The sequence below is a fragment of the Paroedura picta genome, chromosome 4 (assembly GCF_049243985.1).
Source record: "Paroedura picta isolate Pp20150507F chromosome 4, Ppicta_v3.0, whole genome shotgun sequence".
NCBI lineage: Eukaryota > Metazoa > Chordata > Lepidosauria > Squamata > Gekkonidae > Paroedura > Paroedura picta.
The window spans coordinates 21,417,758-21,489,846 of NC_135372.1; positions in this window are offsets into that span (position 1 = coordinate 21,417,758).

Below are 72,089 nucleotides of genomic sequence, written 5' to 3' on the forward strand. Positions count from 1 at the left end.
TCTACATCCCATGGCCTTTCCCAACCATTTAAATTTTTCTCTTACAGGTCTAACACTTCCGAAAAACCAATACAACGCCCACCCGGAACAATATATAAAGCTAAACGAACGGTTCACTGGGTACTTATCCGTACGAAAATCCCTATCGATTTTCCTGTTTTTACAAGGAAGTAAAATGTGAAAAAAATAATTCTACATCCCATGGCCTTTCCCAACCATTTAAATTTTTCTCTTACAGGTCTAACACTTCCGAAAAACCAAAACAACGCCCACCCGGAACAATATATAAAGCTAAACGAACCGTTCAATGGGCACTTATCCGTACGAAAAACCCTATTGATTTACCTGTTTTTACAAGGAAATAAAGTGTGAAAAAAATATTTCTACATCCCATGGCCTTTCCCAACCATTTAAATTTTTCTCTTACAGGTCTAACACTTCCGAAAAACCAAAACAATGCCCACCCGGAACAATATATAAAGCTAAACGAACCGTTTACTGGGCACTTATACATACGAAAAACCCTTTTGATTTACCTGTTTTACAAGGAAATAAAATGTGAAAAAAATATTTCTTCATCCCATGGCCTTTCCCAACCCTTTAAATTCTTCTCTTACAGGTCTAACACATCCGAAAAACCAATACAACGCCCATCCGGAACAATATATAAAGCTAAACGAACCGTTCACTGGGTACATATCCGTACGAAAATCCGTATTGATTTTCCTGTTTTTACAAGGAAGTAAAATGTGAAAAAAATATTTCTACATCCCATGGCCTTTCCCAACCATTTAAATTTTTCTCTTACAGGTCTAACACTTCCGAAAAACCAATACAACGCCCACCCGGAACAATATATAAAGCTAAACGAACCGTTCACTGGGTACTTATCCGTACGAAAAACCCTATTGATTTACCTGTTTTTACAAGGAAGTAAATGTGAAAAAAATATTTCTACATCCCATGGCCTTTCCCAACCATTTAAATTTTTCTCTTACAGGTCTAACACTTCCGAAAATCCAATACAACGCCCACCCCGAACAATATATAAAGATAAACGAACCGTTCACTAGGTACTTATCCGTCCGAAAATCCCTATCGATTTTCCTGTTTTTACAAGGAAGTAAAATGTGAAAAAAATATTTCTACATCCCATGGCCTTTCCCAACCATTTAAATTTTTCTCTTACAGGTCTAACACTTCCGAAAATCCAATACAACGCCCACCCTGAACAATATATAAAGCTAAACGAACGGTTCACTGGGTACTTATCCGTACGAAAATCCCTATTGATTTTCCTGTTTTTACAAGGAATTAAAATGTGAAAAAAATATTTCTACATCCCATGGCCTTTCACAACCATTTAAATTTTTCTCTTACAGGTCTAACACTTCCGAAAAAACAATACAATGCCCACCCGGAACAATATATAAAGATAAACGAACGGTTCACTGGGTACTTATCCGTACGAAAAACCCTATCGATTTACCTGTTTTTACAAGGAAGTATATGTGAAAAAAATATTTCTACATCCCATGGCCTTTCCCAACGATTTAAATTTTTCTCTTACAGGTCTAACACTTCCGAAAAACCAATACAACGCCCACCCGGAAGAATATATAAAGATAAACGAACCGTTCACTGGGTACTTATCCGTATGAAAATCCCTATCGATTTTCCTGTTTTTACAAGGAAGTAAAATGTGAAAAAATATTTCTACATTCCATGGCCTTTCCCAACCATTTAAATTTTTCTCTTACAGGTCTAACACTTCCGAAAAACCAAAACAATGCCCTCCTGGAACAATATATAAAGCTAAACGAACCGTTCACTGGGCACTTATACATACGAAAAACCCTTTTGATTTACCTGTTTTACAAGGAAATAAAATGTGAAAAAAATATTTCTACATCCCATGGCCTTTCCCAACCATTTAAATTCTTCTCTTACAGGTCTAACACATCCGAAAAACCAATACAACGCCCACCCGGAACAATATATAAAGCTAAACGAACCATTCACTGGGCACTTATCCGTACGAAAAACCCTATTGATTTACCTGTTTTTACAAGGAAATAAAGTGTGAAAAAAATATTTCTACATCCCATGGCCTTTCCCAACCATTTAAATTTTTCTCTTACAGGTCTAACACTTCCGAAAAACCAAAACAATGCCCACCCGGAACAATATATAAAGCTAAACGAACCGTTTACTGGGCACTTATACATACGAAAAACCCTTTTGATTTACCTGTTTTACAAGGAAATAAAATGTGAAAAAAATATTTCTTCATCCCATGGCCTTTCCCAACCCTTTAAATTCTTCTCTTACAGGTCTAACACATCCGAAAAACCAATACAACGCCCATCCGGAACAATATATAAAGCTAAACGAACCGTTCACTGGGTACATATCCGTACGAAAATCCGTATTGATTTTCCTGTTTTTACAAGGAAGTAAAATGTGAAAAAAATATTTCTACATCCCATGGCCTTTCCCAACCATTTAAATTTTTCTCTTACAGGTCTAACACTTCCGAAAAACCAATACAACGCCCACCCGGAACAATATATAAAGCTAAACGAACCGTTCACTGGGTACTTATCCGTACGAAAAACCCTATTGATTTACCTGTTTTTACAAGGAAGTAAATGTGAAAAAAATATTTCTACATCCCATGGCCTTTCCCAACCATTTAAATTTTTCTCTTACAGGTCTAACACTTCCGAAAATCCAATACAACGCCCACCCCGAACAATATATAAAGATAAACGAACCGTTCACTAGGTACTTATCCGTCCGAAAATCCCTATCGATTTTCCTGTTTTTACAAGGAAGTAAAATGTGAAAAAAATATTTCTACATCCCATGGCCTTTCCCAACCATTTAAATTTTTCTCTTACAGGTCTAACACTTCCGAAAATCCAATACAACGCCCACCCTGAACAATATATAAAGCTAAACGAACGGTTCACTGGGTACTTATCCGTACGAAAATCCCTATTGATTTTACTGTTTTTACAAGGAATTAAAATGTGAAAAAAATATTTCTACATCCCATGGCCTTTCACAACCATTTAAATTTTTCTCTTACAGGTCTAACACTTCCGAAAAAACAATACAATGCCCACCCGGAACAATATATAAAGATAAACGAACGGTTCACTGGGTACTTATCCGTACGAAAAACCCTATCGATTTACCTGTTTTTACAAGGAAGTATATGTGAAAAAAATATTTCTACATCCCATGGCCTTTCCCAACGATTTAAATTTTTCTCTTACAGGTCTAACACTTCCGAAAAACCAATACAACGCCCACCCGGAAGAATATATAAAGATAAACGAACCGTTCACTGGGTACTTATCCGTATGAAAATCCCTATCGATTTTCCTGTTTTTACAAGGAAGTAAAATGTGAAAAAATATTTCTACATCCCATGGCCTTTCCCAACCATTTAAATTTTTCTCTTACAGGTCTAACACTTCCGAAAAACCAAAACAATGCCCTCCTGGAACAATATATAAAGCTAAACGAACCGTTCACTGGGCACTTATACATACGAAAAACCCTTTTGATTTACCTGTTTTACAAGGAAATAAAATGTGAAAAAAATATTTCTACATCCCATGGCCTTTCCCAACCATTTAAATTCTTCTCTTACAGGTCTAACACATCCGAAAAACCAATACAACGCCCACCCGGAACAATATATAAAGCTAAACGAACCATTCACTGGGTACATATCCGTACGAAAATCCGTATTGATTTTCCTGTTTTTACAAGGAAGTAAAATGTGAAAAAATTTTTCTACATCCCATGGCCTTTCCCAACCATTTAAATTTTTCTCTTTCAGGTCTAACACTTCCGAAAAACCAATACAACGCCCACCCGGAACAATATATAAAGCTAAACGAACCGTTCACTGGGTACTTATCCGTACGAAAAACCCTATTGATTTACCTGTTTTTACCAGGAAGTAAATGTGAAAAAAATATTTCTACATCCCATGGCCTTTCCCAACCATTTAAATTTTTCTCTTACAGGTCTAACACTTCCGAAAATCCAATACAACGCCCACCCCGAACAATATATAAAGCTAAACGAACAGTTCACTGGGTACTTATCCGTACGAAAATCCCTATTGATTTTCCTGTTTTTACAAGGAAGTAAAATGTGAAAAAAATATTTCTACATCCCATGGCCTTTCACAACCATTTAAATTTTTCTCTTACAGGTCTAACACTTCCGAAAAAACAATACAATGCCCACCCGGAACAATATATAAAGCTAAACGAACGGTTCACTGGGTACTTATCCGTACGAAAAACCCTATTGATTTACCTGTTTTTACAAGGAAGTATATGTGAAAAAAATATTTCTACATCCCATGGCCTTTCCCAACGATTTAAATTTTTCTCTTACAGGTCTAACACTTCCGAAAAACCAATACAACGCCCACCCGGAAGAATATATAAAGATAAACGAACCGTTCACTGGGTACTTATCCGTATGAAAATCCCTATCGATTTTCCTGTTTTTACAAGGAAGTAAAATGTGAAAAAATATTTCTACATCCCATGGCCTTTCCCAACCATTTAAATTTTTCTCTTACAGGTCTAAAACTTCCGAAAAACCAATACAACGCCCACCCGGAACAATATATAAAGCTAAACGAACCGTTCACTGGGCACTTATCCGTACGAAAAACCCTATTGATTTACCTGTTTTTACAAGGAAATAAAATGTGAAAAAAATATTTCTACATCCCATGGCCTTTCCCAACCATTTAAATTTTTCTCTTACAGGTCTAACGCTTCCGAAAAACCAATACAACGCCCACCCGGAACAATATATAAAGCTAAACGAACCGTTCACTGGGTACTTATCCGTACGAAAAACCCTATTGATTTACCTGTTTTTACAAGGAAGTAAATGTGAAAAAAATATTTCTACATCCCATGGCCTTTCCCAACCATTTAAATTTTTCTCTTACAGGTCTAACACTTCCGAAAAACCAATACAACGCCCACCCGGAACAATATATAAAGCTAAACGAACCGTTCACTGGGTACTTATCCGTACGAAAAACCCTATTGATTTACCTGTATTTACAAGGAAGTAAATGTGAAAAAAATATTTCTACATCCCATGGCCTTTCCCAACCATTTAAATTTTTCTCTTACAGGTCTAACACTTCCGAAAATCCAATACAACGCCCACCCCGAACAATATATAAAGATAAACGAACCGTTCACTAGGTACTTATCCGTCCAAAAATCCCTATCGATTTTCCTGTTTTTACAAGGAAGTAAAATGTGAAAAAATATTTCTACATCCCATGGCCTTTCCCAACCATTTAAATTTTTCTCTTACAGGTCTAACACTTCCGAAAAACCAAAACAATGCCCTCCTGGAACAATATATAAAGCTAAACGAACCGTTCACTGGGCACTTATACATACGAAAAACCCTTTTGATTTACCTGTTTTACAAGGAAATAAAATGTGAAAAAAATATTTCTACATCCCATGGCCTTTCCCAACCATTTAAATTCTTCTCTTACAGGTCTAACACATCCGAAAAACCAATACAACGCCCACCCGGAACAATATATAAAGCTAAACGAACCATTCACTGGGTACATATCCGTACGAAAATCCGTATTGATTTTCCTGTTTTTACAAGGAAGTAAAATGTGAAAAAATTTTTCTACATCCCATGGCCTTTCCCAACCATTTAAATTTTTCTCTTTCAGGTCTAACACTTCCGAAAAACCAATACAACGCCCACCCGGAACAATATATAAAGCTAAACGAACCGTTCACTGGGTACTTATCCGTACGAAAAACCCTATTGATTTACCTGTTTTTACCAGGAAGTAAATGTGAAAAAAATATTTCTACATCCCATGGCCTTTCCCAACCATTTAAATTTTTCTCTTACAGGTCTAACACTTCCGAAAATCCAATACAACGCCCACCCGGAACAATATATAAAGCTAAACGAACGGTTCACTGGGTACTTATCCGTACGAAAATCCCTATTGATTTTCCTGTTTTTACAAGGAAGTAAAATGTGAAAAAAATATTTCTACATCCCATGGCCTTTCACAACCATTTAAATTTTTCTCTTACAGGTCTAACACTTCCGAAAAAACAATACAATGCCCACCCGGAACAATATATAAAGCTAAACGAACGGTTCACTGGGTACTTATCCGTACGAAAAACCCTATTGATTTACCTGTTTTTACAAGGAAGTATATGTGAAAAAAATATTTCTACATCCCATGGCCTTTCCCAACGATTTAAATTTTTCTCTTACAGGTCTAACACTTCCGAAAAACCAATACAACGCCCACCCGGAACAATATATAAAGCTAAACGAACCGTTCACTGGGTACTTATCCGTACGAAAAACCCTATTGATTTACCTGTATTTACAAGGAAGTAAATGTGAAAAAAATATTTCTACATCCCATGGCCTTTCCCAACCATTTAAATTTTTCTCTTACAGGTCTAACACTTCCGAAAATCCAATACAACGCCCACCCCGAACAATATATAAAGATAAACGAACCGTTCACTAGGTACTTATCCGTCCAAAAATCCCTATCGATTTTCCTGTTTTTACAAGGAAGTAAAATGTGAAAAAAATATTTCTACATCCCATGGCCTTTCCCAACCATTTAAATTTTTCTCTTACAGGTCTAACACTTCTGAAAAACCAAAACAACGCCCACCCGGAACAATATATAAAGCTAAACGAACCGTTCACTGGGCACTTATCCGTACGAAAAACCCTATTGATTTACCTGTTTTTACAAGGAAATAAAATGTGAAAAAAATGTTTCTACATCCCATGGCCTTTCCCAACCTTTTAAATTTTTCTCTTACAGGTCTAACACTTCCGAAAAACCAATACAACGCCCACCCGGAAGAATATATAAAGATAAACGAACCGTTCACTGGGTACTTATCCGTATGAAAATCCCTATCGATTTTCCTGTTTTTACAAGGAAGTAAAATGTGAAAAAATATTTCTACATCCCATGGCCTTTCCCAACCATTTAAATTTTTCTCTTACAGGTCTAACACTTCCGAAAAACCAATACAACGCCCACCCGGAACCATATATAAAGCTAAACGAACCGTTCACTGGGTACATATCCGTACGAAAATCCCTATTGATTTTCCTGTTTTTATAAGGAAGTAAAATGTGAAAAAAATATTTCTACATCCCATGGCCTTTCCCAACCATTTAAATTTTTCTCTTACAGGTCTCACGCTTCCGAAAAACCAATACAACGCCCACCCGGAACCATATATAAAGCTAAACGAACCGTTCACTGGGTACATATCCGTACGAAAATCCCTATTGATTTTCCTGTTTTTATAAGGAAGTAAAATGTGAAAAAAATATTTCTACATCCCATGGCCTTTCCCAACCATTTAAATTTTTCTCTTACAGGTCTAACACTTTCAAAAAACCAATACAACGCCCACCCGGAACAATATATAAAGCTAAACGAACCGTTCACTGGGTACTTATCCGTACGAAAATCCCTATTGATTTACCTGTTTTTCAAAGGAAATAAAATGTGAAAAAAATATTTCTACATCCCATGGCCTTTCCCAACCATTTAAATTATTCTCTTACAGGTCTAACACTTCCGAAAATCCAATACAACGCCCACGCCGAACAATATATAAAGATAAACGAACCGTTCACTAGGTACTTATCCGTCCAAAAATCCCTATCGATTTTCCTGTTTTTACAAGGAAGTAAAATGTGAAAAAAATATTTCTACATCCCATGGCCTTTCCCAACCATTTAAATTTTTCTCTTACAGGTCTAACACTTCTGAAAAACCAAAACAACGCCCACCCGGAACAATATATAAAGCTAAACGAACCGTTCACTGGGCACTTATCCGTACGAAAAACCCTATTGATTTACCTGTTTTTACAAGGAAATAAAATGTGAAAAAAATATTTCTACATCCCATGGCCTTTCCCAACCATTTAAATTTTTCTCTTACAGGTCTAACGCTTCCGAAAAACCAATACAACGCCCACCCGGAAGAATATATAAAGATAAACGAACCGTTCACTGGGTACTTATCCGTATGAAAATCCCTATCGATTTTCCTGTTTTTACAAGGAAGTAAAATGTGAAAAAATATTTCTACATCCCATGGCCTTTCCCAACCATTTAAATTTTTCTCTTACAGGTCTAACACTTCCGAAAAACCAATACAACGCCCACCCGGAACAATATATAAAGCTAAACGAACCGTTCACTGGGCACTTATCCGTACGAAAAACCCTATTGATTTACCTGTTTTTACAAGGAAATAAAATGTGAAAAAAATATTTCTACATCCCATGGCCTTTCCCAACCATTTAAATTTTTCTCTTACAGGTCTCACGCTTCCGAAAAACCAATACAACGCCCACCCGGAACCATATATAAAGCTAAACGAACCGTTCACTGGGTACATATCCGTACGAAAATCCCTATTGATTTTCCTGTTTTTATAAGGAAGTAAAATGTGAAAAAAATATTTCTACATCCCATGGCCTTTCCCAACCATTTAAATTTTTCTCTTACAGGTCTAACACTTCCAAAAAACCAATACAACGCCCACCCGGAACAATATATAAAGCTAAACGAACCGTTCACTGGGTACTTATCCGTACGAAAAACCCTATTGATTTACCTGTTTTTACAAGGAAGTAAATGTGAAAAAAATATTTCTACATCCCATGGCCTTTCCCAACCATTTAAATTTTTCTCTTACAGGTCTAACACTTTCAAAAAACCAATACAACGCCCACCCGGAACAATATATAAAGCTAAACGAACCGTTCACTGGGTACTTATCCGTACGAAAATCCCTATTGATTTACCTGTTTTTCAAAGGAAATAAAATGTGAAAAAAATATTTCTACATCCCATGGCCTTTCCCAACCATTTAAATTATTCTCTTACAGGTCTAACACTTCTGAAAAACCAATACAACGCAAACCCAGAACAATATATAAAGCTAAACGGACCGTTCACTGGGTACTTATCCGTACGAAAAACCCTATTGATTTACCTGTTTTTACAAGGAAGTAAATGTGAAAAAAATATTTCTACATCCCATGGCCTTTCCCAACCATTTAAATTTTTCTCTTACAGGTCTAACACTTCCGAAAAACCAATACAACGCCCACCCGGAACAATATATAAAGCTAAACGAACCGTTCACTGGGTACTTATCCGTACGAAAAACCCTATTGATTTACCTGTTTTTACAAGGAAGTAAATGTGAAAAAAATATTTCTACATCCCATGGCCTTTCCCAACCATTTAAATTTTTCTCTTACAAGTCTAACACTTCCGAAAATCCAATACAACGCCCACCCCGAACAATATATAAAGATAAACGAACCGTTCACTAGGTACTTATCCGTCCGAAAATCCCCATCGATTTTCCTGTTTTTACAAGGAAGTAAAATGTGAAAAAAATATTTCTACATCCCATGGCCTTTCCCAACCGTTTAAATTTTTCTCTTACAGGTCTAACACTTCCGAAAAACCAATACAACGCCCACCCGGAAGAATATATTAAGATAAACGAACCGTTCACTGGGTACTTATCCGTACGAAAATCCCTATCGATTTTCCTGTTTTTACAAGGAAGTAAAATGTGAAAAAAATATTTCTACATCCCATGGCCTTTTCCAACCATTTAAATTTTTCTCTTACAGGTCTAACACTTCCGAAAAACCAAAACAACGCCCACCCGGAACAATATATAAAGCTAAACGAACCGTTCACTGGGCACTTATCCGTACGAAAAACCCTATTGATTTACCTGTTTTACAAGGAAGTAAAATGTGAAAAAAATAATTCTACATCCCATGGCCTTTCCCAACCATTTAAATTTTTCTCTTACAGGTCTAACACTTCCGAAAAACCAAAACAACGCCCACCCGGAACAATATATAAAGCTAAACGAACCGTTCACTGGGCACTTATCCGTACGAAAAACCCTATTGATTTACCTGTTTTACAAGGAAATAAAATGTGAAAAAAATATTTCTACATCCCATGGCCTTTCCCAACCATTTAAATTCTTCTCTTACAGGTCTAACACATCCGAAAAACCAATACAACGCCCACCCGGAACAATATATAAAGCTAAACGAACCGTTCACTGGGTACATATCCGTACGAAAATCCCTATTGATTTTCCTGTTTTTACAAGGAAGTAAAATGTGAAAAAAATATTTCTACATCCCATGGCCTTTCCCGACCATTTAAATTTTTCTCTTACAGGTCTAACGCTTCCGAAAAACCAATACAACGCCCACCCGGAACAATATATAAAGCTAAACGAACCGTTCACTGGGTACTTATCCGTACGAAAAACCCTATCGATTTACCTGTTTTTACAAGGAAGTAAATGTGAAAAAAATAATTCTACATCCCATGGCCTTTCCCAACCATTTAAATTTTTCTCTTACAGGTCTAACACTTCCGAAAAACCAAAACAACGCCCACCCGGAACAATATATAAAGCTAAACGAACCGTTCACTGGGCACTTATCCGTACGAAAAACCCTATTGATTTACCTGTTTTTACAAGGAAGTAAATGTGAAAAAAATATTTCTACATCCCATGGCCTTTCCCAACCATTTAAATTTTTCTCTTACAGGTCTAACACTTCCGAAAAACCAAAACAACGCCCACCCGGAACAATATATAAAGCTAAACGAACCGTTCACTGGGTACTTATCCGTACGAAAAACCCTATTGATTTACCTGTTTTTACAAGGAAGTAAATGTGAAAAAAATATTTCTACATCCCATGGCCTTTCCCAACCATTTAAATTTTTCTCTTACAGGTCAAACACTTCCGAAAATCCAATACAACGCCCACCCCGAACAATATATAAAGATAAACGAACCGTTCACTAGGTACTTATCCGTCCGAAAATCCCTATCGATTTTCCTGTTTTTACAAGGAAGTAAAATGTGAAAAAAATATTTCTACATCCCATGGCCTTTCCCAACCATTTAAATTTTTCTCTTACAGGTCTAACACTTCCGAAAAACCAATACAACGCCCACCCGGAAGAATATATTAAGATAAACGAACCGTTCACTGGGTACTTATCCGTACGAAAATCCCTATCGATTTTCCTGTTTTTACAAGGAAGTAAAATGTGAAAAAAATATTTCTACATCCCATGGCCTTTTCCAACCATTTAAATTTTTCTCTTACAGGTCTAACACTTCCGAAAAACCAAAACAACGCCCACCCGGAAAAATATATAAAGCTAAACGAACCATTCACTGGGCACTTATCCGTACGAAAAACCCTATTGATTTACCTGTTTTACAAGGAAGTAAAATGTGAAAAAAATAATTCTACATCCCATGGCCTTTCCCAACCATTTAAATTTTTCTCTTACAGGTCTCACGCTTCCGAAAAACCAATACAACGCCCACCCGGAACCATATATAAAGCTAAACGAACCGTTCACTGGGTACATATCCGTACGAAAATCCCTATTGATTTTCCTATTTTTATAAGGAAGTAAAATGTGAAAAAAATATTTCTACATCCCATGGCCTTTCCCAACCATTTAAATTTTTCTCTTACAGGTCTAACACTTCCAAAAAACCAATACAACGCCCACCCGGAACAATATATAAAGCTAAACGAACCGTTCACTGGGTACTTATCCGTACGAAAAACCCTATTGATTTACCTGTTTTTACAAGGAAGTAAATGTGAAAAAAATATTTCTACATCCCATGGCCTTTCCCAACCATTTAAATTTTTCTCTTACAGGTCTAACACTTTCAAAAAACCAATACAACGCCCACCCGGAACAATATATAAAGCTAAACGAACCGTTCACTGGGTACTTATCCGTACGAAAATCCCTATTGATTTACCTGTTTTTCAAAGGAAATAAAATGTGAAAAAAATATTTCTACATCCCATGGCCTTTCCCAACCATTTAAATTATTCTCTTACAGGTCTAACACTTCTGAAAAACCAATACAACGCAAACCCAGAACAATATATAAAGCTAAACGGACCGTTCACTGGGTACTTATCCGTACGAAAAACCCTATTGATTTACCTGTTTTTACAAGGAAGTAAATGTGAAAAAAATATTTCTACATCCCATGGCCTTTCCCAACCATTTAAATTTTTTTCTTACAGGTCTAACACTTCCGAAAAACCAATACAACGCCCACCCGGAACAATATATAAAGCTAAACGAACCGTTCACTGGGTACTTATCCGTACGAAAAACCCTATTGATTTACCTGTTTTTACAAGGAAGTAAATGTGAAAAAAATATTTCTACATCCCATGGCCTTTCCCAACCATTTAAATTTTTCTCTTACAGGTCTAACACTTCCGAAAATCCAATACAACGCCCACCCCGAACAATATATAAAGATAAACGAACCGTTCACTAGGTACTTATCCGTCCGAAAATCCCCATCGATTTTCCTGTTTTTACAAGGAAGTAAAATGTGAAAAAAATATTTCTACATCCCATGGCCTTTCCCAACCGTTTAAATTTTTCTCTTACAGGTCTAACACTTCCGAAAAACCAATACAACGCCCACCCGGAAGAATATATTAAGATAAACGAACCGTTCACTGGGTACTTATCCGTACGAAAATCCCTATCGATTTTCCTGTTTTTACAAGGAAGTAAAATGTGAAAAAAATATTTCTACATCCCATGGCCTTTTCCAACCATTTAAATTTTTCTCTTACAGGTCTAACACTTCCGAAAAACCAAAACAACGCCCACCCGGAACAATATATAAAGCTAAACGAACCGTTCACTGGGCACTTATCCGTACGAAAAACCCTATTGATTTACCTGTTTTACAAGGAAGTAAAATGTGAAAAAAATAATTCTACATCCCATGGCCTTTCCCAACCATTTAAATTTTTCTCTTACAGGTCTAACACTTCCGAAAAACCAAAACAACGCCCACCCGGAACAATATATAAAGCTAAACGAACCGTTCACTGGGCACTTATCCGTACGAAAAACCCTATTGATTTACCTGTTTTACAAGGAAATAAAATGTGAAAAAAATATTTCTACATCCCATGGCCTTTCCCAACCATTTAAATTCTTCTCTTACAGGTCTAACACATCCGAAAAACCAATACAACGCCCACCCGGAACAATATATAAAGCTAAACGAACCGTTCACTGGGTACATATCCGTACGAAAATCCCTATTGATTTTCCTGTTTTTACAAGGAAGTAAAATGTGAAAAAAATATTTCTACATCCCATGGCCTTTCCCACCATTTAAATTTTTCTCTTACAGGTCTAACGCTTCCGAAAAACCAATACAACGCCCACCCGGAACAATATATAAAGCTAAACGAACCGTTCACTGGGTACTTATCCGTACGAAAAACCCTATCGATTTACCTGTTTTTACAAGGAAGTAAATGTGAAAAAAATAATTCTACATCCCATGGCCTTTCCCAACCATTTAAATTTTTCTCTTACAGGTCTAACACTTCCGAAAAACCAAAACAACGCCCACCCGGAACAATATATAAAGCTAAACGAACCGTTCACTGGGCACTTATCCGTACGAAAAACCCTATTGATTTACCTGTTTTTACAAGGAAGTAAATGTGAAAAAAATATTTCTACATCCCATGGCCTTTCCCAACCATTTAAATTTTTCTCTTACAGGTCTAACACTTCCGAAAAACCAATACAACGCCCACCCGGAACAATATATAAAGCTAAACGAACCGTTCACTGGGTACTTATCCGTACGAAAAACCCTATTGATTTACCTGTTTTTACAAGGAAGTAAATGTGAAAAAAATATTTCTACATCCCATGGCCTTTCCCAACCATTTAAATTTTTCTCTTACAGGTCAAACACTTCCGAAAATCCAATACAACGCCCACCCCGAACAATATATAAAGATAAACGAACCGTTCACTAGGTACTTATCCGTCCGAAAAACCCTATTGATTTACCTGTTTTTACAAGGAAGTAAATGTGAAAAAAATATTTCTACATCCCATGGCCTTTCCCAACCATTTAAATTTTTCTCTTACAGGTCAAACACTTCCGAAAATCCAATACAACGCCCACCCCGAACAATATATAAAGATAAACGAACCGTTCACTAGGTACTTATCCGTCCGAAAATCCCTATCGATTTTCCTGTTTTTACAAGGAAGTAAAATGTGAAAAAAATATTTCTACATCCCATGGCCTTTCCCAACCATTTAAATTTTTCTCTTACAAGTCTAACACTTCCGAAAAACCAATACAACGCCCACCCGGAACAATATATAAAGCTAAACGAACCGTTCACTGGGTACTTATCCGTACGAAAATCCCTATTGATTTACCTGTTTTTCAAAGGAAATAAAATGTGAAAAAAATATTTCTACATCCCATGGCCTTTCCCAACCATTTAAATTATTCTCTTACAGGTCTAACACTTCTGAAAAACCAATACAACGCAAACCCAGAACAATATATAAAGCTAAACGGACCGTTCACTGGGTACTTATCCGTACGAAAAACCCTATTGATTTACCTGTTTTTACAAGGAAGTAAATGTGAAAAAAATATTTCTACATCCCATGGCCTTTCCCAACCATTTAAATTTTTTTCTTACAGGTCTAACACTTCCGAAAAACCAATACAACGCCCACCCGGAACAATATATAAAGCTAAACGAACCGTTCACTGGGTACTTATCCGTACGAAAAACCCTATTGATTTACCTGTTTTTACAAGGAAGTAAATGTGAAAAAAATATTTCTACATCCCATGGCCTTTCCCAACCATTTAAATTTTTCTCTTACAGGTCTAACACTTCCGAAAATCCAATACAACGCCCACCCCGAACAATATATAAAGATAAACGAACCGTTCACTAGGTACTTATCCGTCCGAAAATCCCCATCGATTTTCCTGTTTTTACAAGGAAGTAAAATGTGAAAAAAATATTTCTACATCCCATGGCCTTTCCCAACCGTTTAAATTTTTCTCTTACAGGTCTAACACTTCCGAAAAACCAATACAACGCCCACCCGGAAGAATATATTAAGATAAACGAACCGTTCACTGGGTACTTATCCGTACGAAAATCCCTATCGATTTTCCTGTTTTTACAAGGAAGTAAAATGTGAAAAAAATATTTCTACATCCCATGGCCTTTTCCAACCATTTAAATTTTTCTCTTACAGGTCTAACACTTCCGAAAAACCAAAACAACGCCCACCCGGAACAATATATAAAGCTAAACGAACCGTTCACTGGGCACTTATCCGTACGAAAAACCCTATTGATTTACCTGTTTTACAAGGAAGTAAAATGTGAAAAAAATAATTCTACATCCCATGGCCTTTCCCAACCATTTAAATTTTTCTCTTACAGGTCTAACACTTCCGAAAAACCAAAACAACGCCCACCCGGAACAATATATAAAGCTAAACGAACCGTTCACTGGGCACTTATCCGTACGAAAAACCCTATTGATTTACCTGTTTTACAAGGAAATAAAATGTGAAAAAAATATTTCTACATCCCATGGCCTTTCCCAACCATTTAAATTCTTCTCTTACAGGTCTAACACATCCGAAAAACCAATACAACGCCCACCCGGAACAATATATAAAGCTAAACGAACCGTTCACTGGGTACATATCCGTACGAAAATCCCTATTGATTTTCCTGTTTTTACAAGGAAGTAAAATGTGAAAAAAATATTTCTACATCCCATGGCCTTTCCCACCATTTAAATTTTTCTCTTACAGGTCTAACGCTTCCGAAAAACCAATACAACGCCCACCCGGAACAATATATAAAGCTAAACGAACCGTTCACTGGGTACTTATCCGTACGAAAAACCCTATCGATTTACCTGTTTTTACAAGGAAGTAAATGTGAAAAAAATAATTCTACATCCCATGGCCTTTCCCAACCATTTAAATTTTTCTCTTACAGGTCTAACACTTCCGAAAAACCAAAACAACGCCCACCCGGAACAATATATAAAGCTAAACGAACCGTTCACTGGGCACTTATCCGTACGAAAAACCCTATTGATTTACCTGTTTTTACAAGGAAGTAAATGTGAAAAAAATATTTCTACATCCCATGGCCTTTCCCAACCATTTAAATTTTTCTCTTACAGGTCTAACACTTCCGAAAAACCAATACAACGCCCACCCGGAACAATATATAAAGCTAAACGAACCGTTCACTGGGTACTTATCCGTACGAAAAACCCTATTGATTTACCTGTTTTTACAAGGAAGTAAATGTGAAAAAAATATTTCTACATCCCATGGCCTTTCCCAACCATTTAAATTTTTCTCTTACAGGTCAAACACTTCCGAAAATCCAATACAACGCCCACCCCGAACAATATATAAAGATAAACGAACCGTTCACTAGGTACTTATCCGTCCGAAAATCCCTATCGATTTTCCTGTTTTTACAAGGAAGTAAAATGTGAAAAAAATATTTCTACATCCCATGGCCTTTCCCAACCATTTAAATTTTTCTCTTACAAGTCTAACACTTCCGAAAAACCAATACAACGCCCACCCGGAAGAATATATTAAGATAAACGAACCGTTCACTGGGTACTTATCCGTACGAAAATCCCTATCGATTTTCCTGTTTTTACAAGGAAGTAAAATGTGAAAAAAATATTTCTACATCCCATGGCCTTTTCCAACCATTTAAATTTTTCTCTTACAGGTCTAACACTTCCGAAAAACCAAAACAACGCCCACCCGGAACAATATATAAAGCTAAACGAACCATTCACTGGGCACTTATCCGTACGAAAAACCCTATTGATTTACCTGTTTTACAAGGAAGTAAAATGTGAAAAAAATAATTCTACATCCCATGGCCTTTCCCAACCATTTAAATTCTTCTCTTACAGGTCTAACACATCCGAAAAACCAATACAACGCCCACCCGGAACAATATATAAAGCTAAACGAACCGTTCACTGGGTACATATCCGTACGAAAATCCCTATTGATTTTCCTGTTTTTACAAGGAAGTAAAATGTGAAAAAAATATTTCTACATCCCATGGCCTTTCCCAACCATTTAAATTTTTCTCTTACAGGTCTAACACTTCCGAAAAACCAATACAACGCCCACCCGGAACAATATATAAAGCTAAACGAACCGTTCACTGGGTACTTATCCGTACGAAAAACCCTATTGATTTACCTGTTTTTACAAGGAAGTAAATGTGAAAAAAATATTTCTACATCCCATGGCCTTTCCCAACCATTTAAATTTTTCTCTTACAGGTCTAACACTTCCGAAAATCCAATACAACGCCCACCCCGAACAATATATAAAGATAAACGAACCGTTCACTAGGTACTTATCCGTCCGAAAATCCCCATCGATTTTCCTGTTTTTACAAGGAAGTAAAATGTGAAAAAAATATTTCTACATCCCATGGCCTTTCCCAACCGTTTAAATTTTTCTCTTACAGGTCTAACACTTCCGAAAAACCAATACAACGCCCACCCGGAAGAATATATTAAGATAAACGAACCGTTCACTGGGTACTTATCCGTACGAAAATCCCTATCGATTTTCCTGTTTTTACAAGGAAGTAAAATGTGAAAAAAATATTTCTACATCCCATGGCCTTTTCCAACCATTTAAATTTTTCTCTTACAGGTCTAACACTTCCGAAAAACCAAAACAACGCCCACCCGGAACAATATATAAAGCTAAACGAACCGTTCACTGGGCACTTATCCGTACGAAAAACCCTATTGATTTACCTGTTTTACAAGGAAGTAAAATGTGAAAAAAATAATTCTACATCCCATGGCCTTTCCCAACCATTTAAATTTTTCTCTTACAGGTCTAACACTTCCGAAAAACCAAAACAACGCCCACCCGGAACAATATATAAAGCTAAACGAACCGTTCACTGGGCACTTATCCGTACGAAAAACCCTATTGATTTACCTGTTTTACAAGGAAATAAAATGTGAAAAAAATATTTCTACATCCCATGGCCTTTCCCAACCATTTAAATTCTTCTCTTACAGGTCTAACACACCCGAAAAACCAATACAACGCCCACCCGGAACAATATATAAAGCTAAACGAACCGTTCACTGGGTACATATCCGTACGAAAATCCCTATTGATTTTCCTGTTTTTACAAGGAAGTAAAATGTGAAAAAAATATTTCTACATCCCATGGCCTTTCCCACCATTTAAATTTTTCTCTTACAGGTCTAACGCTTCCGAAAAACCAATACAACGCCCACCCGGAACAATATATAAAGCTAAACGAACCGTTCACTGGGTACTTATCCGTACGAAAAACCCTATCGATTTACCTGTTTTTACAAGGAAGTAAATGTGAAAAAAATAATTCTACATCCCATGGCCTTTCCCAACCATTTAAATTTTTCTCTTACAGGTCTAACACTTCCGAAAAACCAAAACAACGCCCACCCGGAACAATATATAAAGCTAAACGAACCGTTCACTGGGCACTTATCCGTACGAAAAACCCTATTGATTTACCTGTTTTTACAAGGAAGTAAATGTGAAAAAAATATTTCTACATCCCATGGCCTTTCCCAACCATTTAAATTTTTCTCTTACAGGTCTAACACTTCCGAAAAACCAATACAACGCCCACCCGGAACAATATATAAAGCTAAACGAACCGTTCACTGGGTACTTATCCGTACGAAAAACCCTATTGATTTACCTGTTTTTACAAGGAAGTAAATGTGAAAAAAATATTTCTACATCCCATGGCCTTTCCCAACCATTTAAATTTTTCTCTTACAGGTCAAACACTTCCGAAAATCCAATACAACGCCCACCCCGAACAATATATAAAGATAAACGAACCGTTCACTAGGTACTTATCCGTCCGAAAATCCCTATCGATTTTCCTGTTTTTACAAGGAAGTAAAATGTGAAAAAAATATTTCTACATCCCATGGCCTTTCCCAACCATTTAAATTTTTCTCTTACAAGTCTAACACTTCCGAAAAACCAATACAACGCCCACCCGGAAGAATATATTAAGATAAACGAACCGTTCACTGGGTACTTATCCGTACGAAAATCCCTATCGATTTTCCTGTTTTTACAAGGAAGTAAAATGTGAAAAAAATATTTCTACATCCCATGGCCTTTTCCAACCATTTAAATTTTTCTCTTACAGGTCTAACACTTCCGAAAAACCAAAACAACGCCCACCCGGAACAATATATAAAGCTAAACGAACCATTCACTGGGCACTTATCCGTACGAAAAGCCCTATTGATTTACCTGTTTTACAAGGAAGTAAAATGTGAAAAAAATAATTCTACATCCCATGGCCTTTCCCAACCATTTAAATTTTTCTCTTACAGGTCTAACACTTCCGAAAAACCAAAACAACGCCCACCCGGAACAATATATAAAGCTAAACGAACCGTTCACTGGGCACTTATCCGTACGAAAAACCCTATTGATTTACCTGTTTTACAAGGAAATAAAATGTGAAAAAAATATTTCTACATCCCATGGCCTTTCCCAACCATTTAAATTCTTCTCTTACAGGTCTAACACATCCGAAAAACCAATACAACGCCCACCCGGAACAATATATAAAGCTAAACGAACCGTTCACTGGGTACATATCCGTACGAAAATCCCTATTGATTTTCCTGTTTTTACAAGGAAGTAAAATGTGAAAAAAATATTTCTACATCCCATGGCCTTTCCCAACCATTTAAATTTTTCTCTTACAGGTCTAACACTTCCGAAAAACCAATACAACGCCCACCCGAAACAATATATAAAGCTAAACGAACCGTTCACTGGGTACTTATCCGTACGAAAAACCCTATTGATTTACCTGTTTTTACAAGGAAGTAAATGTGAAAAAAATATTTCTACATCCCATGGCCTTTCCCAACCATTTAAATTTTTCTCTTACAGGTCTAACACTTCCGAAAATCCAATACAACGCCCACCCCGAACAATATATAAAGATAAACGAACCGTTCACTAGGTACTTATCCGTCCGAAAATCCCCATCGATTTTCCTGTTTTTACAAGGAAGTAAAATGTGAAAAAAATATTTCTACATCCCATGGCCTTTCCCAACCGTTTAAATTTTTCTCTTACAGGTCTAACACTTCCGAAAAACCAATACAACGCCCACCCGGAAGAATATATTAAGATAAACGAACCGTTCACTGGGTACTTATCCGTACGAAAATCCCTATTGATTTTCCTGTTTTTACAAGGAAGTAAAATGTGAAAAAAATATTTCTACATCCCATGGCCTTTTCCAACCATTTAAATTTTTCTCTTACAGGTCTAACACTTCCGAAAAACCAAAACAACGCCCACCCGGAACAATATATAAAGCTAAACGAACCGTTCACTGGGCACTTATCCGTACGAAAAACCCTATTGATTTACCTGTTTTACAAGGAAGTAAAATGTGAAAAAAATAATTCTACATCCCATGGCCTTTCCCAACCATTTAAATTTTTCTCTTACAGGTCTAACACTTCCGAAAAACCAAAACAACGCCCACCCGGAACAATATATAAAGCTAAACGAACCGTTCACTGGGCACTTATCCGTACGAAAAACCCTATTGATTTACCTGTTTTACAAGGAAATAAAATGTGAAAAAAATATTTCTACATCCCATGGCCTTTCCCAACCATTTAAATTCTTCTCTTACAGGTCTAACACACCCGAAAAACCAATACAACGCCCACCCGGAACAATATATAAAGCTAAACGAACCGTTCACTGGGTACATATCCGTACGAAAATCCCTATTGATTTTCCTGTTTTTACAAGGAAGTAAAATGTGAAAAAAATATTTCTACATCCCATGGCCTTTCCCACCATTTAAATTTTTCTCTTACAGGTCTAACGCTTCCGAAAAACCAATACAACGCCCACCCGGAACAATATATAAAGCTAAACGAACCGTTCACTGGGTACTTATCCGTACGAAAAACCCTATCGATTTACCTGTTTTTACAAGGAAGTAAATGTGAAAAAAATAATTCTACATCCCATGGCCTTTCCCAACCATTTAAATTTTTCTCTTACAGGTCTAACACTTCCGAAAAACCAAAACAACGCCCACCCGGAACAATATATAAAGCTAAACGAACCGTTCACTGGGCACTTATCCGTACGAAAAACCATATTGATTTACCTGTTTTTACAAGGAAGTAAATGTGAAAAAAATATTTCTACATCCCATGGCCTTTCCCAACCATTTAAATTTTTCTCTTACAGGTCTAACACTTCCGAAAAACCAATACAACGCCCACCCGGAACAATATATAAAGCTAAACGAACCGTTCACTGGGTACTTATCCGTACGAAAAACCCTATTGATTTACCTGTTTTTACAAGGAAGTAAATGTGAAAAAAATATTTCTACATCCCATGGCCTTTCCCAACCATTTAAATTTTTCTCTTACAGGTCAAACACTTCCGAAAATCCAATACAACGCCCACCCCGAACAATATATAAAGATAAACGAACCGTTCACTAGGTACTTATCCGTCCGAAAATCCCTATCGATTTTCCTGTTTTTACAAGGAAGTAAAATGTGAAAAAAATATTTCTACATCCCATGGCCTTTCCCAACCATTCAAATTTTTCTCTTACAAGTCTAACACTTCCGAAAAACCAATACAACGCCCACCCGGAAGAATATATTAAGATAAACGAACCGTTCACTGGGTACTTATCCGTACGAAAATCCCTATCGATTTTCCTGTTTTTACAAGGAAGTAAAATGTGAAAAAAATATTTCTACATCCCATGGCCTTTTCCAACCATTTAAATTTTTCTCTTACAGGTCTAACACTTCCGAAAAACCAAAACAACGCCCACCCGGAACAATATATAAAGCTAAACGAACCATTCACTGGGCACTTATCCGTACGAAAAACCCTATTGATTTACCTGTTTTACAAGGAAGTAAAATGTGAAAAAAATAATTCTACATCCCATGGCCTTTCCCAACCATTTAAATTTTTCTCTTACAGGTCTAACACTTCCGAAAAACCAAAACAACGCCCACCCGGAACAATATATAAAGCTAAACGAACCGTTCACTGGGCACTTATCCGTACGAAAAACCCTATTGATTTACCTGTTTTACAAGGAAATAAAATGTGAAAAAAATATTTCTACATCCCATGGCCTTTCCCAACCATTTAAATTCTTCTCTTACAGGTCTAACACATCCGAAAAACCAATACAACGCCCACCCGGAACAATATATAAAGCTAAACGAACCGTTCACTGGGTACATATCCGTACGAAAATCCCTATTGATTTTCCTGTTTTTACAAGGAAGTAAAATGTGAAAAAAATATTTCTACATCCCATGGCCTTTCCCAACCATTTAAATTTTTCTCTTACAGGTCTAACGCTTCCGAAAAACCAATACAACGCCCACCCGGAACAATATATAAAGCTAAACGAACCGTTCACTGGGTACTTATCCGTACGAAAAACCCTATTGATTTACCTGTTTTTACAAGGAAGTAAATGTGAAAAAAATATTTCTACATCCCATGGCCTTTCCTAACCATTTAAATTTTTCTCTTACAGGTCTAACACTTCCGAAAATCCAATACAACGCCCACCCCAAACAATATATAAAGATAAACGAACCGTTCACTAGGTACTTATCCGTCCGAAAATCCCTATCGATTTTCCTGTTTTTACAAGGAAGTAAAATGTGAAAAAAATATTTCTACATCCCATGGCCTTTCCCAACCGTTTAAATTTTTCTCTTACAGGTCTAACACTTGCGAAAAACAAATACAACGCCCACCCCGAACAATATATAAAGCTAAACGAACGGTTCACTTGGTACTTATCCGTACGAAAATCCCTATCGATTTTCCTGTTTTTACAAGGAAGTAAAATGTGAAAAAAATAATTCTACATCCCATGGCCTTTCCCAACCATTTAAATTTTTCTCTTACAGTTCTAACACTTCCGAAAAACCAAAACAACGCCCACCCGGAACAATATATAAAGCTAAACGAACCGTTCACTGGGCACTTATCCGTACGAAAAACCCTATTGATTTACCTGTTTTTACAAGGAAATAAAATGTGAAAAAAATATTTCTACATCCCATGGCCTTTCCCAACCATTTAAATTTTTCTCTTACAGGTCTAACACTTCCGAAAAACCAAAACAATGCCCACCCGGAACAATATATAAAGCTAAACGAACCGTTCACTGGGCACTTATCCGTCCGAAAAACCCTATTGATTTACCTGTTTTACAAGGAAATAAAATGTGAAAAAAATATTTCTACATCCCATGGCCTTTCCCAACCATTTAAATTCTTCTCTTACACGTCTAACACATCCAAAAAACCAATACAACGCCCACCTGGAACAATATATAAAGCTAAACGAACCGTTCACTGGGTACATATCCGTACGAAAATCCCTATTGATTTTCCTGTTTTTACAAGGAAGTAAAATGTGAAAAAAATATTTCTACATCCCATGGCCTTTCCCAACCATTTAAATTTTTCTCTTACAGGTCTAAGACTTCCGAAAAACCTATACAACGCCCACCCGGAATAATATATAAAGCTAAACGAACGGTTCACTGGGTACTTATCCGTACGAAAATCCCTATTGATTTTCCTGTTTTTACAAGGAAGTAAAATGTGAAAAAAATATTTCTACATCCCATGGCCTTTCCCAACCATTTAAATTTTTCTCTTACAGGTCTAACACTTCCGAAAAACCAAAACAATGCCCACCCGGAACAATATATAAAGCTAAACGAACCGTTCACTGGGCACTTATCCATCCGAAAAACCCTATTGATTTACCTGTTTTACAAGGAAATAAAATGTGAAAAAAATATTTCTACATCCCATGGCCTTTCCCAACCATTTAAATTCTTCTCTTACAGGTCTAACACATCCAAAAAACCAATACAACGCCCACCTGGAACAATATATAAAGCTAAACGAACCGTTCACTGGGTACATATCCGTACGAAAATCCCTATTGATTTTCCTGTTTTTACAAGGAAGTAAAATGTGAAAAAAATATTTCTACATCCCATGGCCTTTCCCAACCATTTAAATTTTTCTCTTACAGGTCTAAGACTTCCGAAAAACCAATACAACGCCCACCCGGAACAATATATAAAGCTAAACGAACCGTTCACTGGGTACTTATCCGTACGAAAAACCCTATTGATTTACCTGTTTTTACAAGAAAGTAAATGTGAAAAAAATATTTCTACATCCCATGGCCTTTCCCAACCATTTAAATTTTTCTCTTACAGGTCTAACACTTCCGAAAATCCAATACAACGCCCACCCCGAACAATATATAAAGCTAAACGAACGGTTCACTGGGTACTTATCCGTACGAAAATCCCTATTGATTTTCCTGTTTTTACAAGGAAGTAAAATGTGAAAAAAATATTTCTACATCCCATGGCCTTTCCCAACCATTTAAATTATTCTCTTACAGGTCTAACACTTCTGAAAAACCAATACAACGCCCACCCGGAACAATAAATAAAGCTAAACGAACCGTTCACTGGGTACTTATCCGTACGAAAAACCCTATTGATTTACCTGTTTTTACAAGGAAGTAAATGTGAAAAAAATATTTCTACATCCCATGGCCTTTCCCAACCATTTAAATTTTTCTCTTACAGGTCTAACACTTCCGAAAAACCAAAACAACGCCCACCCGGAACAATATATAAAGCTAAACGAACCGTTCACTGGGTACTTATCCGTACGAAAAACCCTATTGATTTACCTGTTTTTACAAGGAAGTAAATGTGAAAAAAATATTTCTACATCCCATGGCCTTTCCCAACCATTTAAATTTTTCTCTTACAGGTCTAACACTTCCGAAAATCCAATACAACGCCCACCCCGAACAATATATAAAGATAAACGAACCGTTCACTAGGTACTTATCCGTCCGAAAATCCCTATCGATTTTCCTGTTTTTACAAGGAAGTAAAATGTGAAAAAAATATTTCTACATCCCATGGCCTTTCCCAACCATTTAAATTTTTCTCTTACAGGTCTAACACTTCCGAAAAACCAAAACAACGCCCACCCGGAACAATATATAAAGCTAAACGAACCGTTCACTGGGCACTTATCCGTACGAAAAACCCTATTGATTTACCTGTTTTTACAAGGAAATAAAATGTGATAAAAATATTTCTACATCCCATGGCCTTTCCCAACCATTTAAATTTTTTTCTTACATGTCTAACACTTCCGAAAAACCAATACAATGCCCACCCGGAAGAATATATAAAGATAAACGAACCGTTCACTGGGTACTTATCCGTATGAAAATCCCTATCGATTTTCCTGTTTTTACAAGGAAGTAAAATGTGAAAAAATATTTCTACATCCCATGGCCTTTCCCAACCATTTAAATTTTTCTCTTACAGGTCTAACACTTCCGAAAAAACAATACAACGCCCACCCGGAACAATATATAAAGCTAAACGAACCGTTCACTGGGTACTTATCCGTACGAAAAACCCTATTGATTTACCTGTTTTTACAAGGAAGTAAATGTGAAAAAAATATTTCTACATCCCATGGCCTTTCCCAACCATTTAAATTTTTCTCTTACAGGTCAAACACTTCCGAAAATCCAATACAACGCCCACCCCGAACAATATATAAAGATAAACGAACCGTTCACTAGGTACTTATCCGTCCGAAAATCCCTATCGATTTTCCTGTTTTTACAAGGAAGTAAAATGTGAAAAAAATATTTCTACATCCCATGGCCTTTTCCAACCATTTAAATTTTTCTCTTACAGGTCTAACACATCCGAAAAACCAATACAACGCCCACCCGGAACAATATATAAAGCTAAACGAACCGTTCACTGGGTACATATCCGTACGAAAATCCCTATTGATTTTCCTGTTTTTACAAGGAAGTAAAATGTGAAAAAAATATTTCTACATCCCATGGCCTTTCCCAACCATTTAAATTTTTCTCTTACAGGTCTAACGCTTCCGAAAAACCAATACAACGCCCACCCGGAACAATATATAAAGCTAAACGAACCGTTCACTGGGTACTTATCCGTACGAAAAACCCTATTGATTTACCTGTTTTTACAAGGAAGTAAATGTGAAAAAAATATTTCTACATCCCATGGCCTTTCCTAACCATTTAAATTTTTCTCTTACAGGTCTAACACTTGCGAAAAACAAATACAACGCCCACCCCGAACAATATATAAAGCTAAACGAACGGTTCACTTGGTACTTATCCGTACGAAAATCCCTATCGATTTTCCTGTTTTTACAAGGAAGTAAAATGTGAAAAAAATAATTCTACATCCCATGGCCTTTCCCAACCATTTAAATTTTTCTCTTACAGGTCTAACTCTTCCGAAAAACCAAAACAACGCCCACCCGGAACAATATATAAAGCTAAACGAACCGTTCACTGGGCACTTATCCGTACGAAAAACCCTATTGATTTACCTGTTTTTACAAGGAAATAAAATGTGAAAAAAATATTTCTACATCCCATGGCCTTTCCCAACCATTTAAATTTTTCTCTTACAGGTCTAACACTTCCGAAAAACCAAAACAATGCCCACCCGGAACAATATATAAAGCTAAACGAACCGTTCACTGGGCACTTATCCGTCCGAAAAACCCTATTGATTTACCTGTTTTACAAGGAAATAAAATGTGAAAAAAATATTTCTACATCCCATGGCCTTTCCCAACCATTTAAATTCTTCTCTTACAGGTCTAACACATCCAAAAAACCAATACAACGCCCACCTGGAACAATATATAAAGCTAAACGAACGGTTCACTGGGTACTTATCCGTACGAAAATCCCTATTGATTTTCCTGTTTTTACAAGGAAGTAAAATGTGAAAAAAATATTTCTACATCCCATGGCCTTTCCCAACCATTTAAATTTTTCTCTTACAGGTCTAACACATCCAAAAAACCAATACAACGCCCACCTGGAACAATATATAAAGCTAAACGAACCGTTCACTGGGTACATATCCGTACGAAAATCCCTATTGATTTTCCTGTTTTTACAAGGAAGTAAAATGTGAAAAAAATATTTCTACATCCCATGGCCTTTCCCAACCATTTAAATTTTTCTCTTACAGGTCTAAGACTTCCGAAAAACCAATACAACGCCCACCCGGAACAATATATAAAGCTAAACGAACCGTTCACTGGGTACTTATCCGTACGAAAAACCCTATTGATTTACCTGTTTTTACAAGGAAGTAAATGTGAAAAAAATATTTCTACATCCCATGGCCTTTCCCAACCATTTAAATTTTTCTCTTACAGGTCTAACACTTCCGAAAATCCAATACAACTACCACCCCGAACAATATATAAAGATAAACGAACCGTTCACTAGGTACTTATCCGTCCGAAAATTCCTATTGATTTTCCTGTTTTTACAAGGAAGTAAAATGTGAAAAAAATATTTCTACATCCCATGGCCTTTCCCAACCATTTAAATTATTCTCTTACAGGTCTAACACTTCTGAAAAACCAATACAACGCCCACCCGGAACAATATATAAAGCTAAACGAACCGTTCACTGGGTACTTATCCGTACGAAAAACCCTATTGATTTACCTGTTTTTACAAGGAAGTAAATGTGAAAAAAATATTTCTACATCCCATGGCCTTCCTAACCATTTAAATTTTTCTCTTACAGGTCTAACACTTCCGAAAATCCAATACAACGCCCACCCCGAACAATATATAAAGATAAACGAACCGTTCACTAGGTACTTATCCGTCCGAAAATCCCTATCGATTTTCCTGTTTTTACAAGGAAGTAAAATGTGAAAAAAATATTTCTACATCCCATGGCCTTTCCCAACCGTTTAAATTTTTCTCTTACAGGTCTAACACTTGCGAAAAACAAATACAACGCCCACCCCGAACAATATATAAAGCTAAACGAACGGTTCACTTGGTACATATCCGTACGAAAATCCCTATCGAATTTCCTGTTTTTACAAGGAAGTAAAATGTGAAAAAAATAATTCTACATCCCATGGCCTTTCCCAACCATTTAAATTTTTCTCTTACAGGTCTAACACTTCCGAAAAACCAAAACAACGCCCACCCGGAACAATATATAAAGCTAAACGAACCGTTCACTGGGCACTTATCCGTACGAAAAACCCTATTGATTTACCTGTTTTTACAAGGAAATAAAATGTGAAAAAAATATTTCAACATCCCATGGCCTTTCCCAACCATTTAAATTATTCTCTTACAGGTCTAACACTTCTGAAAAACCAATACAACGCCCACCCGGAACAATATATAAAGCTAAACGAACCGTTCACTGGGTACTTATCCGTACGAAAAACCCTATTGATTTACCTGTTTTTACAAGGAAGTAAATGTGAAAAAAATATTTCTACATCCCATGGCCTTTCCTAACCATTTAAATTTTTCTCTTACAGGTCTAACACTTCCGAAAATCCAATACAACGCCCACCCCGAACAATATATAAAGATAAACGAACCGTTCACTAGGTACTTATCCGTCCGAAAATCCGTATCGATTTTCCTGTTTTTACAAGGAAGTAAAATGTGAAAAAAATATTTCTACATCCCATGGTCTTTCCCAACCGTTTAAATTTTTCTCTTACAGGTCTAACACTTGCGAAAAACAAATACAACGCCCACCCCGAACAATATATAAAGCTAAACGAACGGTTCACTTGGTACTTATCCGTACGAAAATCCCTATCGATTTTCCTGTTTTTACAAGGAAGTAAAATGTGAAAAAAATAATTCTACATCCCATGGCCTTTCCCAACCATTTAAATTTTTCTCTTACAGGTCTAACACTTCCGAAAAACCAAAACAACGCCCACCCGGAACAATATATAAAGCTAAACGAACCGTTCACTGGGCACTTATCCGTACGAAAAACCCTATTGATTTACCTGTTTTTACAAGGAAATAAAATGTGAAAAAAATAATTCTACATCCCATGGCCTTTCCCAACCATTTAAATTTTTCTCTTACAGGTCTAACACTTCCGAAAAACCAAAACAATGCCCACCCGGAACAATATATAAAGCTAAACGAACCGTTCACTGGGCACTCATCCGTCCGAAAAACCCTATTGATTTACCTGTTTTACAAGGAAATAAAATGTGAAAAAAATATTTCTACATCCCATGGCCTTTCCCAACCATTTAAATTCTTCTCTTACAGGTCTAACACATCCAAAAAACCAATACAACGCCCACCTGGAACAATATATAAAGCTAAACGAACCGTTCACTGGGTACATATCCGTACAAAAATCCCTATTGATTTTCCTGTTTTTACAAGGAAGTAAAATGTGAAAAAAATATTTCTACATCCCATGGCCTTTCCCAACCATTTAAATTTTTCTCTTACAGGTCTAAGACTTCCGAAAAACCAATACAACGCCCACCCGGAATAATATATAAAGCTAAACGAACCGTTCACTGGGTACTTATCCGTACGAAAAACCCTATTGATTTACCTGTTTTTACAAGGAAGTAAATGTGAAAAAAATATTTCTACATCCCATGGCCTTTCCCAACCATTTAAATTTTTCTCTTACAGGTCTAACACTTCCGAAAATCCAATACAACGCCCACCCCGAACAATATATAAAGCTAAACGAACGGTTCACTGGGTACTTATCCGTACGAAAATCCCTATTGATTTTCCTGTTTTTACAAGGAAGTAAAATGTGAAAAAAATATTTCTACATCCCATGGCCTTTCCCAACCATTTAAATTTTTCTCTTACAGGTCTAACACTTCCGAAAAACCAAAACAATGCCCACCCGGAACAATATATAAAGCTAAACGAACCGTTCACTGGGCACTTATCCGTCCGAAAAACCCTATTGATTTACCTGTTTTACAGGGAATAAAATGTGAAAAAAATATTTCTACATCCCATGGCCTTTCCCAACCATTTAAATTCTTCTCTTACAGGTCTAACACATCCAAAAAACCAATACAACGCCCACCTGGAACAATATATAAAGCTAAACGAACCGTTCACTGGGTACATATCCGTACGAAAATCCCTATTGATTTTCCTGTTTTTACAAGGAAGTAAAATGTGAAAAAAATATTTCTACATCCCATGGCCTTTCCCAACCATTTAAATTATTCTCTTACAGGTCTAACACTTCTGAAAAACCAGTACAACGCCCACCCGGAACAATATATAAAGCTAAACGAACCGTTCACTGGGTACTTATCCATACGAAAAACCCTATTGATTTACCTGTTTTTACAAGGAAGTAAATGTGAAAAAAATATTTCTACATCCCATGGCCTTTCCTAACCATTTAAATTTTTCTCTTACAGGTCTAACACTTCCGAAAATCCAATACAACGCCCACCCCGAACAATATATAAAGATAAACGAACCGTTCACTAGGTACTTATCCGTCCGAAAATCCCTATCGATTTTCCTGTTTTTACAAGGAAGTAAAATGTGAAAAAAATATTTCTACATCCCATGGCCTTTCCCAACTGTTTAAATTTTTCTCTTACAGGTCTAACACTTGCGAAAAACAAATACAACGCCCACCCCGAACAATATATAAAGCTAAACGAACGGTTCACTTGGTACATATCCGTACGAAAATCCCTATCGATTTTCCTGTTTTTACAAGGAAGTAAAATGTGAAAAAAATAATTCTACATCCCATGGCCTTTCCCAACCATTTAAATTTTTCTCTTACAGGTCTAACACTTCCGAAAAACCAAAACAACGCCCACCCGGAACAATATATAAAGCTAAACGAACCGTTCACTGGGCACTTATCCGTACGAAAAACCCTATTGATTTACCTGTTTTTACAAGGAAATAAAATGTGAAAAAAATATTTCAACATCCCATGGCCTTTCCCAACCATTTAAATTATTCTCTTACAGGTCTAACACTTCTGAAAAACCAATACAACGCCCACCCGGAACAATATATAAAGCTAAACGAACCGTTCACTGGGTACTTATCCGTACGAAAAACCCTATTGATTTACCTGTTTTTACAAGGAAGTAAATGTGAAAAAAATATTTCTACATCCCATGGCCTTTCCTAACCATTTAAATTTTTCTCTTACAGGTCTAACACTTCCGAAAATCCAATACAACGCCCACCCCGAACAATATATAAAGATAAACGAACCGTTCACTAGGTACTTATCCGTCCGAAAATCCGTATCGATTTTCCTGTTTTTACAAGGAAGTAAAATGTGAAAAAATATTTCTACATCCCATGGCCTTTCCCAACCGTTTAAATTTTTCTCTTACAGGTCTAACACTTGCGAAAAACAAATACAACGCCCACCCCGAACAATATATAAAGCTAAACGAACGGTTCACTTGGTACTTATCCGTACGAAAATCCCTATCGATTTTCCTGTTTTTACAAGGAAGTAAAATGTGAAAAAAATAATTCTACATCCCATGGCCTTTCCCAACCATTTAAATTTTTCTCTTACAGGTCTAACACTTCCGAAAAACCAAAACAACGCCCACCCGGAACAATATATAAAGCTAAACGAACCGTTCACTGGGCACTTATCCGTACGAAAAACCCTATTGATTTACCTGTTTTTACAAGGAAATAAAATGTGAAAAAAATATTTCTACATCCCATGGCCTTTCCCAACCATTTAAATTTTTCTCTTACAGGTCTAACACTTCCGAAAAACCAAAACAATGCCCACCCGGAACAATATATAAAGCTAAACGAACCGTTCACTGGGCACTCATCCGTCCGAAAAACCCTATTGATTTACCTGTTTTACAAGGAAATAAAATGTGAAAAAAATATTTCTACATCCCATGGCCTTTCCCAACCATTTAAATTCTTCTCTTACAGGTCTAACACATCCAAAAAACCAATACAACGCCCACCTGGAACAATATATAAAGCTAAACGAACCGTTCACTGGGTACATATCCGTACAAAAATCCCTATTGATTTTCCTGTTTTTACAAGGAAGTAAAATGTGAAAAAAATATTTCTACATCCCATGGCCTTTCCCAACCATTTAAATTTTTCTCTTACAGGTCTAAGACTTCCGAAAAACCAATACAACGCCCACCCGGAATAATATATAAAGCTAAACGAACCGTTCACTGGGTACTTATCCGTACGAAAAACCCTATTGATTTACCTGTTTTTACAAGGAAGTAAATGTGAAAAAAATATTTCTACATCCCATGGCCTTTCCCAACCATTTAAATTTTTCTCTTACAGGTCTAACACTTCCGAAAATCCAATACAACGCCCACCCCGAACAATATATAAAGCTAAACGAACGGTTCACTGGGTACTTATCCGTACGAAAATCCCTATTGATTTTCCTGTTTTTACAAGGAAGTAAAATGTGAAAAAAATATTTCTACATCCCATGGCCTTTCCCAACCATTTAAATTTTTCTCTTACAGGTCTAACACTTCCGAAAAACCAAAACAATGCCCACCCGGAACAATATATAAAGCTAAACGAACCGTTCACTGGGCATTTATCCGTCCGAAAAACCCTATTGATTTACCTGTTTTACAGGGAATAAAATGTGAAAAAAATATTTCTACATCCCATGGCCTTTCCCAACCATTTAAATTCTTCTCTTACAGGTCTAACACATCCAAAAAACCAATACAACGCCCACCTGGAACAATATATAAAGCTAAACGAACCGTTCACTGGGTACATATCCGTACGAAAATCCCTATTGATTTTCCTGTTTTTACAAGGAAGTAAAATGTGAAAAAAATATTTCTACATCCCATGGCCTTTCCCAACCATTTAAATTTTTCTCTTACAGGTCTAAGACTTCCGAAAAACCAATACAACGCCCACCCGGAACAATATATAAAGCTAAACGAACCGTTCACTGGGTACTTATCCGTACGAAAAACCGTATTGATTTACCTGTTTTTACAAGGAAGTAAATGTGAAAAAAATATTTCTACATCCCATGGCCTTTCCCAACCATTTAAATTTTTCTCTTACAGGACTAACACTTCCGAAAATCCAATACAACGACCACCCCGAACAATATATAAAGATAAACGAACCGTTCACTAGGTACTTATCCGTCCGAAAATTCCTATCGATTTTCCTGTTTTTACAAGGAAGTAAAATGTGAAAAAAATATTTCTACATCCCATGGCCTTTCCCAACCATTTAAATTTTTCTCTTACAGGTCTAACACTTCCGAAAATCCAATACAACGCCCACCCCGAACAATATATAAAGCTAAACGAACGGTTCACTGGGTACTTATCCGTACGAAAATCCCTATTGATTTTCCTGTTTTTACAAGGAAGTAAAATGTGAAAAAAATATTTCTACATCCCATGGCCTTTCCCAACCATTTAAATTATTCTCTTACAGGTCTAACACTTCTGAAAAACCAATACAACGCCCACCCGGAACAATATATAAAGCTAAACGAACCGTTCACTGGGTACTTATCCGTACGAAAAACCCTATTGATTTACCTGTTTTTACAAGGAAGTAAATGTGAAAAAAATATTTCTACATCCCATGGCCTTTCCCAACCATTTAAATTTTTCTCTTACAGGTCTAACACTTCCGAAAAACCAAAACAACGCCCACCCGGAACAATATATAAAGCTAAACGAACCGTTCACTGGGTACTTATCCGTACGAAAAACCCTATTGATTTACCTGTTTTTACAAGGAAGTAAATGTGAAAAAAATATTTCTACATCCCATGGCCTTTCCCAACCATTTAAATTTTTCTCTTACAGGTCTAACACTTCCGAAAATCCTATACAACGCCCACCCCGAACAATATATAAAGATAAACGAACCGTTCACTAGGTATTTATCCGTCCGAAAATCCCTATCGATTTTCCTGTTTTTACAAGGAAGTAAAATGTGAAAAAAATATTTCTACATCCCATGGCCTTTCCCAACCATTTAAATTTTTCTCTTACAGGTCTAACACTTCCGAAAAACCAAAACAACGCCCACCCAGAACAATATATAAAGCTAAACGAACCGTTCAATGGGCACTTATCCGTACGAAAAACCCTATTGATTTACCTGTTTTTACTAGGAAATAAAATGTGATAAAAATATTTCTACATCCCATGGCCTTTCCCAACCATTTAAATTTTTCTCTTACAGGTCTAACACTTCCGAAAAACCAATACAATGCCCACCCGGAAGAATATATAAAGATAAACGAACCGTTCACTGGGTACTTATCCGTATGAAAATCCCTATCGATTTTCCTGTTTTTACAAGGAAGTAAAATGTGAAAAAATATTTCTACATCCCATGGCCTTTCCCAACCATTTAAATTTTTCTCTTACAGGTCTAACACTTCCGAAAAAACAATACAACGCCCACCCGGAACAATATATAAAGCTATATGAACCGTTCACTGGGCACTTATCCGTACGAAAAACCCTATTGATTTACCTGTTTTTACAAGGAAATAAAATGTGAAAATAATATTTCTACATCCCATGGCCTTTCCCAACCATTTAAATTTTTCTCTTACATGTCTAACGCTTCCGAAAAACCAATAAACGCCCACCCGGAACAATATATAAAGCTAAATGAACCGTTCCCTGGGTACATATCCGTACGAAAATCCCTATTGATTTTCCTGTTTTTACAAGGAAGTAAAATGTGAAAAAAATAATTCTACATCCCATGGCCTTTCCCAACCATTTAAATTTTTCTCTTACAGGTCTAACACTTCCAAAAAACCAATACAACGCCCACCCGGAACAATATATAAAGCTAAACGAACCGTTCACTGGGTACTTATCCGTACGAAAATCCCTATTGATTTACCTGTTTTTAAAAGGAAATAAAATGTGAAAAAAATATTTCTACATCCCATGGCCTTTCCCAACCATTTAAATTTTTCTCTTACAGGTCTAACACTTCCGAAAAACCAATACAACGCCCACCCGGAACAATATATAAAGCTAAACGAACGGTTCACTGGGTACTTATCCGTACGAAAAACCCTATTGATTTACCTGTTTTTACAAGGAAGTAAATGTGAAAAAAATATTTCTACATCCCATGGCCTTTCCCAACCGTTTAAATTTTTCTCTTACTGGTCTAACACTTCCGAAAAACCAATACAACGCCCACCCGGAAGAATATATTAAGATAAACGAACCGTTCACTGGGTACTTATCCGTACGAAAATCCCTATCGATTTTCCTGTTTTTACAAGGAAGCAAAATGTGAAAAAAATATTTCTACATCCCATGGCCTTTTCCAACCATTTAAATTTTTCTCTTACAGGTCTAACACTTCCGAAAAACCAAAACAACGCCCACCTGGAACAATATATAAAGCTAAACGAACCGTTCACTGGGCACTTATCCGTACGAAAAACCCTATCGATTTACCTGTTTTACAAGGAAGTAAAATGTGAAAAAAATAATTCTACATCCCATGGCCTTTCCCAACCATTTAAATTTTTCTCTTACAGGTCTAACACTTCCGAAAAACAAAAACAACGCCCACCCGGAACAATATATACAGCTAAACGAACCGTTCACTGGGCACTTATCCGTACGAAAAACCCTATTGATTTACCTGTATTTACAAGGAAATAAAATGTGAAAAAAATATTTCTACATCCCATGGCCTTTCCCAACCATTTAAATTTTTCTCTTACAGGTCTAACACTTCCGAAAAACCAAAACAACGCCCACCCGGAACAATATATAAAGCTAAACGAACCGTTCACTGGGCACTTATCCGTACGAAAAACCCTATTGATTTACCTGTTTTACAAGGAAATAAAATGTGAAAAAAATATTTCTACATCCCATGGCCTTTCCCAACCATTTAAATTCTTCTCTTACAGGTCTAACACATCCGAAAAACCAATACAACGCCCACCCGGAACAATATATAAAGCTAAACGAACCGTTCACTGGGTACATATCCGTACGAAAATCCCTATTGATTTTCCTGTTTTTACAAGGAAGTAAAATGTGAAAAAAATATTTCTACATCCCATGGCCTTTCCCAACCATATAAATTTTTCTCTTACAGGTCTAACACTTCCGAAAAACCAAAACAACGCCCACCCGGAACAATATATAAATCTAAACGAACCGTTCACTGGGCACTTATCCGTACGAAAAACCCTATTGATTTACCTGTTTTTACAAGGAAATAAAATGTGAAAAAAATATTTCTACATCCCATGGCCTTTCCCAACCATTTAAATTTTTCTCTTACAGGTCTAACACTTCCGAAAAACCAAAACAATGCCCACCCGGAACAATATATAAAGCTAAACGAACCGTTCACTGGGCACTTATCCGTACGAAAAACCCTATTGATTTACCTGTTTTACAAGGAAATAAAATGTGAAAAAAATATTTCTACATCCCATGGCCTTTCCCAACCATTTAAATTCTTCTCTTACAGGTCTAACACATCCGAAAAACCAATACAACGCCCACCCGGAACAATATATAAAGCTAAACGAACCGTTCACTGGGTACATATCCGTACGAAAATCCCTATTGATTTTCCTGTTTTTACAAGGAAGTAAAATGTGAAAAAAATATTTCTACATCCCATGGCCTTTCCCAACCATTTAAATTTTTCTCTTACAGGTCTAACACTTCCGAAAAACCAATACAACGCCCACCCGGAACAATATATAAAGCTAAACGAACCGTTCACTGGGTACTTATCCGTACGAAAAACCCTATTGATTTACCTGTTTTTACAAGGAAGTGAATGTGAAAAAAATATTTCTACATCCCATGGCCTTTCCTAACCATTTAAATTTTTCTCTTACAGGTCTAACACTTCCGAAAAACCAATACAACGCCCACACCGAACAATATATAAAGATAAACGAACCGTTCACTAGGTACTTATCCGTCCGAAAATCCCTATCAATTTTCCTGTGTTTACAAGGGAGTAAAATGTGAAAAAAATATTTCTACATCCCATGGCCTTTCCCAACCATTTAAATTTTTCTCTTACATGTCTAACACTTCCGAAAATCCAATACAACGCCCACCCCGAACAATATATAAAGCTAAACGAACGGTTCACTGGGTACTTATCCGTACGAAAATCCCTATCGATTTTCCTGTTTTTACAAGGAAGTAAAATGTGAAAAAAATAATTCTACATCCCATGGCCTTTCCCAACCATTTAAATTTTTCTCTTACAGGTCTAACACTTCCGAAAAACCAAAACAACGCCCACCCGGAACAATATATAAAGCTAAACGAACCGTTCACTGGGCATTTATCCGTACGAAAAACCCTATTGATTTACTTGTTTTTACAAGGAAATAAAATGTGAAAAAAATATTTCTACATCCCATGGCCTTTCCCAACCATTTAAATTTTTCTCTTACAGGTCTAACACTTCCAAAAAACAAAAACAACTCCCACCCGGAACAATATATACAGCTAAACGAACCGTTCACTGGGCACTTATCCGTACGAAAAACCCTATTGATTTACCTGTATTTACAAGGAAATAAAATGTGAAAAAAATATTTCTACATCCCATGGCCTTTCCCAACCATTTAAATTTTTCTCTTACAGGTCTAACACTTCCGAAAAACCAAAACAATGCCCACCCGGAACAATATATAAAGCTAAACGAACCGTTCACTGGGCACTTATCTGTACGAAAAACCCTATTGATTTACCTGTTTTACAAGGAAATAAAATGTGAAAAAAATATTTCTACATCCCATGGCCTTTCCCAACCATTTAAATTCTTCTCTTACAGGTCTAACACATCCGAAAAACCAATACAACGCCCACCCGGAACAATATATAAAGCTAAACGAACCGTTCACTGGGTACATATCCGTACGAAAATCCCTATTGATTTTCCTGTTTTTACAAGGAAGTAAAATGTGAAAAAAATATTTCTACATCCCATGGCCTTTCCCAACCATATAAATTTTTCTCTTACAGGTCTAACACTTCCGAAAAACCAAAACAACGCCCACCCGGAACAATATATAAATCTAAACGAACCGTTCACTGGGCACTTATCCGTACGAAAAACCCTATTGATTTACCTGTTTTTACAAGGAAATAAAATGTGAAAAAAATATTTCTACATCCCATGGCCTTTCCCAACCATTTAAATTTTTCTCTTACAGCTCTAACACTTCCGAAAAACCAAAACAATGCCCACCCGGAACAATATATAAAGCTAAACGAACCGTTCACTGGGCACTTATCCGTACGAAAATCCCTATTGATTTTCCTGTTTTTACAAGGAAGTAAAATGTGAAAAAAATATTTCTACATCCCATGGCCTTTCCCAACCATATACATTTTTCTCTTACAGGTCTAACACTTCCGAAAAACCAAAACAACGCCCACCCGGAACAATATATAAAGCTAAACGAACCGTTCACTGGGCACTTATCCGTACGAAAAACCCTATTGATTTACCTGTTTTTACAAGGAAATAAAATGTGAAAAAAATATTTCTACATCCCATGGCCTTTCCCAACCATTTAAATTTTTCTCTTACAGGTCTAACACTTCCGAAAAACCAAAACAATGCCCACCCGGAACAATATATAAAGTTAAACGAACCGTTCACTGGGCACTTATCCGTACGAAAAACCCTATTGATTTACCTGTTTTACAAGGAAATAAAATGTGAAAAAAATATTTCTACATCCCATGGCCTTTCCCAACCATTTAAATTCTTCTCTTACAGGTCTAACACATCCGAAAAACCAATACAACGCCCACCCGGAACAATATATAAAGCTAAACGAACCGTTCACTGGGTACATATCCGTACGAAAATCCCTATTGATTTTCCTGTTTTTACAAGGAAGTAAAATGTGAAAAAAATATTTCTACATCCCATGGCCTTTCCCAACCATTTAAATTTTTCTCTTACAGGTCTAACACTTCCGAAAAACCAATACAACGCCCACCCGGAACAATATATAAAGCTAAACGAACCGTTCACTGGGTACTTATCCGTACGAAAAACCCTATTGATTTACCTGTTTTTACAAGGAAGTGAATGTGAAAAAAATATTTCTACATCCCATGGCCTTTCCTAACCATTTAAATTTTTCTCTTACAGGTCTAACACTTCCGAAAAACCAATACAACGCCCACACCGAACAATATATAAAGATAAACGAACCGTTCACTAGGTACTTATCCGTCTGAAAATCCCTATCGATTTTCCTGTTTTTACAAGGGAGTAAAATGTGAAAAAAATATTTCTACATCCCATGGCCTTTCCCAACCATTTAAATTTTTCTCTTACATGTCTAACACTTCCGAAAATCCAATACAACGCCCACCCCGAACAATATATAAAGCTAAACGAACGGTTCACTGGGTACTTATCCGTACGAAAATCCCTATCGATTTTCCTGTTTTTACAAGGAAGTAAAATGTGAAAAAAATAATTCTACATCCCATGGCCTTTCCCAACCATTTAAATTTTTCTCTTACAGGTCTAACACTTCCGAAAAACCAAAACAACGCCCACCCGGAACAATATATAAAGCTAAACGAACCGTTCACTGGGCATTTATCCGTACGAAAAACCCTATTGATTTACTTGTTTTTACAAGGAAATAAAATGTGAAAAAAATATTTCTACATCCCATGGCCTTTCCCAACCATTTAAATTTTTCTCTTACAGGTCTAACACTTCCGAAAAACCAAAACAATGCCCACCCGGAACAATATATAAAGCTAAACGAACCGTTCACTGGGCACTTATCCGTCCGAAAAACCCTATTGATTTACCTGTTTTACAAGGAAATAAAATGTGAAAAAAATATTTCTACATCCCATGGCCTTTCCCAACCATTTAAATTCTTCTCTTACAGGTCTAACACATCCGAAAAACCAATACAACGCCCACCCGGAACAATATATAAAGCTAAACGAACCGTTCACTGGGTACATATCCGTACGAAAATCCCTATTGATTTACCTGTTTTTACAAGGAAGTAAATGTGAAAAAAATATTTCTACATCCCATGGCCTTTCCCAACCATTTAAATTTTTCTCTTACAGATCTAACACTTCTGAAAAACCAATACAACGCCCACCCGGAAGAATATATAAAGATAAACGAACCGTTCACTGGGTACTTATCCGTATGAAAATCCCTATCGATTTTCCTGTTTTTACAAGGAAGTAAAATGTGAAAAAATATTTCTACATCCCATGGCCTTTCCCAACCATTTAAATTTTTCTCTTACAGGTCTAACACTTCCGAAAAACCAATACAACGCCCACCGGGAACAATATATAAAGCTAAACGAACCGTTCACTGGGCACTTATCCGTACGAAAAACCCTATTGATTTACCTGTTTTTACAAGGAAATAAAATGTGAAAAAAATATTTCTACATCCCATGGCCTTTCCCAACCATTTAAATTTTTCTCTTACAGGTCTAACGCTTCCGAAAAACCAATACAACGCCCACCCGGAACAATATATAAAGCTAAACGAACCGTTCACTGGGTACATATCCGTACGAAAATCCCTATTGATTTTCCTGTTTTTATAAGGAAGTAAAATGTGAAAAAAATATTTCTACATCCCATGGCCTTTCCCAACCATTTAAATTTTTCTCTTACAGGTCTAACACTTCCAAAAAACCAATACAACGCCCACCCGGAACAATATATAAAGCTAAACGAACCGTTCACTGGGCACTTATCCGTCCGAAAAACCCTATTGATTTACCTGTTTTACAAGGAAATAAAATGTGAAAAAAATATTTCTACATCCCATGGCCTTTCCCAACCATTTAAATTCTTCTCTTACAGGTCTAACACATCCGAAAAACCAATACAACGCCCACCCGGAACAATATATAAAGCTAAACGAACCGTTCACTGGGTACATATCCGTACAAAAATCCCTATTGATTTTCCTGTTTTTACAAGGAAGTAAAATGTGAAAAAAATATTTCTACATCCCATGGCCTTTCCCAACCATTTAAATTTTTCTCTTACAGGTCTAAGACTTCCGAAAAACCAATACAACGCCCACCCGGAACAATATATAAAGCTAAACGAACCGTTCACTGGGTACTTATCCGTACGAAAAACCCTATTGATTTACCTGTTTTTACAAGGAAGTAAATGTGAAAAAAATATTTCTACATCCCATGGCCTTTCCCAACCATTTAAATTTTTCTCTTACAGGTCTAACACTTCCGAAAATCCAATACAACGCCCACCCCGAACAATATATAAAGATAAACGAACCGTTCACTAGGTACTTATCCGTCCGAAAATCCCTATCGATTTTCCTGTTTTTACAAGGAAGTAAAATGTGAAAAAAATATTTCTACATCCCATGGCCTTTCCCAACCATTTAAATTTTTCTCTTACAGGTCTAACACTTCCGAAAATCCAATACAACGCCCACCCCGAACAATATATAAAGCTAAACGAACGGTTCACTGGGTACATATCCGTACGAAAATCCCTATTGATTTTCCTGTTTTTACAAGGAAGTAAAATGTGAAAATAATATTTCTACATCCCATGGCCTTTCCCAACCATTTAAATTTTTCTCTTACAGGTCTAACACTTCCGAAAAACCAAAACAATGCCCACCCGGAACAATATATAAAGCTAAACGAACCGTTCACTGGGCACTTATCCGTCCGAAAAACCCTATTGATTTACCTGTTTTACAAGGAAATAAAATGTAAAAAAAATATTTCTACATCCCATGGCCTTTCCCAACCATTTAAATTCTTCTCTTACAGGTCTAACACATCCGAAAAACCAATACAACGCCCACCCGGAACAATATATAAAGCTAAACGAACCGTTCACTGGGTACATATCCGTACGAAAATCCCTATTGATTTACCTGTTTTTACAAGGAAGTAAATGTGAAAAAAATATTTCTACATCCCATGGCCTTTCCCAACCATTTAAATTTTTCTCTTACAGATCTAACACTTCTGAAAAACCAATACAACGCCCACCCGGAAGAATATATAAAGATAAACGAACCGTTCACTGGGTACTTATCCGTATGAAAATCCCTATCGATTTTCCTGTTTTTACAAGGAAGTAAAATGTGAAAAAATATTTCTACATCCCATGGCCTTTCCCAACCATTTAAATTTTTCTCTTACAGGTCTAACACTTCCGAAAATCCAATACAACGCCCACCCCGAACAATATATAAAGCTAAACGAACGGTTCACTGGGTACATATCCGTACGAAAATCCCTATTGATTTTCCTGTTTTTACAAGGAAGTAAAATGTGAAAATAATATTTCTACATCCCATGGCCTTTCCCAACCATTTAAATTTTTCTCTTACAGGTCTAACACTTCCGAAAAACCAAAACAATGCCCACCCGGAACAATATATAAAGCTAAACGAACCGTTCACTGGGCACTTATCCGTCCGAAAAACCCTATTGATTTACCTGTTTTACAAGGAAATAAAATGTGAAAAAAATATTTCTACATCCCATGGCCTTTCCCAACCATTTAAATTCTTCTCTTACAGGTCTAACACATCCGAAAAACCAATACAACGCCCACCCGGAACAATATATAAAGCTAAACGAACCGTTCACTGGGTACATATCCGTACGAAAATCCCTATTGATTTACCTGTTTTTACAAGGAAGTAAATGTGAAAAAAATATTTCTACATCCCATGGCCTTTCCCAACCATTTAAATTTTTCTCTTACAGATCTAACACTTCTGAAAAACCAATACAACGCCCACCCGGAAGAATATATAAAGATAAACGAACCGTTCACTGGGTACTTATCCGTATGAAAATCCCTATCGATTTTCCTGTTTTTACAAGGAAGTAAAATGTGAAAAAATATTTCTACATCCCATGGCCTTTCCCAACCATTTAAATTTTTCTCTTACAGGTCTAACACTTCCGAAAAACCAATACAACGCCCACCGGGAACAATATATAAAGCTAAACGAACCGTTCACTGGGCACTTATCCGTACGAAAAACCCTATTGATTTACCTGTTTTTACAAGGAAATAAAATGTGAAAAAAATATTTCTACATCCCATGGCCTTTCCCAACCATTTAAATTTTTCTCTTACAGGTCTAACGCTTCCGAAAAACCAATACAACGCCCACCCGGAACAATATATAAAGCTAAACGAACCGTTCACTGGGTACATATCCGTACGAAAATCCCTATTGATTTTCCTGTTTTTATAAGGAAGTAAAATGTGAAAAAAATATTTCTACATCCCATGGCCTTTCCCAACCATTTAAATTTTTCTCTTACAGGTCTAACACTTCCAAAAAACCAATACAACGCCCACCCGGAACAATATATAAAGCTAAACGAACCGTTCACTGGGCACTTATCCGTCCGAAAAACCCTATTGATTTACCTGTTTTACAAGGAAATAAAATGTGAAAAAAATATTTCTACATCCCATGGCCTTTCCCAACCATTTAAATTCTTCTCTTACAGGTCTAACACATCCGAAAAACCAATACAACGCCCACCCGGAACAATATATAAAGCTAAACGAACCGTTCACTGGGTACATATCCGTACAAAAATCCCTATTGATTTTCCTGTTTTTACAAGGAAGTAAAATGTGAAAAAAATATTTCTACATCCCATGGCCTTTCCCAACCATTTAAATTTTTCTCTTACAGGTCTAAGACTTCCGAAAAACCAATACAACGCCCACCCGGAACAATATATAAAGCTAAACGAACCGTTCACTGGGTACTTATCCGTACGAAAAACCCTATTGATTTACCTGTTTTTACAAGGAAGTAAATGTGAAAAAAATATTTCTACATCCCATGGCCTTTCCCAACCATTTAAATTTTTCTCTTACAGGTCTAACACTTCCGAAAATCCAATACAACGCCCACCCCGAACAATATATAAAGATAAACGAACCGTTCACTAGGTACTTATCCGTCCGAAAATCCCTATCGATTTTCCTGTTTTTACAAGGAAGTAAAATGTGAAAAAAATATTTCTACATCCCATGGCCTTTCCCAACCATTTAAATTTTTCTCTTACAGGTCTAACACTTCCGAAAATCCAATACAACGCCCACCCCGAACAATATATAAAGCTAAACGAACGGTTCACTGGGTACATATCCGTACGAAAATCCCTATTGATTTTCCTGTTTTTACAAGGAAGTAAAATGTGAAAATAATATTTCTACATCCCATGGCCTTTCCCAACCATTTAAATTTTTCTCTTACAGGTCTAACACTTCCGAAAAAACAATACAACGCCCACCCGGAACAATATATAAAGCTAAACGAACCGTTCACTGGGTACATATCCGTACGAAAATCCCTATTGATTTACCTGTTTTTACAAGGAAGTAAATGTGAAAAAAATATTTCTACATCCCATGGCCTTTCCCAACCATTTAAATTTTTCTCTTACAGATCTAACACTTCTGAAAAACCAATACAACGCCCACCCGGAAGAATATATAAAGATAAACGAACCGTTCACTGGGTACTTATCCGTATGAAAATCCCTATCGATTTTCCTGTTTTTACAAGGAAGTAAAATGTGAAAAAATATTTCTACATCCCATGGCCTTTCCCAACCATTTAAATTTTTCTCTTACAGGTCTAACACTTCCGAAAAACCAATACAACGCCCACCGGGAACAATATATAAAGCTAAACGAACCGTTCACTGGGCACTTATCCGTACGAAAAACCCTATTGATTTACCTGTTTTTACAAGGAAATAAAATGTGAAAAAAATATTTCTACATCCCATGGCCTTTCCCAACCATTTAAATTTTTCTCTTACAGGTCTAACGCTTCCGAAAAACCAATACAACGCCCACCCGGAACAATATATAAAGCTAAACGAACCGTTCACTGGGTACATATCCGTACGAAAATCCCTATTGATTTTCCTGTTTTTATAAGGAAGTAAAATGTGAAAAAAATATTTCTACATCCCATGGCCTTTCCCAACCATTTAAATTTTTCTCTTACTGGTCTAACACTTCCAAAAAACCAATACAACGCCCACCCGGAACAATATATAAAGCTAAACGAACCGTTCACTGGGCACTTATCCGTCCGAAAAACCCTATTGATTTACCTGTTTTACAAGGAAATAAAATGTGAAAAAAATATTTCTACATCCCATGGCCTTTCCCAACCATTTAAATTCTTCTCTTACAGGTCTAACACATCCGAAAAACCAATACAACGCCCACCCGGAACAATATATAAAGCTAAACGAACCGTTCACTGGGTACATATCCGTACAAAAATCCCTATTGATTTTCCTGTTTTTACAAGGAAGTAAAATGTGAAAAAAATATTTCTACATCCCATGGCCTTTCCCAACCATTTAAATTTTTCTCTTACAGGTCTAAGACTTCCGAAAAACCAATACAACGCCCACCCGGAACAATATATAAAGCTAAACGAACCGTTCACTGGGTACTTATCCGTACGAAAAACCCTATTGATTTACCTGTTTTTACAAGGAAGTAAATGTGAAAAAAATATTTCTACATCCCATGGCCTTTCCCAACCATTTAAATTTTTCTCTTACAGGTCTAACACTTCCGAAAATCCAATACAACGCCCACCCCGAACAATATATAAAGATAAACGAACCGTTCACTAGGTACTTATCCGTCCGAAAATCCCTATCGATTTTCCTGTTTTTACAAGGAAGTAAAATGTGAAAAAAATATTTCTACATCCCATGGCCTTTCCCAACCATTTAAATTTTTCTCTTACAGGTCTAACACTTCCGAAAATCCAATACAACGCCCACCCCGAACAATATATAAAGCTAAACGAACGGTTCACTGGGTACATATCCGTACGAAAATCCCTATTGATTTTCCTGTTTTTACAAGGAAGTAAAATGTGAAAATAATATTTCTACATCCCATGGCCTTTCCCAACCATTTAAATTTTTCTCTTACAGGTCTAACACTTCCGAAAAAACAATACAACGCCCACCCGGAACAATATATAAAGCTAAACGAACGGTTCACTGGGTACTTATCCGTATGAAAATCCCTATCGATTTTCCTGTTTTTACAAGGAAGTAAAATGTGAAAAAATATTTCTACATCCCATGGCCTTTCCCAACCATTTAAATTTTTTTCTTACAGGTCTAACACTTCCGAAAAACCAATACAACGCCCACCGGGAACAATATATAAAGCTAAACGAACCGTTCACTGGGCACTTATCCGTACGAAAAACCCTATTGATTTACCTGTTTTTACAAGGAAATAAAATGTGAAAAAAATATTTCTACATCCCATGGCCTTTCCCAACCATTTAAATTTTTCTCTTACAGGTCTAACGCTTCCGAAAAACCAATACAACGCCCACCCGGAACAATATATAAAGCTAAACGAACCGTTCACTGGGTACATATCCGTACGAAAATCCCTATTGATTTTCCTGTTTTTATAAGGAATTAAAATGTGAAAAAAATATTTCTACATCCCATGGCCTTTCCCAACCATTTAAATTTTTCTCTTACAGGTCTAACACTTCCAAAAAACCAATACAACGCCCACCCGGAACAATATATAAAGCTAAACGAACCATTCACTGGGTACTTATCCGTACGAAAATCCCTATTGATTTATCTGTTTTAAAAGGAAATAAAATGTGAAAAAAATATTTCTACAACCCATGGCCTTTCCCAACCATTTATATTTTTCTCTTACAGGTCTAACACTTCTGAAAAACCAATACAACGCCCACCCGGAACAATATATAAAGCTAAACGAACCGTTCACTGGGTACTTATCCGTACGAAAAACCCTATTGATTTACCTGTTTTTACAAGGAAGTAAATGTGAAAAAAATATTTCTACATCCCATGGCCTTTCCCAACCATTTAAATTTTTCTCTTACAGGTCTAACACTTTCAAAAAACCAATACAACGCCCACCCGGAACAATATATAAAGCTAAACGAACGGTTCACTGGGTACTTATCCGTACGAAAATCCCTATTGATTTACCTGTTTTTAAAAGGAAATAAAATGTGAAAAAAATATTTCTACATCCCATGGCCTTTCCCAACCATTTAAATTATTCTCTTACAGGTCTAACACTTCTGAAAAACCAATACAACGCCCACCCGGAACAATATATAAAGCTAAACGAACCGTTCACTGGGTACTTATCCGTACGAAAAACCCTATTGATTTACTTGTTTTTACAAGGAAGTAAATGTGAAAAAAATATTTCTACATCCCATGGCCTTTCCCAACCATTTAAATTTTTCTCTTACAGGTCTAACACTTCCGAAAAACCAATACAACGCCCACCCGGAACAATATATAAAGCTAAACGAACCGTTCACTGGGTACTTATCCGTAGGAAAACCCTATTGATTTACCTGTTTTTACAAGGAAGTAAATGTGAAAAAAATATTTCTACATCCCATGGCCTTTCCCAACCATTTAAATTTTTCTCTTACAGGTCTAACACTTCCGAAAATCCAATACAACGCCCACCCCGAACAATATATAAAGATAAACGAACCGTTCACTAGGTACTTATCCGTCCGAAAATCCCTATCGATTTTCCTGTTTTTACAAGGAAGTAAAATGTGAAAAAATATTTCTACATCCCATGGCCTTTCCCAACCATTTAAATTTTTCTCTTACAGGTCTAACACTTCCGAAAAACCAAAACAACGCCCACCCGGAACAATATATAAAGCTAAACGAACCGTTCACTGGGCACTTATCCGTACGAAAAACCCTATTGATTTACCTGTTTTTACAAGGAAATAGAATTTGAAAAAAAATATTTCTACATCCCATGGCCTTTCCCAACCATTTAAATTTTTCTCTTACAGGTCTAACACTTCCGAAAAACCAATACAACGCCCACCCGGAAGAATATATAAAGATAAACGAACCGTTCACTGGGTACTTATCCGTATCAAAATCCCTATCGATTTTCCTGTTTTTACAAGGAAGTAAAATGTGAAAAAATATTTCTACATCCCATGGCCTTTCCCAACCATTTAAATTTTTCTCTTACAGGTCTAACACTTCCGAAAAACCAAAACAACGCCCACCCGGAACAATATATAAAGCTAAATGAACCGTTCACTGGGCACTTATCCGTACGAAAAACCCTATTGATTTACCTGTTTTTACAAGGAAATAGAATGTGAAAAAAATATTTCTACATCCCATGGCCTTTCCCAACCATTTAAATTTTTCTCTTACAGGTCTAACACTTCCGAAAAACCAATACAACGCCCACCCGGAAGAATATATAAAGATAAACGAACCGTTCACTGGGTACTTATCCGTATGAAAATCCCTATCGATTTTCCTGTTTTTACAAGGAAGTAAAATGTGAAAAAATATTTCTACATCCCATGGCCTTTCCCAACCATTTAAATTTTTCTCTTACAGGTCTAACACTTCCGAAAAAACAATACAACGCCCACCCGGAACAATACATAAAGCTATATGAACCGTTCACTGGGCACTTATCCGTACGAAAAACCCTATTGATTTACCTGTTTTTACAAGGAAATAAAATGTGAAAAAAATATTTCTACATCCCATGGCCTTTCCCAACCATTTAAATTTTTCTCTTACAGGTCTAACGCTTCCGAAAAACCAATACAACGCCCACCCGGAACAATATATAAAGCTAAACGAACCGTTCCCTGGGTACATATCCGTACGAAAATCCCTATTGATTTTCCTGTTTTTACAAGGAAGTAAAATGTGAAAAAAATATTTCTACATCCCATGGCCTTTCCCAACCATTTAAATTTTTCTCTTACAGGTCTAACACTTCCGAAAAAACAATACAACGCCCACCCGGAACAATATATAAAGCTAAACGAACGGTTCACTGGGTACTTATCCGTACGAAAAACCCTATTGATTTACCTGTTTTTACAAGGAAGTAAATGTGAAAAAAATATTTCTACATCCCATGGCCTTTCCCAACCATTTAAATTTTTCTCTTACAGGTCTAACACTTCCGAAAAACCAATACAACGCCCACCCGGAAGAATATATAAAGATAAACGAACCGTTCACTGGGTACTTATCCGTATGAAAATCCCTATCGATTTTCCTGTTTTTACAAGGAAGTAAAATGTGAAAAAATATTTCTACATCCCATGGCCTTTCCCAACCATTTAAATTTTTCTCTTACAGGTCTAACACTTCCGAAAAACCAATACAACGCCCACCTGGAACAATATATAAAGCTAAACGAACCGTTCACTGGGCACTTATCCGTACGAAAAACCCTATTGATTTACCTGTTTTTACAAGGAAATAAAATGTGAAAAAAATATTTCTACATCCCATGGCCTTTCCCAACCATTTAAATTTTTCTCTTACAGGTCTAACGCTTCCGAAAAACCAATACAACGCCCACCCGGAACAATATATAAAGCTAAACGAACCGTTCACTGGGTACATATCCGTACGAAAATCCCTATTGATTTTCCTGTTTTTATAAGGAAGTAAAATGTGAAAAAAATATTTCTACATCCCATGGCCTTTCCCAACCATTTAAATTTTTCTCTTACAGGTCTAACACTTCCAAAAAACCAATACAACGCCCACCCGGAACAATATATAAAGCTAAACGAACCATTCACTGGGTACTTATCCGTACGAAAATCCCTATTGATTTATCTGTTTTTAAAAGGAAATAAAATGTGAAAAAAATATTTCTACATCCCATGGCCTTTCCCAACCATTTAAATTTTTCTCTTACAGGTCTAACACTTCTGAAAAACCAATACAACGCCCACCCGGAAGAATATATAAAGATAAACGAACCGTTCACTGGGTACTTATCCGTATGAAAATCCCTATCGATTTACCTGTTTTTACAAGGAAGTAAATGTGAAAAAAATATTTCTACATCCCATGGCCTTTCCCAACCATTTAAATTTTTCTCTTACAGGTCTAACACTTTCAAAAAACCAATACAACGCCCACCCGGAACAATATATAAAGCTAAACGAACCGTTCACTGGGTACTTATCCGTACGAAAATCCCTATTGATTTTCCTGTTTTTACAAGGAAGTAAAATGTGAGAAAAAATATTTCTACATCCCATGGCCTTTCCCAACCATTTAAATTTTTCTCTTACAGGTCTAACACTTTCAAAAAACCAATACAACGCCCACCCAGAACAATATATAAAGCTAAACGAACCGTTCACTGGGTACTTATCCGTACGAAAATCACTATTGATTTACCTGTTTTTAAACGGAAATAAAATGTGAAAAAAATATTTCTATATCCCATGTCCTTTCCCAACCATTTAAATTTTTCTCTTACAGGTCTAACACTTCCGAAAAATCAATACAACGCCCACCCGGAACAATATATAAAGCTAAATGAACCGTTCACTGGGCACTTATCCGTACGAAAAACCCTATTGATTCACCTGTTTTTACAAGGAAGTAAATGTGAAAAAAATATTTCTACATCCCATGGCCTTTCCCAACCATTTAAATTTTTCTCTTACAGGTCTAACACTTCTGAAAAACCAATACAACGCCCACCCGGAAGAATATATAAAGCTAAACGAACCATTCACTGTGTACTTATCCGTACGAAAATCCCTATTGATTTATCTGTTTTTAAAAGGAAATAAAATGTGAAAAAAATATTTCTACATCCCATGGCCTTTCCCAACCATTTAAATTTTTCTCTTACAGGTCTAACACTTCTGAAAAACCAATACAACGCCCACCCGGAAGAATATATAAAGATAAACGAACCGTTCACTGGGTACTTATCCGTATGAAAATCCCTATCGATTTACCTGTTTTTACAAGGAAGTAAATGTGAAAAAAATATTTCTACATCCCATGGCCATTCCCAACCATTTAAATTTTTCTCTTACAGGTCTAACACTTTCAAAAAACCAATACAACGCCCACCCGGAACAATATATAAAGCTAAACGAACCGTTCACTGGGTACATATCCGTACGAAAATCCCTATTGATTTTCCTGTTTTTAAAAGGAAATAAAATGTGAAAAAAATATTTTTATATCCCATGTCCTTTCCCAACCATTTAAATTTTTCTCTTACAGGTCTAACACTTCCGAAAAATCAATACAACGCCCACCCGGAACAATATATAAAGCTAAACGAACCGTTCACTGGGCACTTATCCGTACGAAAAACCCTATTGATTCACCTGTTTTTACAAGGAAGTAAATGTGAAAAAAATATTTCTACATCCCATGGCCTTTCCCAACCATTTAAATTTTTCTCTTACAGGTCTAACACTTCTGAAAAACCAATACAACGCCCACCCGGAAGAATATATAAAGCTAAACGAACCGTTCACTGGGTACTTATCCGCATGAAATTCCCTATCGATTTTCCTGTTTTTACAAGGAAGTAAAATGTGAAAAAAATATTTCTACATCCCATGGCCTTTCCCAACCATTTAAATTTTTCTCTTACAGGCCTAACACTTCCGAAAAAACAATACAACGCTCACCCGGAACAATGTATAAAGCTAAACAAACCGTTCACTGGGCACTTATCCGTACGAAAAACCCTATTGATTTACCTGTTTTTACAAGGAAATAAAATGTGAAAAAAATATTTCTACATCCCATGGCCTTTCCCAACCATTTAAATTTTTTTCTTACAGGTCTAACGCTTCCGAAAAACCAATACAATGCCCACCCGGAACAATATATAAAGCTAAGCGAAACGTTCACTGGGTACATATCCGTACGAAAATCCCTATTGATTTTCCTGTTTTTATAAGGAAGTAAAATGTGAAAAAAATATTTCTACATCCCATGGCCTTTCCCAACCTTTTAAATTTTTCTCTTACAGGTCTAACACTTCCAAAAAACCAATACAACGCCTACCCGGAACAATATATAAAGCTAAACGAACCGTTCACTGGGTACTTATCCGTACGAAAATCCCTATTGATTTACCTGTTTTTAAAAGGAAATAAAATGTGAAAAAAATATTTCTACATCCCATGGCCTTTCCCAACCATTTAAATTTTTCTCTTACAGGTCTAACACTTCCGAAAAACCAATACAACGCCCACCCGGAAGAATATATAAAGATAAACGAACCGTTCACTGGGTACTTATCCGTATGAAAATCCCTATCGATTTTCCTGTTTTTACAAGGAAGTAAAATGTGAAAAAATATTTCTACATCCCATGGCCTTTCCCAACCATTTAAATTTTTCTCTTACAGGTCTAACACTTCCGAAAAACGAATACAACGCCCACCCGGAACAATATATAAAGCTAAACGAACCGTTCACTGGGCACTTATCCGTACGAAAAACCCTATTGATTTACCTGTTTTTACAAGGAAGTAAAATGTGAAAAAAATATTTCTACATCCCATGGCCTTTCCCAACCATTTTAATTTTTCTCTTACACGTCTAACGCTTCCGAAAAACCAATACAACGCCCACCCGGAACAATATATAAAGCTAAACGAACCGTTCACTGGGTACATATCCGTACGAAAATCCCTATTGATTTTCCTGTTTTTACAAGGAAGTAAAATGTGAAAAAAATTTTCTACATCCCATGGCCTTTCCCAACCATTTAAATTTTTCTCTTAGAGGTCTAACACTTCCGAAAAACCAATACAACGCCCACCCGGAACAATATATAAAGCTAAACGAACCGTTCACTGGGCACTTATCCGTACGAAAAACCCTATTGATTTACCTGTTTTTACAAGGAAGTAAATGTGAAAAAAATATTTCTACATCCCATGGCCTTTCCCAACCATTTAAATTTTTCTCTTACAGGTCTAACACTTCCGAAAAACCAAAACAACGCCCACCCGGAACAATATATAAAGCTAAACGAACCGTTCACTCGGCACTTATCTGTACGAAAAACCCTATTGATTTACCTGTTTTTACAAGGAAATAAAATGTGAAAAAAATATTTCTACATCCCATGGCCTTTCCCAACCATTTAAATTTTTCTCTTACAGGTCTAACGCTTCCGAAAAACCAATACAACGCCCACCCGGAACAATATATAAAGCTAAATGAACCGTTCACTGGGTACATATCCGTACAAAAATCCCTATTGATTTTCCTGTTTTTACAAGGAAGTAAAATGTGAGAAAAATATTTCTACATCCCATGGCCTTTCCCAACCATTTAAATTTTTCTCTTACAGGTCTAACACTTCCGAAAAACCAATACAACGCCCACCCGGAACAAAATATAAAGCAAAACGAACCATTCAATGGGTACTTATCCGTACGAAAATCCCTATTGATTTACCTGTTTTTAAAAGGAAATAAAATGTGAAAAAAATATTTCTACATCCCATGGCCTTTCCCAACCATTTAAATTTTTCTCTTACAGGTCTAACACTTCCAAAAAACCAATACAACGCCCACCCGGAACAATATATAAAGCTAAACGAACCGTTCACTGGGTACTTATCCGTACGAAAAACCCTATTGATTTACCTGTTTTTACAAGGAAGTAAATGTGAAAAAAATATTTCTACATCCCATGGCCTTTCCCAACCATTTAAATTTTTCTCTTACAGGTCTAACACTTCCGAAAATCCAATACAACGCCCACCCAGAAGAATATATAAAGATAAAGGAACCGTTCACTAGCTACTTATCCGTACGAAAATCCCTATCGATTTTCCTGTTTTTACAAGGAAGTAAAATGTGAAAAAAATATTTCTACATCCCATGGCCTTTCCCAACCATTTACATTTTTCTCTTACAGGTCTAACACTTCTGAAAAACCAAAACAACGCCCACCCGGAACAATATATAAAGCTAAACGAACCGTTCACTGGGTACTTATCCGTACGAAAATCACTATTGATTTACCTGTTTTTAAACGGAAATAAAATGTGAAAAAAATAATTCTATATCCCATGGCCTTTCCCAACCATTTAAATTTTTCTCTTACATGTCTAACACTTCCGAAAAACCAATACAACGCCCACCCGGAAGAATATATAAAGATAAACGAACCGTTCACTGGGTACTTATCCGTATGAAAATCCCTATCGATTTTCCTGTTTTTACAAGGAAGTAAAATGTGAAAAAAATATTTCTACATCCCATGGCCTTTCCCAACCATTTAAATTTTTCTCTTACAGGTCTAACACTTCCGAAAAAACAATACAACGCCCACCCGGAACAATGTATAAAGCTAAACAAACCGTTCACTGGGCACTTATCCGTACGAAAAACCCTATTGATTTACCTGTTTTTACAAGGAAATAAAATGTGAAAAAAATATTTCTACATCTCATGGCCTTTCCCAACCGTTTAAATTTTTTTCTTACAGGTCTAACGCTTCCGAAAAACCAATACAACGCCCACCCGGAACAATATATAAAGCTAAACGAACCGTTCACTGGGTACATATCCGTACGAAAATCCCTATTGATTTTCCTGTTTTTACAAGGAAGTAAAATGTGAAAAAAATATTTCTACATCCCATGGCCTTTCCCAACCATTTAAATTTTTCTCTTACAGGTCTAACACTTCCGAAAAACCAATACAACGCCCACCCGGAACAATATATAAAGCTAAACGAACCGTTCACTGGGCACTTATCCGTACGAAAAACCCTATTGATTTACCTGTTTTTACAAGGAAGTAAATGTGAAAGAATATTTCTACATCCCATGGCCTTTCCCAACCATTTAAATTTTTCTCTTACAGGTCTAACACTTCCGAAAAACCAATACAACGCCCACCCGGAAGAATATATAAAGATAAACGAACCGTTCACTGGGTACTTATCCGTATGAAAATCCCAATCGATTTTCATGTTTTTACAAGGAAGTAAAATGTGAAAAAAATATTTCTACATCCCATGGCCTTTCCCAACCATTTAAATTTTTCTCTTACAGGTCTAACGCTTCCGAAAAACCAATACAACGCCCACCCGGAACAATATATAAAGCTAAACGAACCGTTCACTGGGTACATATCCGTACGAAAATCTCTATTGATTTTCCTGTTTTTATAAGGAAGAAAAATGTGAAAAAAATATTTCTACATCCCATGGCCTTTCCCAACCATCTAAATTTTTCTCTTACAGGTCTAACAATCAATCAATCAATTTATTTACGGTCATAGACCAGCCAGTAAAAAAGCATAAAATTACAAATATAAAATCAATTATAAATGGGTGAAAACTAAGAAATAAGAACAATTGTATATAGATCCAGTATAAAAGAGATAGAGAGAGAGAGAGAAAAAAAAAAAACACTAGGGAACAGGGTTGGTCCAGCTCTGCCTTATTTTTATAGCTACCCAAGCAAATCTAGCGATAATTTTTGTTAGATCTTTATTTGTGTCTGAAAGTAGTAGCTTAAGACGCTGTTTCCTCAAACCTCTGGGGCATTCTGCGAGCAATGAGGCCAGTGAATTTGTACGGATGTGACGATAGAGCCTGCACTCAAATAGGACATGTTCAGCTGTCTCTATTTGACCTTCGCCACAGACACACTTACGTGCTTCTATCGGTAGCCCCTTGAACTTTCCTTCCAGGAAAGCGGAAGGGAGGGCATTATAGCGGAGAACAGTAAAAGATCTTCTTTGTTCAGAATGTGGAAGATCAGTTAGATATGGCATTAAGACAGCCTTATTAAGAAGGTCTTTCCCAAAAAGTGGGTCCAATATCTTATTGATATCATGCTGTCTTTCTACATCTATTAGTCTGTTCCTTATTAATTCTTTCGCTTTGTCATGTCCCAGGCCCAGAATAAATTGATAGGACAGACCATAGGAACACAGCTTCTCTGGTAGTGCTTTTAGCCAGGGTGCGACAAATGAGTCTGTTAGTAGAAGGCTGATAAGACCCCTCTGCCGAAATACCAGTTTAAGCCAGAACATAAGGGTTGCCATCCAGAGCCTAGTCTGAACATTAACCATTCCAGTCTCTATCCTAATTGCGATATTGGAGATGTTATTTGGCAATTGGAGAATAGTTCTCAGAAATTTAGACTGGACCTTCTCTAGGTTAGATAGATTGCCAGAGATGCTTATTGGGGCCCCATAGGTTAGTTGTGCAAGAGCTTTAGCCTTAAAGATGTTGATGGCCGCTTGTATGCATCTTCCACCTTTTTGCCAAAAAAATTTCTGAATTGCACTTGAGCTTTTCTGCGCATTTGATGAGATATAATTTATATGTGCAGTTCTAGCTTGTGTGGCCTGAATTATGACTCCCAAATATTTGTATTGTTTTACTTGCTCTATCAGGGTCCCATTTATTCTCCAAATGTGAGATTTTGGCCTCTTTCCACAAACCATCACCTGAGTTTTATTATGGTTCACTTCAAGGTAGTTTGCTTGGCAATACAAGTTTAAGGCACTCAAAGCTCTTCTCATTCCTATGGGAGTCCTAGAGAATAAGGCTAGATCATCGGCATAAAGCAAAAATGAGATGTGTTTTCCACTGATTTTTGGAGGATGGAAATTTGGGTTTTTGAGATAGCTGCCAATGTCATTAATAAAGTAATTAAATAGGAGGGGGGCCAATATGCATCCCTGCTTAACTCCCTTTGTTGTCTTGATTAAATCTGTGAGATGTCCTTGAGGGCTACATTTAACTCTTATGGCAGTATTTTCATGTAGTTTTTTAATAAGCACAAGTAGCCTCCTGTCAATGGAGGTCCTGCCTAATTTGGCCCATAACAGATCTCTTGGAATAGAGTCAAATGCAGATTTAAAATCAACAAATGAGATATAAAGGGAGGTTGATTTCTTTGAGGAGTATTTAGCTATTAGGTGATCTACCAGCATACAATGATCCAGTGTGGAATATCCTTCTCTAAAGCCTCCTTGTTCCTCTGCTAGGATGTTCTCTTCTTCTAGCCAGTCTCTATATTTCCAGCAAAGGTGCCTAGCATACAGCTTACTTATGGTGCTGAGGAGGCTTATTGGTCTGTAGTTTTGGGGTTCCTTCCTATTTCCTCTCTTGTATATGGGTACCACCACTGCTATTTCCCAACCTTTTGGAAGGATACCTGTTCTATCAATTGTTGTAAACAGCTTAGCCAATACTGGCACCCACCATTCTATGTTCCTTCTAATTAGTTCAGGAGGTACTAAATCATAGCCAGGGGCTTTCCCTGATTTAAGGGTACCAATGAGCTTCTTGACTTCAGAGTGATTAACTTGTGGCCATACAGGTCTAACACTTCCAAAAAACCAATACAACGCCCACCCGGAACAATATATAAAGCTAAACGAACCGTTCACTGGGTACTTATCCGTACGAAAATCCCTATTGATTTAACTGTTTTTAAAAGGAAATAAAATGTGAAAAAAATATTTCTACATCCCATGGCCTTTCCCAACCATTTAAATTTTTCTCTTACAGGTCTAACACTTCTGAAAAACCAATACAACCCCCACCCGGAACAATATATAAAGCTAAACGAACCGTTCACTGAGTACTTATCCGTACGAAAAACCCTATTGATTTACCTGTTTTTACAAGGAAGTAAATGTGAAAAAAATATTTCTACATCCCATGGCCTTTCCCAACCATTTAAATTTTTCTCTTACAGGTCTAACACTTTCAAAAAACCAATACAACGTTCACCCAGAACAATATATAAAGCTAAACAAACCGTTCACTGGGTACTTATCCGTACGAAAATCCCTATTGATTTACCTGTTTTTAAAAGGAAATAAAATGTGAAAAAAATATTTCTACATCCCATGGCCTTTCCCAACCATTTAAATTTTTCTCTTACAGGTCTAACACTTCTGAAAAACCAATACAATGCCCACCCGGAACAATATATGAAGCTAAACGAACCGTTCACTGGGTACTTATCCGTATGAAAATCCCTATCGATTTTCCTGTTTTTACAAGGAAGTAAAATGTGAAAAAAATATTTCTACATCCCATGGCCTTTTCCAAACATTTAAATTTTTCTCTTACAGGTCTAACACTTCTGAAAAACCAAAACAACGCCCACCCGGAACAATATATAAAGCTAAACGAACCGTTCACTGGGCACTTATCCGTACGAAAAACCCTATTGATTTACCTGTTTTTACATGGAAATAAAATGTGAAAAAAATATTTCTACATCCCATGGCCTTTCCCAACCATTTAAATTTTTCTCTTACAGGTCTAACGCTTCCGAAAAACCAATACAACGCCCACCCGGAGCAATATATAAAGCTAAATGAACCGTTCACTGGGTACATATCCGTACGAAAATCCCTATTGATTTTCCTGTTTTTACAAGGAAGTAAAATGTGAAAAAAATATTTCTACATCCCATAGCCTTTCCCAACCATTTAAATTTTTCTCTTACAGGTCTAACACTTCCGAAAAACCAATACAACGCCCACCCGGAACAAAATATAAAGCTAAACGAACCATTCACTGGGTACTTATCCGTACGAAAATCCCTATTGATTTACCTGTTTTTAAAAGGAAATAAAATGTGAAAAAAATATTTCTACATCCCATGACCTTTCCCAACCATTTAAATTTTTCTCTTACAGGTCTAACACTTCCGAAAAACCAATACAACGGCCACCCGGAACAATATATAAAGCTAAACGAACCGTACACTGGGTACTTATCCGTACGAAAAACCCTATTGATTTACCTGTTTTTACAAGGAAGTAAATGTGAAAAAAATATTTCTACATCCCATGGCCTTTCCCAACCATTTAAATTTTTCTCTTACAGGTCTAACACTTCCGAAAATCCAATACAACGCCCACCCAGAAGAAAATATAAAGATAAAGGAACCGTTCACTGGGTACTTATCCGTACGAAAAACCCTATTGATTTACCTGTTTTTACAAGGAAGTAAATGTGAAATAAATATTTCTACATCCCATGGCCTTTCCCAACCATTTAAATTTTTCTCTTACAGGTCTAACACTTCTGAAAAACCAATACAACGCCCACCCGGAAGAATATATAAAGATAAACGAACGGTTCACTGGGTACTTATCCGTACGAAAAACCCTATTGATTTACCTGTTTTTACAAGGAAGTAAATGTGAAATAAATATTTCTACATCCCATGGCCTTTCCCAACCATTTAAATTTTTCTCTTACAGGTCTAACACTTCTGAAAAACCAATAAAACGCCCACCCGGAAGAATATATAAAGATAAACGAACCGTTCACTGGGTACTTATCCGTATGAAAATCCCTATTGATTTTCCTGTTTTTACAAGGAAGTAAAATGTGAAAAAAATATTTCTACATCGCATGGCCTTTCCCAACCATTTTAATTTTTCTCTTACAGGTCTAACACTTCCGAAAAAACAATACAACGCCCACCCGGAACTATGTATAAAGCTAAACAAACCGTTCACTGGGCACTTATCCGTACGAAAAACCCTATTGTTTTACCTGTTTTTACAAGGAAATAAAATGTGAAAAAAATATTTCTACATCCCATGGCCTTTCCCAACCATTTAAATTTTTTTCTTACAGGTGTAACGCTTCCGAAAAACCAATACAACGCCCACCCGGAACAATATATAAAGCTAAACGAACCGTTCACTGGGTACATATCCGTACGAAAATCCCTATTGATTTTCCTGTTTTTACAAGGAAGTAAAATGTGAAAAAATATTTCTACATCCCATGGCCTTTCCCAACCATTTAAATTTTTCTCTTACAGGTCTAACACTTTCAAAAAACCAATACAACGCCCACCGGAACAATATATAAAGCTAAACGAACCGTTCACAGGGTACTCATCCGTACGAAAAACCCTATTGATTTACCTGTTTTTACAAGGAAGTAAATGTGAAAAAAATATTTCTACATCCCATGGCCTTTCCCAACCATTTAAATTTTTCTCTTACAGGTCTAACACTTCTGAAAAACCAATACAACGCCCACCCGGAAAAATATATAAAGCTAAACGAACCGTTCACTGGGCACTTACCCGTACGAAAAACCCTATTGATTTACCTGTTTTTACAAGGAAATAAAATGTGAAAAAAATATTTCTACATCCCTTGGCCTTTCCCAACCATTTAAATTTTTCTCTTACAGGTCTAACGCTTCCGAAAAACCAATACAACGCCCACCCGGAGCAATATATAAAGCTAAATGAACCGTTCACTGGGTACATATCCGTACGAAAATCCCTATTGATCTTCCTGTTTTTACAAGGAAGTAAAATGTGAAAAAAATATTTCTACATCCCATGGCCTTTCCCAACCATTTAAATTTTTCTCTTACAGGTCTAACACTTCCGAAAAACCAATACAACGCCCACCCGGAACAAAATATAAAGCTAAACGAACCGTTCACTGGGTACTTATCCGTACGAAAATCCCTATTGATTTACCTGTTTTTAAAAGGAAATAAAATGTGAAAAAAATATTTCTACATCCCATGGCCTTTCCCAACCATTTAAATTTTTCTCTTACAGGTCTAACACTTCCGAAAAACCAATACAACGCCCACCCGGAACAATATATAAAGCTAAACGAACCGTTCACTGGGTACTTATCCGTACGAAAAACCCTATTGATTTACCTGTTTTTACAAGGAAGTAAATGTGAAATAAATATTTCTACATCACATGGCCTTTCCCAACCATTTAAATTTTTCTCTTACAGGTCTAACACTTCCGAAAATCCAATACAACGCCCACCCAGAAGAAAATATAAAGATAAAGGAACCGTTCACTGGGTACTTATCCGTACGAAAAACCCTATTGATTTACCTGTTTTTACAAGGAAGTAAATGTGAAATAAATATTTCTACATCCCATGGCCTTTCCCAACCATTTAAATTTTTCTCTTACAGGTCTAACGCTTCCGAAAAACCAATACAACGCCCACCCGGAACAATATATAAAGCTAAATGAACCGTTCACTGGGTACATATCCGTACGAAAATCCCTATTGATTTTCCTGTTTTTACAAGGAAGTAAAATGTGAAAAAAATATTTCTACATCCCATGGCCTTTTCCAACCATTTAAATTTTTCTCTTACAGGTCTAACACTTCCGAAAAACCAATACAACGCCCACCCGGAACAATATATAAAGCTAAATGAACCGTTCACTGGGTACTTATCCGTATGAAAATCCCTATCGATTTTCCTGTTTTTACAAGGAAGTAAAATGTGAAAAAAATATTTCTACATCCCATGGCCTTTCCCAACCATTTTAATTTTTCTCTTACAGGTCTAACACTTCCGAAAAAACAATACAACGCCCACCCGGAACAATGTATAAAGCTAAACAAACCGTTCACTGGGCACTTATCCGTACGAAAAACCCTATTGTTTTACCTGTTTTTACAAGGAAATAAAATGTGAAAAAAATATTTCTACATCCCATGACCTTTCCCAACCATTTAAATTTTTTTCTTACAGGTCTAACGCTTCCGAAAAACCAATACAACGCCCACCCGGAACAATATATAAAGCTAAACGAACCGTTCACTGGGTACATATCCGTACGAAAATCCCTATTGATTTTCCTGTTTTTACAAGGAAGTAAAATGTGAAAAAATATTTCTACATCCCATGACCTTTCCCAACCATTTAAATTTTTTTCTTACAGGTCTAACGCTTCCGAAAAACCAATACAACGCCCACCCGGAACAGTATATAAAGCTAAACGAACCGTTCACTGGGTACATATCCGTACGAAAATCCCTATTGATTTTCCTGTTTTTACAAGGAAGTAAAATGTGAAAAAATATTTCTACATCCCATGGCCTTTCCCAACCATTTAAATTTTTCTCTTACAGGTCTAACACTTCCGAAAAACCAATACAACGCCCACCCGGAACAATATATAAAGCTAAACGAACCGTTCACTGGGTACTTATCCGTACGAAAATCCCTATTGATTTACCTGTTTTTAAAAGGAAATGAAATGTGAAAAAAATATTTCTACATCCCATGGCCTTTCCCAACCATTTAAATTTTTCTCTTACAGGTCTAACACTTCTGAAAAACCAATACAACGCCCACCCGGAACAATATATAAAGCTAAACGAACCGTTCACTGGGCACTTATCCGTACGAAAAACCCTATTGTTTTACCTGTTTTTACAAGGAAATAAAATGTGAAAAAAATATTTCTACATCCCATGGCCTTTCCCAACCATTTAAATTTTTTTCTTACAGGTGTAACGCTTCCGAAAAACCAATACAACGCCCACCCGGAACAATATATAAAGCTAAACGAACCGTTCACTGGGTACATATTCGTACGAAAATCCCTATTGATTTTCCTGTTTTTACAAGGAAGTAAAATGTGAAAAAATATTTCTACATCCCATGGCCTTTCCCAACCATTTAAATTTTTCTCTTACAGGTCTAACACTTTCAAAAAACCAATACAACGCCCACCGGAACAATATATAAAGCTAAACGAACCGTTCACAGGGTACTCATCCGTACGAAAAACCCTATTGATTTACCTGTTTTTACAAGGAAGTAAATGTGAAAAAAATATTTCTACATCCCATGGCCTTTCCCAACCATTTAAATTTTTCTCTTACAGGTCTAACACTTCTGAAAAACCAATACAACGCCCACCCGGAAAAATATATAAAGCTAAACGAACCGTTCACTGGGCACTTATCCGTACGAAAAACCCTATTGATTTACCTGTTTTTACAAGGAAATAAAATGTGAAAAAAATATTTCTACATCCCATGGCCTTTCCCAACCATTTAAATTTTTCTCTTACAGGTCTAACGCTTCCGAAAAACCAATACAACGCCCACCCGGAGCAATATATAAAGCTAAATGAACCGTTCACTGGGTACATATCCGTACGAAAATCCCTATTGATTTTCCTGTTTTTACAAGGAAGTAAAATGTGAAAAAAATATTTCTACATCCCATGGCCTTTCCCAACCATTTAAATTTTTCTCTTACAGGTCTAACACTTCCGAAAAACCAATACAACGCCCACCCGGAACAAAATATAAAGCTAAACGAACCGTTCACTGGGTACTTATCCGTACGAAAATCCCTATTGATTTACCTGTTTTTAAAAGGAAATAAAATGTGAAAAAAATATTTCTACATCCCATGGCCTTTCCCAACCATATAAATTTTTCTCTTACAGGTCTAACACTTCCGAAAAAGCAATACAACGCCCACCCGGAACAATATATAAAGCTAAACGAACCGTTCACTGGGTACTTATCCGTTCGAAAAACCCTATTGATTTACCTGTTTTTACAAGGAAGTAAATGTGAAAAAAATATTTCTACATCCCATGGCCTTTCCCAACCATTTAAATTTTTCTCTTACAGGTCTAACACTTCCGAAAATCCAATACAACGCCCACCCAGAAGAAAATATAAAGATAAAGGAACCGTTCACTGGGTACTTATCCGTACGAAAAACCCTATTGATTTACCTGTTTTTACAAGGAAGTAAATGTGAAATAAATATTTCTACATCCCATGGCCTTTCCCAACCATTTAAATTTTTCTCTTACAGGTCTAACACTTCTGAAAAACCAATACAATGCCCACCCGGAAGAATATATAAAGCTAAACGAACCGTTCACTGGGCACTTATCCGTACGAAAAACCCTATTGATTTACCTGTTTTTACAAGGAAATAAAATGTGAAAAAAATATTTCTACATCCCATGGCCTTTCCCAACCATTTAAATTTTTCTCTTACAGGTCTAACGCTTCCGAAAAACCAATACAACGCCCACCCGGAACAATATATAAAGCTAAATGAACCGTTCACTGGGTACATATCCGTACGAAAATCCCTATTGATTTTCCTGTTTTTACAAGGAAGTAAAATGTGAAAAAAATATTTCTACATCCCATGGCCTTTTCCAACCATTTAAATTTTTCTCTTACAGGTCTAACACTTCCGAAAAACCAATACAACGCCCACCCGGAACAATATATAAAGCTAAATGAACCGTTCACTGGGTACTTATCCGTACGAAAATCCCTATTGATTTTCCTGTTTTTACAAGGAAGTAAAATGTGAAAAAAATATTTCTACATCCCATGGCCTTTCCCAACCATTTAAATTTTTCTCTTACAGGTCTAACACTTCCGAAAAACCAATACAACGCCCACCCGGAACAATATATAAAGCTAAATGAACCGTTCACTGGGTACTTATCCGTACGAAAATCCCTATTGATTTTCCTGTTTTTACAAGGAAGTAAAATGTGAAAAAAATATTTCTACATCCCATGGCCTTTCCCAACCATTTAAATTTTTCTCTTACAGGTCTAACACTTCTGAAAAACCAATACAACGCCCACCCGGAACAATATATAAAGCTAAACGAACCGTTCACTGGGCACTTATCCGTACGAAAAACCCTATTGATTTACCTGTTTTTACAAGGAAATAAAATGTGAAAAAAATATTTCTACATCCCATGGCCTTTCCCAACCATTTAAATTTTTCTCTTACAGGTCTAACGCTTCCGAAAAACCAATACAACGCCCACCCGGAACAATATATAAAGCTAAATGAACCGTTCACTGGGTACATATCCGTACGAAAATCCCTATTGATTTTCCTGTTTTTACAAGGAAGTAAAATGTGAAAAAAATATTTCTACATCCCATGGCCTTTTCCAACCATTTAAATTTTTCTCTTACAGGTCTAACGCTTCCGAAAAACAAATACAACGCCCACCCGGAGCAATATATAAAGCTAAATGAACCGTTCACTGGGTACATATCCGTACGAAAATCCCTATTGATTTTCCTGTTTTTACAAGGAAGTAAAATGTGAAAAAAATATTTCTACATCCCATGGCCTTTCCCAACCATTTAAATTTTTCTCTTACAGGTCTAACACTTCCGAAAAACCAATACAACGCCCACCCGGAACAAAATATAAAGCTAAACGAACCGTTCACTGGGTACTTATCCGTACGAAAATCCCTATTGATTTACCTGTTTTTAAAAGGAAATAAAATGTGAAAAAAATATTTCTACATCCCATGGCCTTTCCCAACCATATAAATTTTTCTCTTACAGGTCTAACACTTCCGAAAAACCAATACAACGCCCACCCGGAACAATATATAAAGCTAAACGAACCGTTCACTGGGTACTTATCCGTACGAAAAACCCTATTGATTTACCTGTTTTTACAAGGAAGTAAATGTGAAAAAAATATTTCTACATCCCATGGCCTTTCCCAACCATTTAAATTTTTCTCTTACAGGTCTAACACTTCCGAAAATCCAATACAACGCCCACCCAGAAGAAAATATAAAGATAAAGGAACCGTTCACTGGGTACTTATCCGTACGAAAAACCCTATTGATTTACCTGTTTTTACAAGGAAGTAAATGTGAAATAAATATTTCTACATCCCATGGCCTTTCCCAACCATTTAAATTTTTCTCTTACAGGTCTAACACTTCTGAAAAACCAATACAATGCCCACCCGGAAGAATATATAAAGCTAAACGAACCGTTCACTGGGCACTTATCCGTACGAAAAACCCTATTGATTTACCTGTTTTTACAAGGAAATAAAATGTGAAAAAAATATTTCTACATCCCATGGCCTTTCCCAACCATTTAAATTTTTCTCTTACAGGTCTAACGCTTCCGAAAAACCAATACAACGCCCACCCGGAACAATATATAAAGCTAAATGAACCGTTCACTGGGTACATATCCGTACGAAAATCCCTATTGATTTTCCTGTTTTTACAAGGAAGTAAAATGTGAAAAAGATATTTCTACATCCCATGGCCTTTTCCAACCATTTAAATATTTCTCTTACAGGTCTAACACTTCCGAAAAACCAATACAACGCCCACCCGGAACAATATATAAAGCTAAATGAACCGTTCACTGGGTACTTATCCGTACGAAAATCCCTATTGATTTTCCTGTTTTTACAAGGAAGTAAAATGTGAAAAAAATATTTCTACATCCCATGGCCTTTCCCAACCATTTAAATTTTTCTCTTACAGGTCTAACACTTCCGAAAAACCAATACAACGCCCACCCGGAACAATATATAAAGCTAAATGAACCGTTCACTGGGTACTTATCCGTACGAAAATCCCTATTGATTTTCCTGTTTTTACAAGGAAGTAAAATGTGAAAAAAATATTTCTACATCCCATGGCCTTTCCCAACCATTTAAATTTTTCTCTTACAGGTCTAACACTTCTGAAAAACCAATACAACGCCCACCCGGAACAATATATAAAGCTAAACGAACCGTTCACTGGGTACTTATCCGTACGAAAAACCCTATTGATTTACCTGTTTTTACAAGGAAGTAAATGTGAAAAAAATATTTCTACATCCCATGGCCTTTCCCAACCATTTAAATTTTTCTCTTACAGGTCTAACACTTCTGAAAAACCATTACAACGCCCACCCGGAACAATATATAAAGCTAAACGAACCGTTCACTGGGTACTTATCCGTACGGAAATCCCTATCGATTTTCCTGTTTTTACAAGGAAGTAAAATGTGAAAAACATATTTCTACATTCCTTGGCCTTTTCCAACCATTTAAATTTTTCTCTTACAGGTCTAACACTTCCGAAAAACCAAAACAACGCCCACCCGGAACAATATATAAAGCTAAACGAACTGTTCACTGGGCACTTATCCGTACGAAAAACCCTATTGATTTACCTGTTTTTACAAGGAAATAAAATGTGAAAAAAATATTTCTACATCCCATGGCCTTTCCCAACCATTTAAATTTTTCTCTTACAGGTCTAACGCTTCCGAAAAACCAATACAACGCCCACCCGGAACAATATATAAAGCTAAATGAACCGTTCACTGGGTACATATCCGTACGAAAATCCCTATTGATTTTCCTGTTTTTACAAGGAAGTAAAATGTGAAAAAAATATTTCTACATCCCATGGCCTTTTCCAACCATTTAAATTTTTCTCTTACAGGTCTAACACTTCCGAAAAACCAATACAACGCCCACCCGGAACAATATATAAAGCTAAATGAACCGTTCACTGGGTACTTATCCGTATGAAAATCCCTATCGATTTTCCTGTTTTTACAAGGAAGTAAAATGTGAAAAAAATATTTCTACATCCCATGGCCTTTCACAACCATTTTAATTTTTCTCTTACATGTCTAACACTTCCGAAAAAACAATACAACGCCCACCCGGAACAATGTATAAAGCTAAACAAACCGTTCACTGGGCACTTATCCGTACGAAAAACCCTATTGTTTTACCTGTTTTTACAAGGAAATAAAATGTGAAAAAAATATTTCTACATCCCATGACCTTTCCCAACCATTTAAATTTTTTTCTTACAGGTCTAACGCTTCCGAAAAACCAATACAACGCCCACCCGGAACAATATATAAAGCTAAACGAACCGTTCACTGGGTACATATCCGTACGAAAATCCCTATTGATTTTCCTGTTTTTACAAGGAAGTAAAATGTGAAAAAATATTTCTACATCCCATGACCTTTCCCAACCATTTAAATTTTTTTCTTACATGTCTAACGCTTCCGAAAAACCAATACAACGCCCACCCGGAACAATATATAAAGCTAAACGAACCGTTCACTGGGTACATATCCGTACGAAAATCCCTATTGATTTTCCTGTTTTTACAAGGAAGTAAAATGTGAAAAAATATTTCTACATCCCATGGCCTTTCCCAACCATTTAAATTTTTCTCTTACAGGTCTAACACTTCCGAATAACCAATACAACGCCCACCCGGAACAATATATAAAGCTAAACGAACCGTTCACTGGGTACTTATCCGTACGAAAATCCCTATTGATTTACCTGTTTTTAAAAGGAAATGAAATGTGAAAAAAATATTTCTACATCCCATGGCCTTTCCCAACCATTTAAATTTTTCTCTTACAGGTCTAACACTTCCGAAAAACCAATACAACGCCCACCCCGAACAATATATAAAGCTAAACGAACCGTTCACTGGGTACATATCCGTACGAAAATCCCTATTGATTTTCCTGTTTTTACAAGGAAGTAAAATGTGAAAAAATATTTCTACATCCCATGGCCTTTCCCAACCATTTAAATTTTTCTCTTACAGGTCTAACACTTCCGAAAAACCAATACAACGCCCACCCGGAAAAATATATAAAGCTAAACGAACCGTTCACTGGGTACTTATCCGTATGAAAAACCCTATTGATTTACCTGTTTTTACAAGGAAGTAAATGTGAAAAAAATATTTCTACATCCCATGGCCTTTACCAACCATTTAAATTTTTCTCTTACAGGTCTAACACTTCCGAAAAACCAATACAACGCCCACCCCGAACAATATATAAAGATAAACGAACCGTTCACTAGGTACTTATCCGTCCGAAAATCCCTATCGATTTTCCTGTTTTTACAAGGCAGTAAAATGTGAAAAAAATATTTCTACATCCCATGGCCTTTCCCAACCTTTTAAATTTTTCTCTTACAGGTCTAACACTTCCAAAAAACCAATACAACGCCCACCCGGAACAATATATAAAGCTAAACGAACCGTTCACTGGGTACTTATCCGTACGAAAATCCCTATTGATTTACCTGTTTTTAAAAGGAAATAAAATGTGAAAAAAATATTTCTACATCCCATGGCCTTTCCCAACCATTTAAATTTTTCTCTTACAGGTCTAACACTTCTGAAAAACCAATACAACGCCCACCCGGAACAATATATAAAGCTAAACGAACCGTTCACTGGGTACTTATCCGTACGAAAAACCCTATCGATTTTCCTGTTTTTACAAGGAAGTAAAATGTGAAAAACATATTTCTACATCCCATGGCCTTTTCCAACCATTTAAATTTTTCTCTTACAGGTCTAACACTTCCGAAAAACCAAAACAACGCCCACCCGGAACAATATATAAAGCTAAACGAACCGTTCACTGGGCACTTATCCGTACGAAAAACCCTATTGATTTACCTGTTTTTACAAGGAAATAAAATGTGAAAAAAATATTTCTACATCCCATGGCCTTTCCCAACCATTTAAATTTTTCTCTTACAGGTCTAACGCTTCCGAAAAACCAATACAACGCCCACCCGGAACAATATATAAAGCTAAATGAACCGTTCACTGGGTACATATCCGTACGAAAATCCCTATTGATTTTCCTGTTTTTACAAGAAAGTAAAATGTGAAAAAAATATTTCTACATCCCATGGCCTTTTCCAACCATTTAAATTTTTCTCTTACAGGTCTAACACTTCCGAAAAACCAATACAACGCCCACCCGGAACAATATATAAAGCTAAACGAACCGTTCACTGGGTACATATCCGTACGAAAAACCCTATTGATTTACCTGTTTTTACAAGGAAATAAAATGTGAAAAAAATATTTCTACATCCCATGGCCTTTCCCAACCATTTAAATTTTTCTCTTACAGGTCTAACGCTTCCGAAAAACCAATACAACGCCCACCCGGAACAATATATAAAGCTAAATGAACCGTTCACTGGGTACATATCCGTACGAAAATCCCTATTGATTTTCCTGTTTTTACAAGGAAGTAAAATGTGAAAAAAATATTTCTACATCCCATGGCCTTTTCCAACCATTTAAATTTTTCTCTTACAGGTCTAACACTTCCGAAAAACCAATACAACGCCCACCCGGAACAATATATAAAGCTAAATGAAACGTTCACTGGGTACTTATCCGTATGAAAATCCCTATCGATTTTCCTGTTTTTACAAGGAAGTAAAATGTGAAAAAAATATTTCTACATCCCATGGCCTTTCCCAACCATTTTAATTTTTCTCTTACAGGTCTAACACTTCCGAAAAAACAATACAACGCCCACCCGGAACAATGTATAAAGCTAAACAAACCGTTCACTGGGCACTTATCCGTACGAAAAACCCTATTGTTTTACCTGTTTTTACAAGGAAATAAAATGTGAAAAAAATATTTCTACATCCCATGACCTTTCCCAACCATTTAAATTTTTTTCTTACAGGTCTAACGCTTCCGAAAAACCAATACAACGCCCACCCGGAACAATATATAAAGCTAAACGAACCGTTCACTGGGTACATATCCGTACGAAAATCCCTATTGATTTTCCTGTTTTTACAAGGAAGTAAAATGTGAAAAAATATTTCTACATCCCATGACCTTTCCCAACCATTTAAATTTTTTTCTTACAGGTCTAACGCTTCCGAAAAACCAATACAACGCCCACCCGGAACAATATATAAAGCTAAACGAACCGTTCACTGGGTACATATCCGTACGAAAATCCCTATTGATTTTCCTGTTTTTACAAGGAAGTAAAATGTGAAAAAATATTTCTACATCCCATGGCCTTTCCCAACCATTTAAATTTTTCTCTTACAGGTCTAACACTTCCGAATAACCAATACAACGCCCACCCGGAACAATATATAAAGCTAAACGAACCGTTCACTGGGTACTTATCCGTACGAAAATCCCTATTGATTTACCTGTTTTTAAAAGGAAATGAAATGTGAAAAAAATATTTCTACATCCCATGGCCTTTCCCAACCATTTAAATTTTTCTCTTACAGGTCTAACACTTCCGAAAAACCAATACAACGCCCACCCCGAACAATATATAAAGCTAAACGAACCGTTCACTGGGTACATATCCGTACGAAAATCCCTATTGATTTTCCTGTTTTTACAAGGAAGTAAAATGTGAAAAAATATTTCTACATCCCATGGCCTTTCCCAACCATTTAAATTTTTCTCTTACAGGTCTAACACTTCCGAAAAACCAATACAACGCCCACCCGGAAAAATATATAAAGCTAAACGAACCGTTCACTGGGTACTTATCCGTATGAAAAACCCTATTGATTTACCTGTTTTTACAAGGAAGTAAATGAGAAAAAAATATTTCTACATCCCATGGCCTTTACCAACCATTTAAATTTTTCTCTTACAGGTCTAACACTTCCGAAAAACCAATACAACGCCCACCCCGAACAATATATAAAGATAAACGAACCGTTCACTAGGTACTTATCCGTCCGAAAATCCCTATCGATTTTCCTGTTTTTACAAGGCAGTAAAATGTGAAAAAAATATTTCTACATCCCATGGCCTTTCCCAACCTTTTAAATTTTTCTCTTACAGGTCTAACACTTCCAAAAAACCAATACAACGCCCACCCGGAACAATATATAAAGCTAAACGAACCGTTCACTGGGTACTTATCCGTACGAAAATCCCTATTGATTTACCTGTTTTTAAAAGGAAATAAAATGTGAAAAAAATATTTCTACATCCCATGGCCTTTCCCAACCATTTAAATTTTTCTCTTACAGGTCTAACACTTCTGAAAAACCAATACAACGCCCACCCGGAACAATATATAAAGCTAAACGAACCGTTCACTGGGTACTTATCCGTACGAAAAACCCTATCGATTTTCCTGTTTTTACAAGGAAGTAAAATGTGAAAAACATATTTCTACATCCCATGGCCTTTTCCAACCATTTAAATTTTTCTCTTACAGGTCTAACACTTCCGAAAAACCAAAACAACGCCCACCCGGAACAATATATAAAGCTAAACGAACCGTTCACTGGGCACTTATCCGTACGAAAAACCCTATTGATTTACCTGTTTTTACAAGGAAATAAAATGTGAAAAAAATATTTCTACATCCCATGGCCTTTCCCAACCATTTAAATTTTTCTCTTACAGGTCTAACGCTTCCGAAAAACCAATACAACGCCCACCCGGAACAATATATAAAGCTAAATGAACCGTTCACTGGGTACATATCCGTACGAAAATCCCTATTGATTTTCCTGTTTTTACAAGAAAGTAAAATGTGAAAAAAATATTTCTACATCCCATGGCCTTTTCCAACCATTTAAATTTTTCTCTTACAGGTCTAACACTTCCGAAAAACC